Source organism: Salvelinus alpinus, chromosome 34 (genome assembly GCF_045679555.1).
Source record: "Salvelinus alpinus chromosome 34, SLU_Salpinus.1, whole genome shotgun sequence".
Classification (NCBI taxonomy): domain Eukaryota; kingdom Metazoa; phylum Chordata; class Actinopteri; order Salmoniformes; family Salmonidae; genus Salvelinus; species Salvelinus alpinus.
In genome coordinates, this window is record NC_092119.1 from 23131939 (window position 1) to 23201682 (window position 69744).

Below are 69744 nucleotides of genomic sequence, written 5' to 3' on the forward strand. Positions count from 1 at the left end.
GAAGAGGGCACCACAAAGCCTATTCCCCCTCAGGAAACTAAAATGATTTGGCATGGGTCCTGAGATCCTCAAAAAGTTCTACAGCTGCAACATCGAGAGCATCCTGACTGGTTGCATCACTGCCTGGTACAGCAATTGCTCGGCCTCTGACTGCAAGGCACTACAGAGGGTAGTGCATACGGCCCAGTACATCACTGGGGCTCAGCTGCCTGCCATCCAGGACTTCTACACCAGGTGGTGTCAGAGGAAGGCCCTAAAAATTGTCAAAGACCCCAGCCACCCCAGTCATAGACTGTTCTCTCTACTACCACATGACAAGCGGTATTGAAGTGCCAAGTCGAGGACAAAAAGGCTTCTCAACAGTTCTCCCCAAGCCATAAGACTCCTGAACAGATAATCAAATAGCTATCCGGACTATTTGCATTGTGTGCCCCCCCCAACCCCTCTTTTTTACGCTGCTGCTCTCTGTTCGTCATATATGCATAGTCACTTTAACTATACATTCATGTACATACTACCTCAATTGGGCCGACCAACCAGTGCTCCCACACATTGGCTAACCGGGCTATCTGCATTGTGTCCCACCACCCGCCAACCCCTCTTTTACGCTACTGCTACTCTCTGTTCATCATATATGCATAGTCACTTTAACCATATCTACATGTACATACTACCTCAAATCAGCCTGACTAACCAGTGTCTGTATGTAGCCTCGCTACTGTATATAGCCTGTCTTTTTACTGTTGTTTTATTTCTTTACTTATCTATTGTTTACCTATTTTTTTTTTTTGCACTATTGGTTAGAGCTTGTAAGTAAGCATTTCCCTGTAAGGTCTACACCTGTTGTATTCAGCTCACGTGACAAATAAACTTTGATTTGAATATCAGGGGGCTGAATTCAAACACTTGACACTGACTCCCATTCAGGGCTTCCCAGACTCATTAAGTGCAATCAGGCAGTAGTACAACATTGACCCGACCTAGTTGTGTTGATGGAGAGCTCTGACCGGAGCTCCTGATTGAATGGCCTGAGTTTGTCTGTGCCCCAAATGGCACCCTCTTCCCTATATAGTGCACTACTTTTGAACAGCCTAAAGACCCTGGTCAAAAGTAGTGCATTAAATAGTGAAAAGAGTACGATTTGGGGGTCTCTCTCTCTCTCTCTCTCTCTCTCTGAGTTGGGGCAACAACTGAATCCCATTACTGGATCCTGATCCCACAGGACCTGTCTCCATCATCATCCACAGAGGGGTTTCACCTGTCAACCCTCCCTTTCGCCAGGACAGAATTAGAACTAGCATTGTGCTGCATCGACTGGAAATGTGAATCTTAATGCCATCGTGTTGAATAGTTAGAATGATTAAAAGCAACAGGAAATGTGAATTTTAATGCCATCGTGTTGAATAGTTAGAATGATTAAAAGCGACAGGAAATGTTTCACAGTGTGCCAGAGGCGTTGTAATTGTGTTGGCAGTTGCATAATCTATAATCCGCCTTGACGTGCGTATGATAAATGTTATTGTAGTTAACTGCTTGAATAGGCAGAAGTGATAAAGTCTTATTGTTCGGTCCGATGGCTTGGTGATAGACTGACAGTTTTTGAATCGAGAGTTGGACCGGAATGGAGCCATACTTGATGATGAAGTGGGGTAGGGGATTGAGAGGAGGGGTTTGGGTGAGCGGGTGGATGGATGGATGGATGGATGGCAAAACTGGATTACTTTCAGGTGTGGTGCAATAGCAACAGTGAGAGGTACAGTACTAGAGTTAGACCTTTGGCCCTTGGCTGTCATTTCCAAGGCTCCATATTGTCACCTACAAAAATGGCCCTCATCATTACCAGATTGCTGGCTCATGTCAAATCTTATGAATGTGTTATAGATAAAGAGCTGAAGCCTCCACTGCGGCGTTGAAAATGTTGAATTATAATGGTGCTAAGCATAATTATTCATGATTAATTACATGCTTTGCAAAGTTGGACATGGAGAAGTCAACTGAAAATGTGTGTTTTCAAATAGATCCAATTAGGTCATTTATCCCTCTGAGACAGATTTGGTCTACAATAATTGAAAGATTCTCTCATGATGATTTTTTTTGTGGACAGATTTTGTACTGTCATTAAAAACACTACAGACCCGGATTCATTCCCTGGCCGTGCCATAAACGGCCGTGGCCAGGAGTCGCATAGGACGGCACACAATTGGCCCAGCGTCCGGGTTAGGGGAGGGTTTGACCGGGGGGACTACACTTGGCTCATCGCTCCCTAGCGACTCCTTGTGGTTGTCCAGGTGCCTGCAGGCTTACTCTGGTCGCCAGTTGAACGGTGTTTCCTCCGACACATTGGCTTCTGGGTTAAGCTGGCTGGTGTTAAGAAGTGTGGTTAGGCGGGTCATGTTTCGGAGGATGCATGACTCCACCTTCGCCTCTCCTGAGCCCATTGGGGAGTTGAGACAAGATCGAAATTGGGGATAAAAAGGGTGGATAAAAAAAACACAAGAGGGAGTTCTAATCCATTTCTACATTAAGCTCTGCTTCTTTTCTCCCAAACTCAAGTAATGGTAAATGATGTGCCAGCTATAACAGAGCGAGGGAGAAGGAGGGAATGGAATGGGATTATTTTTTGTGTATCCCACGGCCACTGTAGCCATTTCCTTCCCCCATGCCCATTGAGACTGCATCATTTCAATTAGTCATTGATACACTACAAAAGTATGTGGATACCTGCTCATCAAACATATCATTCCAAAATCATGGCCATTAATATGGAGTTGGTCCCTCCTTTGCTGCTATAACAGCCTCCACTATTGTGGGAAGGCTTTCCACTAGATGTTGGAAAATTGCTGCGGGGACTTGCTTCCATTCAGCCACAAGAGCATTAGTGAGGTCGGGCACTGATGTTGGGCGATTAGGCCTGGCTCACGGTCGGCGTTCCCTTTTCATCCCAAAGTTGTTTGATGGGGTTGAGGTCAGGGCTCTGTGCAGGCCAGTCAAGTTCTTCCACATCGATCTCAACAAAACATTTCTGTATGGACTTCACTTTGTGCACAGGGGAATTGTCATGCTGAAACAGGAAAGGGCCGTCCCCAAACTGTTGCCACAAAGTTTGAAGCACAGAATCGTCCAAAATGTCATTGTATGTTGTAGAGTTAAGATTTCGCCTGGAACTAAGGGGCCCAAACCATGAAAAACAGCCCAGACCATTATTCCTCCTCCACCAAACTTTACATTTAGCACTACGCATTGGGGCAGGTAGCTTTCTCCTGGCATCTGCCAAGCCCAGATTAGTCCGTTGGACTGCCAGATGGTGAAGAGTGATTCATCACTCCAGAGAACGCATTTACACTGCTCCAGAGTCCGGCGAGCTTTACGCCACTCCAGCCGACGCTTCGCATTGCATATGGTGATCTTAGGCTTGTGTGCAGCTGCTCGGCCATGAAAACCCATTTCATGAAGCTCCCGACGAACAGTTCTTGTGCTTACGTTACTTCCAGAAGCAGTTGGCCTACCACTTCGTGGCTGAGCCGTTGTTGCTCCTAGATTTTTCCACTTCACAATAACAGCACTTACAGCTGACCAGGGCAGCTCTAGCAAGGCAGAAATTTGACAAACTGAGCTGTTGGAAAGGTGATATCCTATGAAGGTGTCACGTTGAAAGTCACTGAGCTCTTCAGTAAGGCACCTTACTTATACACCTGTCAGAAATGGGATGTGGCTGAAATAGCCGAATCCACTCACTTGAAGGGGTGTCCACATACTTTTGTATATATAGGGTATGAGCTCAGCAATGTCTGTAAGTCACTCAAAAAGCCTGGGCCATATTCTTAGAATGTGAATGTGAATATGCACCTGGTAAAAGTCGCTGGCTGCAGCTCTCTGCTCTCAGGGTTGAGAAGGTACAGTATCTATCTCTGTCTGTCAACCCAAACAGCAAATGTCCTTCAAAAGAGAGGTGGATTTATGACGAGGCAGCCCTTTCAGAAAATATTCATCTGACCTCTCCAGCACCTCAGCCCGCAGCTGCATCTCTACAGAGAGCACAGACGGAAAACAAAATAACTATTACAGATTTGTATCTTTGAATAAAGGCTTGTCAATCCTGTGTCATTTCTAGGAAGATTTCAACACACTTAATCCAAAATGTCTCTAAGTTTCATCAGCATTGTGGGCCATCATTGGAAATAAGAATTTGTTCTTAACTGACTTGCCTAGTTAAATATATTTATCAAAAGAGGCATTGAACATCTAATAGTCAAATCATAGAGTAAAAGCAGATGAGCTGGTTCTACTCATTTTGGACATTTTCTGGTGTTTTGTGGTGGAACACTGAGCAGTTCGAACATAACATGTCAACTTATGTTGCCCATAGATAGACAATCTGGACATGTTTTAGCAATTAAATGTTTTTGTGAAGGTTGAATATAATTGCCACTCCCTGTTGCACACAACAAGCTTCTATTCCCCCAGTCACAAGGGAATTAATGACTGATTTAAGATTAAATCGTCAACCCTATTACGGTCACCCCTGTTACTTTGTTTGGCACTTACTATAGTCTTTTTTTTTTAATTTAACCTCTTGAGATGGGAAAACATATTTTTTATTAAGTTGAACATGTGCTCTTTATGACAGAATGTTTCAATTAGATGAAATCAACAACAAAAAAATTGCCCAAATTACACTTCTCAAAAGGCAACAAATTGGCGGAATGAACCTAATGCTCTGTCCATTTCTGACCTCTGTGATTAATGTCTAGCTGATACTCACACAGCGAGCAGGTGAGATTGATTGTTTGTGATACCAGTCATTTCTGCTGTTTTGTGTTTTCTGGTGTTTTCCGTTCCTATCTCACACTTTTGATGTATTAGAGTGTAAATTAATTTGTTTTGCAATTTAAGCAGACTGAACCAGGTTTGGTCTCCCGAGTGGTGCAGCAGTCTAAGGCACTGCATCTCAGTGCTAGAGGCATCACTATAGACCCTGGTTCAATTCCAGGCTGTATCACAACCAGCTGTGATTGGGAGTCCCACAGGGCGGTGCACAATTGGCCCAGCGTCGCTCGCATTAGGGTTTTGCCGGTGTAGGCCATCATTATAAATAAGAATTTGTTCTTAACTGACGTGCCTAGTTAAATAAAGGTTCAATACATTTTTATAAATAAGCACAGCTCAGGTGTCATGGATGTAATGCATCAAATTTCTAAATGGAGCGTTACGGTTGGTAGGTTTGTCACAGTTGGTTGACACAAACCGCAGATCAAATCTAATCTGTTCACTTAGTTGACCACCTTAGGCTTGAAATAACTCAAATTACTGCCGACAGTTGACCAGGTAACTTGTGTGTGTGCGTGTGTGTATGCATGCGTTGTGTGTGTCTGCTTTGTACGTGCATGTGGATGTGTGTTTAAACAGCGTAGTCTCAGCATTTCAAATTCGTTTTTACGTAATAATATGTTACGTCTCGTATGGTATGTATTAATTTGTGCATGACCATCATCCATTTTGTATGATATGTTACGTATTGCAATTTGTACAATATGGTATGAATTTGCAAAACATACAATATGTTTTTCAAGTAGATTTAAGTCCAAACTGTAACTTGGCCACTTAGGAACATTCACTGTCTTCATGGTAAGCAACTAGATTTGGTCTTGTGTTTTAGGTTATTGTACTGCTGAAAGGTGAATTCATCTCCCAGTATCTGGTGGAAAGCAGACTGAAATAAGTTTTCCTCAAGGGTTTTGCCTGTGGTTAGCTCCATTCCGTTTCTTTTTTATCCTGAAAAACTTCCCAGTCCTTAAGGATTACAAGCATACTGTCACGACTTCCGCCGAAGTCAGTTCCTCTCCTTGTTCGGGGAAGGGGAAGTGTTAGCTAAAAGGTTTAAAGTTAGAGTTAGGGGAAGTGTTAGCTAAAAGGGTTAAAGTTAGAGTTAGGGGAAGTGTTAGCTAAAAGGGTTAAAGTTAGGGTTAGGGGAAGTGTTAGCTAAAAGGGTTAAAGTTAGGGTTAGGGGAAGTGTTAGCTAAAAGGGTTAAAGTTAGGGTTAGGGGAAGTGTTAGCTAAAAGGTTTAAAGTTAGGGTTAGGGGAAGTGTTAGCTAAAAGGGTTAAAGTCAGGGTTAGGGGAAGTGTTAGCTAAAAGGGTTAAAGTCAGAGTTAGGGGAAGTGTTAGCTAAAAGGGTTAAAGTCAGGGTTAGGGGAAGTGTTAGCTAAAAGGGTTAAAGTCAGGGTTAGGGGAAGTGTTAGCTAAAAGGGTTAAAGTCAGGGTTAGGGGAAGTGTTAGCTAAAAGGGTTAAAGTCAGAGTTAGGGGAAGTGTTAGCTAAAAGGGTTAAAGTCAGGGTTAGGGGAAGTGTTAGCTAAAAGGGTTAAAGTCAGGGTTAGGGGAAGTGTTAGCTAAAAGGGTTAAAGTTAGGGTTAGGGGAAGTGTTAGCTAAAAGGGTTAAAGTCAGGGTTAGGGGAAGTGTTAGCTAAAAAGGGTTAAAGTCAGGGTTAGGGGAAGTGTTAGCTAAAAGGGTTAAAGTCAGGGTTAGGGGAAGTGTTAGCTAAAAGGGTTAAAGTCAGGGTTAGGGGAAGTGTTAGCTAAAAGGGTTAAAGTCAGGGTTAGGGGAAGTGTTAGCTAAAAGGGTTAAAGTCAGGGTTAGGGGAAGTGTTAGCTAAAAGGGTTAAAGTCAGGGTTAGGGGAAGCATTTAAGTAGTTGAAAAGTTGCTCATGTTGTCCATGATGAGATTCGAACACGCAACCTTTAGGTTGCTAGACATTCATGTTATGCATCTACCCACCCACCCTGCCATAAGTAACCTTCTGTCTTATGTAACCTTACCAAACTTAAAATATCATACTAATTTGAGTGTCCAGGATTTAAGTTCACTATGTTACATCTAGTCTATGAGACCAGTCTGGTTTAAACATATGTATAGACTGACTTAAATGAGGATGTGTACGCAAGTGACTATTTTGACCAGTAGAGGGCACTGAATTATATCGAATGTAGGCTAATTTACAGTGAGAAAAACATTTAGAGGACTATTTACATGATATATTGTAAGAAATGTCTTTAGCCATTCTGGCAGAATAGACCAACACAGACCTAAAAAAAACATTCTGGCAGGGAAGACCTGCAAAACAAACTGTTTACTGGATGTCCCTGTTTTGCTTACATAGGTCTGTCAGTCTATCATAACTCAGAGGTGATGCAGATCTGTAGGACATTCATAAAAACTATTTATCTTTCTCTCACTGTCTCTGTCTCTGTTTCTGTCTCTCGTTCTCTTTTGGCTGTTTGGGTTGTATTTCCTCATTTCAACTCTGGAGGCTTTAACAAAAATGTTCAGTCAGTGCTCTTTGATGTGTTTGAGGGTGTGGTGTTTATAGGCTGATAATCTCTACAAAAAGTCCAAATTCCACATTACTTATTTTCCTGTCATTCTCTGTGTCCATGGTGAAAACAAAAGGCTGTGACTTTGAAACCAATACTGTTAGTCTGTCTGAGTAATGTACAGAAAGACCATGATGATGATGGTGATGATGATGATTGTTACGTTCCCCAGTTTCTGTGTTGTAGTTTGTGTATTTGAGTGTGTGTGTTTCAGGAGATGGCTTCCTGAATTCTCCATTGATGATTGGAGCTGACCCCGCCCCCTCGTCAAGTTACAGCTGTATCCGATTAGACTCCTTCTGAAGTTATATAAAAGCCATTGTTCTGCTCAGGAGAAAAGAATGCAGAGAGAGAGAGATCATAACTGAGAGATGATTGCTGAGAGAGGAGGCTGAGGGTGATATACTGTGTTGGTTGTTCTCAGAGAGAGATGAATAGTGTGTCCTGTATTGGATGAGTGAGAGAGCTGATTGGTTATGTATTTTGTGTGTCAATAGGACGCAGTGTTTTGTTTGTGAAATTGTTTAATATTTTGTTTCATTTGTTCCCAGGGGGGGAAGGGGAAGGCACCTAGGGAGTGCTTAGGCAAGAGGCCCGCGAACATACATATACCTGTAGTATATTCACTGGCTAGGCACACTAGGTAAGACCTGGGCGGACCACCCCCTGTATTTTGGTTAGCGCACCAGGTGGTGCTAAGTTAGGTAAGTAGTGGGTAGGCAGGTAAGGTAGGAGAGGGGGCTTTGATATTTACTTTCTTTGCTTTGGTTCCGTCCAGCCCCTTTTCCCCATATTACCGTGTGAAGGAATACATTCCTAGTAAACGGTCAATTCTCTGCCTTTTGTCATCCTTACTCGCATCTACGGTCCATACCTCTTTCACTTCACGGGGAGTTGAGTTGTAGCAGGGTGTTGATTTCCCTCTTCCTAGAGGTGTGCGTAACAATGATGATAACAGGCCAGCTATGCTGTAGCTCAGCGTGTAAACAACCATTAGAGTATGAACTCTTCCACAACCCATCTAAACCTCTGTCAGACAGGCCCATGCTTTATCCTTTAACAGGCAGGTGGCTGGAGATGGAGATATATCTTGTAAAAATATCTTGTATGTGAAGGAAAAACGTCCAGATAAAGCCAACCATTTCTCTCTAATTCCTCCCATAATACAACGTTGCAAAAAACATACTGACATGGAAATCCATGTCATTAGGTGATGCTGTTCAGTGCCAAGTGTCTGTCCAGGAGAGGACATTAACACATGATTTAGGTTCAAAAGAAAATGTAATCAATGTGCATTTGCATTTATTGGAATGGACCCACAATAGCCTATACTTGACATTGCATATCCAGTCAGACATGCAGTAAAAAGGTTACAGAAATGTGTCAAATTAGCCTGGTTTCCACCTCACAGGAGACTGCCGCCATACTCAATGAGCTGATCCACTGTCTGTTTATTAGGTGGAAGGACAATCACGCTTAACTCAAGCTTAGATTTCTCTAAGATTTATTTAACAATGGCAATATTTTTTATTTTTTTTGAATAATATGTTCTATTCTGGAAGATCCAGTGATAAGATGAACCTGCAACTGGAAATGCCTGAGTGGTGAAATAGACCTTCCCAAGTGTTCTGTGTGTCTTCTCTTCAATAGTTCAACTTGCTCCCACCGTGATAATGTAAACACTATGTATGGCTGGCTGCCAGAGAGATAGAAGCCTTGCTCAATACTGCAGCCGTTACCATAAACATAAACTCCTCCACCCAGTGGAAAAAGAGTTCCTCAGCTACTGGTATGCAGCTTTAAGAAAACAGTTTTGATAGCGGAGGTGGAGGAGACGGGCAATGATATCTGAGTAGAGAGCATGAGTCAATAAGATGTGGGAGAGACCACTTACAAGTATGTTACACACGTACATTGATTCAGTGATGTTTTTTGAGTTTTGAGGTCACTTATTTGGCCAATTGAGTGGAAAGGAAAGTGCACTATGATTCTCTCATTCCAATGCCAGGAGATTCAACGCCTCTAACTTTGACTCAATACTTCCCTAAAACACTTCTCATTTTTAATCATAAACAGACTGATCATTGCAACCACCCGACTTTGGTGCTGTTACAAAGTTTTTTATTATTATGGGTGGGCAAAGTATGTGGTTTTTAGACTTGGGGTTCAGCCAATCTACTCAGCATAAGTCTGGAGTACACAATCTTCTCTGCCTATGGGAGAAGTGGCATAATATCCCAGCTACATTAGTGGTCACAGAGGTTATAAGGCCCACAGTTCCTCCTGGTGTTAAATACTGCATGGAGCCCAGGACTGGTGGTGACGGCAGTACGTCATGCGGGGGCAGAGCAAGAGACAGAAATTAGCATGTTTGAGAAACAGACAGAGAAATTTGCCGTCTCGTCAAGATGATGTTACCCATGTTTCCCCAGCTACACAGTTTTCCCAAACAGTCTACCCACAATGCTAGTAAAAAGCTGCTAGACATTGCTGACAACAGAAAGTTTAAATTTCACACTGTCTTTGAAGTTCCGGGAAGATACCTCCCAATATGTGTAACTAACCTAACTTCTAGTCTTAAAGTTTACCTTGCCATGTTGGTATGATAAAGCTGTCAGAAATAGTCTATATCAAGTGATAATGAATAAAACCAAGAGTCAGGTTTAGATTACAATAAATCCACCATCATCCATTATTTGGGGTGGCAGGTAGCCTAGTGGTTAGAGCACTGGGCCAGTAACCGAAAGGTTGCTAAATTGAATCCCTGAGCTGACAAGGTAAACATCTGTTGTTCTGCCCCTGAACAAGGCAGTTAACCAACTGTCCCTATAGCCGTCATTGTAAATAAGAATTTGTTCTTAACTGACTTCCCTAGTTAAATTGAAAAAATCTAGACAAATTGTTTGTTTGGATCTAGTCAAGTATGTCTGTGTAACTATGGTCACACTTCCATAATCCTGTGCATCAACATCTTGTGATTCACTGTTTAGAGGGAAATGACTCACAGAAAACAGACGGAAAAAAGAAGTCTGGACATATAAACTCTGAAAACACTTCTCTCAACTCAAAATCTCAACCACACCACGTCTAAAGATCTCCAATTCTCTGCTACCCCCATTATCCGCTAAAGCAGTGAGTTCATGGTGGACCATCTGATATTTTACAGACACAACAACAAACCGAGTTCCACTTATAGAAGCCATCATCATCGAGAGGGACATAATTAGATAATGTTTCTATTTGTGTAACAGCTTGCAAATTCTGGATGAAAGTACAGCATCTCTATAGCAGTGTCAATGGGGCCTATGGGCAGTGCATAGAGGTACAGTACACTGACAATGGAAGTGCACCATTTATCTTGTTGTTTCTTGCATCTGTATCAAATACTATCTTGATAGAGGGCTAGCACTTCAAAAGAACAGTGTGTGTGACACTTTAGTGCAACAGTGCAGTGATGTTTGAGGCATGCACTTTCTAGGAGATTGTTATTCAGACACTATTTTTTACCCAGTTGAAATATGCAGTGTTGAAGTGTTTTATTCACCACATACCATATGTGTGTTGTTGTATTACTTTGTTATGGTCACCTGCGGAGTGCAAATATCCACTTATCATATTGCGCGTGGAGCAGTTGTCAGACAATTTAAGATGTGCCATAACATAAGGTGGCTGAAAAAAAGTAGCCGGTTGCTCTCAACAAAGACTGATAATCTGTTTTTAAGTGGGACTAATTAAGGGAAGTGCAATTCGTTTGCTACATTCGAGTAGTAAAAATCTCAGAAGACATAGACAGGCCAATGTTGTAAGGAAATTGGAGTGTCCATTCTCTTGCAAGGCTGAGATGGCCCATAAAGAACGGTACGCCATAGGATGTATTTGATGCACTGAGAGCATACACTAACCAGAGTTGACTGACAATGATGAAGAGTGTTAGGTATTGGGGTCATTCTGAAAGTCAATGAATGAACTGATGGAAATTCACAATTTGAGAAACCCATTATATAATGATTGGCAATTTACATTCATGAATAGAATTTCCAGATCTGAAACTATGATCAGTGTCTTAAGTGGATTTCCAATCTATTCAGTTCAGTTGCTGGATAAGAATGTTAGTGTTCATTTGTAAACAATTCCCAAGCCATATTCTATTTATAAACCATTGATTTGTAATATATAGCATGATCATATCTTGCTATAGCAAGCCATATACGTTTTTCATTTAGAGTATCCCCCCTCAACTCCATAAATGTTGACATGGCTTAGAGGAGAGACAAAGATCAGTCATAGACACCAGATGGGGCAATACGTGAATGGCACTGTTAAACCATTAAATCTGATGAGCCAATCCATCTCAGCGGATATCTGATTTACAGGTTTTCGTCAACTTTTGTGATGATCTCATTTTAAGAGGAAAGGGCAGAGAAACGTGGAGGCCATTTTTGCTAGAACAGGAAGTCTGGTATGACACCAGTGGAATATTAGATTGTATGGTGGTGTGTTGAAGCCTACTCTGGGCCCCCACCACATGTATGACCTGTCATATGAGACAGACAGTGGGGGGAATAAGGTGGCGCCAAGACCTTTGGTAATGCCTGTTATTGTGTTAGCGCCATTGGCCACATGGTCTCTAAGAAAAAATATTGTTTTTTTACGGCAGACTCCATTTACGTGGCCCAATACAAGTCACATACTATACAGTCCATTAAATCACCAGCTGAAAAACACGGGTTGAAAAATACCCCTTACACACTACAAATTTGGCATTAAACAACAAACATGACCGTGAACAAGAATGCCCTTGTCTGAGCTGGTGGTCCGTGTGAGTAATGGTCACTGCCAAAAGAGAGTGGTCATTGACCTCTGAGTCGACCCCTACATGAGGACAGCCACTACCAGACAATGTGTGGTAATGCTAATTGCTGGATATATTTGCAGTAAGTGCAGCAGCATCATTCAGATGGAGAAACACCAAGATCACTTTGCTTTGGGTCAATATAAAACCTATTTAGTGATGCTAATGCATGGTCTTTTTACATCAGCAGATGTCAGAAAATGCTTATACAGAAGGGCTTAGAGAGAGAGAGGGAGTCGAAACAGCAAGTCTGGGACAAGGTAGAGAAAGAGAGAGAGGGAGACAGAGATAGAGAGAGATGGGAGAATTAGAGGGAGCATACCTAAGATCACACAGAACACCAGATAAGACAGGAGAATTACACCAGATAGGACAGGCCGACCCTAGCCCCCCGGCACATATATAGTACCAGTCAAAAGTTTGGACACACCTATTAATTCAAGGGTTTTTCTTTATTTTTACTATTTTCTATATTGTAGAATAATAGTGAAGACATCAAAACTATCAAATCAAATTGTATTGGTCACATACACATGGTTAGCAGATGTTAATGCGAGTGTAGCGAAATGCTTGTCAAGTAGTAACCAAAAAAGTGTTAAACAAATCAAAATATGTTACATTTTTAAAAGTATCCACCCTTTGCCTTGATGACAGCTTTGCGCACTATTGGTATTCTTTTGACCAGCTTCATGAGGTCGTCACCTGGAATGCATTTCAATTAACTGGTGTGCCTTGTTAAAAATGTATTTGTGGAATTTCCTTCCTTTCCTTTTTAATGCGTTTGAGCCAATCAGGGGGGTGTACAGAAGATAGCCCTATTTGTTAAAAGACCAAGTCCATATTATGCAAAGAACAGCTCAAATAAGCAAAGAGAAACAACAGTCCAGCATTACTTTAAGACATGAAGGTCAGTCAATCCGGACAATTTTAAGAACTTTGAAAGTTTCTTTAAGTGCAGTCACAAAAACCATTAAGAGCTATGATGAAACTGGCTCTCATGAGGACCGCCACAGGAAAGGAAGATCGAGAATTACCTCTACTGCAGTTGATAAGTTCAATAGAATTACCAGCCTCAGAAATTGCAGCCTAAATAAATGCTTCACAGAGTTCAAGTAACAGAAACATCTCAACATAAACTGTTCAGAGGAGACTGAGTGAATCAGGCCTTCATGGTCGAATTGCTGCAAAGAAACCACTACTAAAGGACACCAATAACAATAAGAGACTTGCTTGGGCCAAGAAACATGAGCAATGGACATTAGACCAGTGGAAATCTGTCCTTTGGTCTGATGAGTACAAATTTGAGATTTTTGGTTCCAACCGCTGTGTCTTTGTGAGATGCAGAGTAGGTGAACGGATGATCTAGGCACGTTTGGTTCCCACCGTGAAGCATGGAGTAGGAGGTTTGCTGGTGACACTGTCAGTGATTTGTTTAGAATTGAAGGCACACTTAACCAGCATGGCTACCACAGCATTCTGCAGCAATACGCCATATGCCATATGCGCAAACCCGTCTGGTTTGCGCATAGTGGGAATATCATTTGTTTTTCAACAGGACAATGTGTTACGCTGTGTAAGGCTGTGTAAGGGCTATTTGACAAAGAGGGAGAATTATGGACTGCTGCGTCAGATGACCTGGCCTCCACCATAACCTGACCTCAACCAAATTGAGATGGTTTGGGATGAGTTGGACCGCAGAGTGAAGGAAAAGCAGCCAACAAGTGCTCAGCATATGTGGGAACTCCTTCAAGACTGTAGGAAAAGCATTCATCATGAAGCTGGTTGAGAGAATGCCAAGAGTGTGCAAAGCTGTCATCAAGGCAAAGGGTGGCTACTTTAAAGAATCAAAATATAAAATATATTTTTATTTGTTTAACATTTTTTGGGTTACTACATGATTCCATATATGTTATTTCATAGTTTTGATGTCTTCACTATTATTCTACAATGTAGAAAATAGTAAAAATTAAGAAAAACCCTTGAATGAGTAGGTGTGTCCAAACTTTTGACTGTTACTGTACTACTGCAGCACAGACAGTGGAGACTGAGAAGGGGGGGGGACACTGTGGCCCCGTCCAAAGTTATCCGCGTAAAGGGCCAACCAGGCAGGATATTACCCCACCCACTTCGCCAAAGCACAGCTCCCACACCAACAAAGGGATATTAACAGACCACTAACTTACTACCCTGAGACAAGGCCGATTATAAACTGGATAGTTCGAGCCCTGAATACTGATTGGCTGACAGCCGTGGTATATCTGACCGTATATCACGGGTATGACAAAACATTTATTTTTGCTGCTCTAATTACGTTGGTAATCAGTTTATAATAGCAATAAGGCACCTCGGGGGTTTGTGGTATATGACCAACATACCACAGCTAAGGGCTGTATCCAGGTGCTCTGCGATGCGTCGTGCCTAAGAACAGCCCTTAGTTGTGGTATATTGGCCATATACCAGACCCCCTCGTGCCTTATTGCTTAAGTATAGCCCGAGGCCGAGGACAGGAAGGATGGGAGAGTGCGAGCAAGCCAGTGGCTCAGCCCCCATAATAGGGTCAGAGGCAGAGAATCCCTGTGGAGAGAGGGGAGCCGGCCAGGCAGAGAAAGCAAGGTTGGTTCGTCACTCCGTTCACCTTCGCACCCCTGGGCCAGACTGCGCTCAATCATAGGACCTACTGAAGAGTTGAGTCTTCAGTAAAGAGTTAAAGGTTGAGACAGAGTCTGCGTCTCTCACATGGATCGGCAGACCACTCCATAAAAATGTGGCTCTATAGGAGAAAGCCCTGCCTCCAGCTGTTTGCTTAGAAATTCTAGGACAATAAGGAGGCCTGCGTCTTGTGACAGTAGCATACGTGTAGGTATGTACAGCAGCACCAAATCGGAGAGATAGATAGGAGCAAGTCCATGTAATGCTTTGTAGGTTAGCAGTAAAACCTTGAAATCAGCCTCATCCTTAACAGTAAGACAGTGTAGAGAGGCTAGCACTGGAGTAATATGATAGTTTTTTTGGTTCTAGTCAAGATTCTAGCAGCCATATTTAGCTGAGTTGTATTTAGTGCCTTATCCGGGTAGCCAGAGAGTAGAGCATTGCAGTAGTCTAATCTTGAAGTGACAAAAGCATGGATTAGCTTTTTGCATAATTTTGGGACAAAAAGTTTCAGATTTTTTCAATGTTACGAAGATGCAAAAAGGCTGCTCTTTAAATATGTGTTATATGTTTGTCCATTACAGAACAGTGCAAGTTGGATCCTAACTGTGGAAAAGCTCTTAGTATTAGATAAATGCCAAGATAAATGCAAATACTTGACAATGCAGGACAAGACGCCAGGCATGTGAATGACATAAACATAATTATTTACAGCAGTGACTTACTTGATTTACAGCAGTGCATCTCCAATTGACTCTTTTCTGTGCAGGAATGCCTGTGTAGCCTAGTCCTTGGGATTTTGGACTATCACCTCATCATCTGAATAAACCTACACTTCACTTTGCACCTTGAACCTTGCCTCGTGCTGTGACATGACTATAAAACAGATTACCAACATTACCTCTTCCACAGAAGTACTTTTTCATCTGTTTAATTGAAGGAGCCTAATGTATTTAAAATAGTGATGGCATCATTACTGTGGTGGGATCACAAATCATGTTGAATGTAAACACTGTATTATGCACTTCTTCTCATATCTCATATGCATATCTTTCAACAATAACATTAAAGTTCAAACACCCAATAAATTAGAAAAGTACTATTCCAGTTACCTCTGGTTATCTTGGAGTATGTGAACTGACCACACACACACACACACACTTGTAATGAATCATTGTTTTCTGCTCTGACCTTGACCCTTGATTGTGATCTTCCTGATACTAATTAGAAACACTTGATGGCTTATTGTTTCACGGCCTTGCTGTTCCCTTCTGACGATACCCCACCCTGTTTGGATTCAAGGTTGTTCACAGAGGGATATTAGATTTACAACATGCCTAAAACGCAATCCAGCCGTGAATGTACAGAAAGTAATCAAGTGGTTTAGGTCTACATTGACACTAAATAAGAGTGTGGTATGTAGGCTTAACTCTAGTGTAAGTCATTGTGTGTGGCAAATGTTTCATTTGTCCTTCCCTGCATTAGTAATGAATTAGTAAAGATTTATTGATTTAAGCAACTCAAGTTCAGAGTTTGTTTTCTTTCTCAGTAATGCTAGGTTGTGGTAGGATGAGCAAAACAACAGCTGCGATGTCAGTAGATATCCAAACACACTTATATCGAGGGGAATTCCATCAAAGTCCTATAAAAATTGGAGTATGAGATAGGGCAGAAATGATAAACAAGATAAAGCCGACACAATTTAAGTAAATTGGGGGAAAAGGGAACAAAAAAGTACACCGATTTTGAGTGACATCACTTCCATGATGGACTCCCTCCTTTAAGAGAATAAGTCAGAGCCGACCCCAGGGTAGAGGAGCCTGGAACACTGTGGGGAAACGTCTAGACTGGACTGACCAGACGCACGGCACATCTGGATTTACACTTAGACCAGAGGACTCCTGCTCCAGCCAACAAGGTTTGTAAGATGAAGTACTGTATCGTTAACATTTATAACATAGGTTTGTCACTAATGCAAGAAAATGATGAATGAGTGGAGAGTTAAATCACAGTAAATATGCTGTTCAGATCATATTTAGGGTAAACTTGATTGAATTGCTGCCTCCTCTCATTTTCGAATCCAACTTACAAACAAGAAGATTGTTTGTGTTGTCAGACTTTTTAACAGACAAAAAGGAGAGCACTTTCTGTGGCTAAACTCTAAACCTCTTCAAACCAATTGAGGGATGTGAACAATAATATGTGGTTGACAGCATAGGGAGAGAGACAGGTTTTCAATAGTCTCTTAATACCTCATATTGAAGGGATTTCTTCTCTATAAAAAAAAGTAAATTAGCATTCGGTGCACAGATACAGATTTATGTTTATTTTTGAGCAAATAATGTGTGTACCACTCCTCCAGCAGCACAAATGTATAAGATTTTATTGCCGCCTTTTCAAAGAATGTTGGGGCTGTTTTTGTCATAAGTCGCAGCCGATGATGATACTGATGTAAAACAGTGGTAAAAAGATAAGTATTGCAATCATAATGCTGAGAATAAGTATGGGGCAATGTGGCTCCCAGATGTTTTCATGACAAGAGATATTGATCCTCACTTTAACTTTCATTAATATTTTATCTTTCGCTACCTGAGCGTTTTTTATTTCCGGTCTACGTATATGATATTTACAAGAAATGCATATAAAGATATGCATAATGAATAGCACACTGAAACAACCACTTAGCCACTTGTACAGTACTTGAATAAGACAACTTCCTTATGATGACTTGCAGACACAGTGTCTCTGAATAAATAATACAAAAAAGTCACATTGTGGAGCAGGGAAGTTCCATATTCTGTTGAGTTATAAACCACATGAGTCGCAGCTCCCATCACCACAAGTGCATGAGGACTGGATGTTATGACACAACCAGCATGAGCATGTGACTAACGTACTAGATTATACAGTAAACTTTATAAATTAATGCCTACTGAGAGTCACCTGTCCAGGAACGGTATATGCCATGTACCCCCCTCCCCCTCCTTGAACAACCCCAGTTACATTTACACACATATTTCTCTACAGCTCCAAAATGGACATAATCACCAACTCTACAGACATGACAGGAAGGAACAGTACCAATACCAGCCACTGCCCATTCGCTGAGGAGTGGGACTGGCTCCACACCATGCAACCGGGCTACATCCTGGCCATCAGTGTCCTGGGGATTCTAGGTAACGTCTTTGTCCTGTTGGTCTTTTGCCTGCATAAGAAGGCCTGCACTGTAGCAGAGATCTACCTGAGTAACCTGGCCGCCGCTGACCTGCTCCTGGTCTCCTGCCTCCCCTTCTGGGCCGTCAACGTGGCCAACGGCTTCAACTGGCCCTTCGGCCCCCTGCTGTGTCGCCTGGTCAACGTGGGCATCAAGATGAATGCCTACTGCAGTATCTACTTCCTGGTTCTGGTCAGTGTGGACCGCTATGTGGCGCTAGTGCATACGATGAGCCACGGGAGGATGAGGAGGCCCTCCTACGCCAAGCTGGGCTGTTTGTTAGTGTGGGGCTTCGGGCTGCTCCTGGGCACCCCGACCATGCTCTTCAGAGCGGTGAAGTGGGTTCCAGACTTCGAGGTTACAGCCTGCTTTCTGGACTACCCCAGTCCCAAGATGGAGCTGGTGTTCAACGTGACGCTCATCGTGTTTGGGTTTGCCATCCCTGTGTCGGTGATCTCCTACTGCACCTGTCAGATCATCCAAGCCCTGAAGACCCAGGCCATGGAGAGATTCAACAAGGAGCACACGGAGAGGAAGGCCACTTTGCTGGTGCTGTCTGTTCTCCTGGCCTTCCTACTCTGCTGGGTGCCATTCCACCTGGTCACCGCTCTGGATGTCCTCCTGAGGGCAGCGGACATCTCAGGCTGCAACCTCAGCAACAGTCTGGATATCTGCAACCAGGTGTTTACCTACCTGGCCTTCTTCAACAGCGTGCTCAACCCAGTCCTCTACGTGATTGTGGGGAAGAACTTCAGGAAGAAAGTAATGGAGGTGTTCGAACAGTTGTCTATGAGGAAGAAAATGGCCACTGGGTCACAACGGTCACAGCTGTCTTCCACGCTCAAAACGCTGGCTTGAGCTTAAGGCACTAAAAGGGTACTAGTTATATTACTTTTATCTCTATGATAGAATTTGACACTTCAGCACCCCGCCCTCAGTTGACTGCATTTTATACTAATAACCGTAATAGTATCAATGTGCTTTAACTTAAAAGCCATGCATAAGTTTAGAATGTATTTATCAGTAATGTGTTATTTAGGAGGGCTGTTTCTTCTAATTCAGTGCAATATATATGAATATTGTTTTCTGTGAAATAAGCTGTGTAAATAGAATCTACCGATTGTGTTCTAGAAAGGAGTCAGAATTGACTAGTAATGTATATAGAACAGTTGTCAACTTTGTGTTACTTTTGAGAACATTATTGAAGTAAAAAACTGACCATGGCTGTCTTGTGGAATCATTTGAAATGCATGTCAATGTCAGACAACCTAAAACAAGACCCAGAGACTCCCGGTGAACCCTGGGTAAGTGATTTATGATGTTTTCTCTGACTAAATGTCTGGATGGCTACATTAGTGAATGTGTCACAGACTTTCCAGTGGTGATACAAGTTGTGTTCCTTTGTGTGGGAGGAGAACGTTACTCTCTCTTATTATGTGTTTTCCAAACCCCAACTTCATTGGCTAGACATGTTGTCAGGAGTGACTGTGGTCAGGGGCACACCCCCAGTTTGTCCCCAAAGTATAGTTGGTCGTGCCAAACAGGAAATCAATGTTTTGAGTGCACTGTAAAAATTATATATATATACCAGTACACATTCAATGTGTTTTCTTTATTTTTACTATTTTCTACACTGTAGAATAATAGTGAAGACATCCAAACTATGAAACAACACATATGGAATCATGAAGTAACTAAAAAGTGTTAAACAAATCAAAATATATTTTATATTTGAGATTCTTCAAAGTAGCCACCCTTTGCCTTGATGACAGCCTTGCACACTCTTGGCATTCTCTCAACCAGCTTCATGAGGTAGTCACCTGGAATGCATTTCAATTAACAGGTGTGCCTTGTGAAAAGATCATTTGTGGAATTTCTTTCCTTCTTAATGCATTTGAGCAGTTGGGTTGTGACAAGGTAGGGGTGGTATACAGAAGATAACCCTGTTTGGTAAAAGACCAAGTCCATATTATGGCAAAAACAGCTCAAATAAGCAAAGAGAAACGACAGTCCAACTTTAAGACACAACATTTTCCGGATTGACTGACCTTCAAGAACTTTGAAAGTTTCTTCAAGTGCAGTCGCAAAAAACATCAAGCGCTATGATGAAACTGGCTCTCATGAGGACTGCCACAGGAAAGGAAGACCCAGAGTTACCTCTACTGCAGAGGATAAGTTCATTAGAGTTATCAGCCTCAGAAATTGCAGCCTAAATAAATACTTCAGAGTTCAAGTAACAGACACATCTCAACATCAACTGTTCAGAGGAGACTACGTGAATCAGGCCTTCATTATTGAATTGCTGCAAAGAAAACACTACTAAACGGACACCAATAAGAAGAAGAGACTTGCTTGGGCCCAGAAATCTGTCCTTTGGTCTGATGAGTTCAAATTTGGTAGGTGAACGGATGATCTCGGCATGCGTGGTTCCCACCGTGAAGCATGGAGGAGGAGGTGTGATGGTGCTTTGCTGGTGACACTGTCTGTGATTTATTTAGAATTCAAGGCACACTTAACCAGCATGGCTACCACAGCATTTTGCAGCGATATGCCATCCCATCTGTTTTGCGCATAGTGGGACTATCATTTGTTTTCAACAGGACAATGACCCAACAAATCTCCAGGCTGTGTAAGGGCTATTTGACCAAAAAGGAGAGTGATGGACTGCTGCATCAGATGACCTGGCCTCCACAATCACCCGACCTCAACCCTATTGAGATGGTTTGGGATGAGTTGGACCGCAGAGTGAAGGAAAAGCAGCCAACAAGTGCTCAGCATATGTGGGAACTCCTTCAAGACTGTTTTAAAAGCATTCCAGGTGAAGCTGGTTGAGAGAATGTCAAGAGTGTGCAAAGCTGTCATCAGTGCAAAGGGTGGAAAAATGGCACACAGAGGGGATGGCTGCCGTTTTACGGGCTCCGAACCAATTGTGCTATTTTGTTAGTTTTTTTCGCATTGTTTGTATCTAATTTTGTACATAATGTTGCTGCTACCGTCTCTTATGACCGAAACAGCTTCTGGACATCAGAACAGTGATTGCTCACCTCGAACTGGAGGAAGATATTTTCTTTAATGAGTATGAAGCGAAGGATATACTGCTTCACGGAGACCAGACACAAATCCCCATCATCCGCGTACCTTCTGAGAATTAGTCGGCGAGTGAACAAACCACCACTACCCTCTGTATTATTGGCCAACCCGGAGTCATTGGAAAACATATTGGACGATCTACGATTAAGACTATCCTACCAATGGGAAATTAAAAAACGTAATATTTTGTGTTTCGCCGAGACTTTGCTGAACGACGACACGGATAATATAGTGCTGGCTGGCTTTGTGTTTCGGCAGGACAGAGCAGCTATGTCTGGTAAGACGAGGGGCAGGGGTGTGTGTCTATTTGTCATTAACTGCTGGTGCACGATGTCTAACATTAAAGAAGTCTGAAGGTATTGCTCGTCTGAGGTAGAATACCTCATGATCAGCTGTACCCTACACTATCTACCAAAAGAGTTCACATCTATATTATTCGTAGTCATCCATTTACCACCACAAACCGATGCTGGCACTAAGACCTTACTCAACAAGCTGTATAAGGCCATAAGCAAACAAGAAAATGCTCATCCAGAAGTGGAGCTCCTAGTGGCCGGGGACTTTAATGCAAGCAAACTTAAATCTGTTTGACTTCATTTCTAGCAGCATGTCACATGTGCAATCAGAGGGGGAAAAAATTCTAGACCACCTTTACTCCACACACAGAGACGCATACAACGCTCTCCCTCACCCTCCATTTGGCAAATCTGCCCATAATTATATCCTCCTCATTCCTGCTCATTCCTGCTTACAAGCAAAAACTAAAGCAGGAAGTACCAGTGACTTGCTCAATACAGAAGTGGTCAGATGACGCGGATGCTACGTTACAGGACTGTTTTGCTAGCACAGACTGGAATATGTTCCGGGATGCATCCAATGGCATTGAGGAGAATATCACCTCAGTCACTGACTTCATCAATAAGTGCATCGACAACGTCGTCCCCACAGTGACCGTACGTACATATCCCAACCAGAAGCCATGGATTAAAAGCAACATCCACACCGAGCTAATGGCTAGAGCTTCAGCTTTCAAGGAGCGGGACACTAATCCAGAAGCTTATAAGAAATCCTGCTATGCCCTCAGACGAACCATCAAACAGGCTAAGCGTCAATATAGGACTAAGATTGAATCCTACTACACCGGCTCTGACGCTTGTCGGATGTGGCAGGGCTTGAAAACTGTTACGGACTACAAAGGGAAACCCAGCCACAAGCTGCCCAGTGACACGAGCCTACCAGACAAGCTAAAAGGCCTTTCTTGCTCGCTTTGAGGCAAGCAACACTGAAGCATGCATGAGAACACCAGCTGTTCCGGATGACTGTGTGATGATGCTCTCCGTAGCAAATGTTTAAAGGTCTTGCTCACAGGTCAACATTCACAAAGCCGCGGGGCCAGATGGATTACCAGGACATGTACTCAAATCATGCGTGGACCAACTGGCAAGTGTATTCACTGACATTTTCAACCTTTCCCTGGCCGAGTCTGTAATACCTACATGTTTCAAACAGACCACCATAGTCCCTGTGCCCAATAAAGCGACGGTAACCTGATTATCGCCCCGTAGCACTCACATCGGTAGCCATGAAGTGCTTTGAAAGGCTGGCCATGGCTCACATCAACACCATCATGCCAGAAACTCCAATTCACATACCGCCCCAACAGATAACGCAATCTCAATCGCACTTCAAACTGCCCTTTCACACCTGCACAAAATGAACACCTATGTGAGAATGCTGTTCATTGACTATAGCTCAGCGCTCAACACCATAGTGCCCACAAAGCTCATCACTAAGCTAAGGAGTCTATGACTAAACACCTCCCTCTGCAACTGGATCCTTGACTTCCTGACGGGCCGCCCCCAGGTGGTAAGAGTAGCCAACAACACATCTGCCATGCTGATCCTCAACACTGGGGCCCCTCAAGGGTGCGTGCATAGCCCCTCCTGTACTCACGGTTCACCCACGACTGCTTGGCCAAGCACAACTCTGTTTGATCTGGGTCCCCAGATCCTCAAGAAGTTCTACAACTGCACCATCGAGAGCGTCCTGACCGGTTGCCTCACCTCCTGGTATGGCAACTGCTCAGCATCTGACCGTAAGGCGCTACAGAGGGTAGTGCGTACAGCCCAGTACATCACTGTGGCCAAGCTTCCTGACATCCAGGACCTATATACTAGGTGTTGTCAGAGTAAGGCCCAAGAAATTGTCAAAGATCCCAGTCACCCATGTTATACACTGTTCTCTCTGCTACCGCACGGCAAGCGGTACCAGAGCGCCACAAGTCTAGGACCAAAAGGCTCCTTAACAGCTTCTACCCCCAAGCCATAAGACTGCTGAACAACTAAACTAATCAAATGGCCACCCGGACTATTTACATTGAACCCCCCCTTTGTTTTTACACTGCTGCTACACGCTGTTTATTATCTATGCAGAGTCACTTTACAAATGACCTGGACTAACCTGTACCCCCGCACATTGACTCAATACCGGTACACCCTGTATATAGCCTCGTTATTGTTATGTACATTTCTTGTGTTACAATTTGATTGATTTGATTCTTGTTTTTTTTAACTTTATTTTATTTAGTAAATATTTGATTAACTCTATTCTTGAACTGCATTGTTGGTTAAGGGCTTGTAAGTAAGCATTTTACGGTAAGGTTACCTGTTGTACCTGTTGTATTCGGCGCATGTGACAAATTAAATGTGATTTTATTTGGGTGGCTACTTTGAAGGATCTAAAATATAAAATGTATTTAGATTTGTTTAACGCTTTGGTTAATACATGATTCCATATGCGTTATTTCACAGTTTTGATGTCTTCACTATTATTCTGCAATGTAGAAAATAGTCAAAATAAAGAAAAACCCTGAAATTAGTAGGTGTGTCCAAACATTTGACTGGTACTGTATATCATTACGCCTTTCTTTGAGGGCCTAGTCACACCCTAATGCAGTGGTCTGAAACTCCTGATTTACAGGCCACATCAAAGTCTACAAGTCACATTATGCTGGTTTGCAAATTGATGTGTAATTCATATTGGAATCCAGAGTGACAATATCTAACAATTGGAACATTTAAATGACCTGCAACTTATATTGATTACTGCCAAGGTAGGGTGAATGCATTTTAAGACTACCTAAATGATATAACTGGAACAGCCATTTCATTAACGGGTGCAAAAAGTCAAACTACTAATAGATTGTATTAGTTTAGAAAAATGTATGTTATCTATGTTTGTGTAGCATAAGATTAATCAACCCAATGAATGTACATGCAAAAACACAGGTATTGAAATAAACAATTCTGAAAATCATCCTGTAATAGAGCTTTCTGGGAAATATGTTAACGAGGGGAGTGGTTTTGAGCAAACATACATTTGTAATTTTACTCAAAAATCTTGCTCAAATTCAGCTAACTTCCAGCAGAGATTGTTGATTCCACGTACAATTCTATGGCAACAAGCTACAATAGAATTGTCAGCTTGCTCAACATTTGGAAATATAGCTAAACCACTCAACAAGATTTTTTACATTGTTTGTTGAGTGAACAAACATTCACACATTACTGCAGCTCAATTTCTTGTCCTTCTGAAGTACACCCAACTCACAGAATAATCCTAATTAAGCCATTGGTTAAATTTGCTTTTTTGCTGTGTGTTTTTACCATTGTGTGGGTGAAGTAATTGATGAGGAGCAGAGAGGAAAGCATTTTGCTGTCGGTTCAAAAACTGAGTGGTACTCCTAGTTTAAAAAAAAGAGTGGTACTAGTAAGCACCAATAATATTCTCCCCTGTTTTCCATGGGTACCCTACATTTACTCTCCTTTTGATAGACTGAAAACATACATTGTTGCATTCCACTGAGGCTGTGCTGACTTATAGTACTGTGAGGAGGGAGATGTCATCCAGATTAGAGAGAAGGACCATCTGTTACCTGCAGCTCTGTTTAGATGACTGTACATCACACTGATTTATGTAAAGAGCTGAGGTGTGCTTCACAAGGCAACAACACGCACAGCCTGTGCACTCTCACTGATAACAATATTAGCCATTCCATTCTCTTATCCCCAGTCCATTAGCTCGCCATCCACTTTAGTTTGAACCAGATAGTAGCGGTTTGAGAGAAATTAGAGAAGTAGTGGTACACATTTTTAGTACTTTTGACATCAAAAGCTTTTTTGATGTTTTATAATATAACATTTCACTTCAACATTGACACACACAATCGGTCTTAGGACAGCTCCCCAAATGGTCTCAAACTGGTCAAGGGACCCTCTCATAGAGAGTCTGCTCATTGTCAAGAAGGAGTGTAACCACACAGAAGCCTGGGAGTGGGTGTACTGTATGCAGCCAGCCTACATGTCCATCATCTGCCTGCTGGGCATGCTGGGTAACTCCTTCGTCCTCTGTGTGTTCTGCTTCCAGGGTAGACATGCCACCATGGCAGACATCTATCTGGGTAACCTGGCCGCTGCAGACCTCCTCATGGTGTCCTGCCTGCTGTTCTGGGTGGTGGCCGTCTTACAAGAGTTCCACTGGCTGTTCGGCGAGCCCATGTTTCAGCTGGTGAACATTGTCATTGGGAGGAACTACTACTGCAGCGTCCTGTTCCTCACGCTGGTCAGTGTGGACCAGTACCTGGTGCTGGCTCGGCCCCTGTCGTCCCAAGGCAAGGGGAGAAGACCAGCATGGGCCAGCGAAATCTACCTGGGTGTGTGGGTGGTGAGTGGCCTCCTCAGCCTCCCCGCTCAGTTCTTCCGCTCTGTCCACTTTTTCCCCTCACCTGGAGGTGGAGGCGTGCTACATGGTGTACCCCCACAACGGCTGGAGGCTGCGATACAACCTGACTGTCAACATAGTGGGCTTCCTGGTTCCTGTACCTATTGTGTCCTTCTGCAGCTACCACATCATCAGGGTGCTCCGGGACAACCAGACGAGCAGGATGAGGAGCACGGCGGCAGGCTGGAACGGAGAGGAAGGCTGCCCACCTAGTAAACATCACCTTGGCCGTAATCATCCTCTGCTGGCTGCCTTACCAGGTGGTTATCTTCCTGGAGACCCTTTATCACTACGAAGTCATCTCTGGTTGTGGCTTGGTGGATGTATTAGACATCAGCACTCAACTGGCTACCTACTTGGGCTACAGCAACAGCTCACTGAACCCTTTCCTGTATGTGATTGTAAGAAAGACACATATTATTACCTATAGCCCTCAAACTCATCTCTGGACCTTGAAGCAAGTGCCACCCCCTTTTTCTCCCCAATTTCATGATTACGATCTTGTCTCATCGCTGCAACTCCCCAACTGGCTCGGGCGAGGTGAAAGTCGAGTCATGCGTCCTCCCGCCTAACCGCGCTTCTTAACATCCAGATTGAACTACAGGCTTTAGTGATGCCGCAATACTGTGATGCAGTACCTTAGACCGCTGAGCCACTCGGGAGGCCCTATGTCGCTTCATTTTTTTATTGTTCCCCTCTAGTCAAGGACTGACCTGGGACACCAGGATGGTGCAATGAATTATCAGGTAGAACAGAAAGCCAGCAGGCTCTGGACCTCATAGGGTAGGAATTGAATGCCCCTGACCTATAGCATGGACCTACAGATGTAGCATCTTCATTTGACCTATGTCGTCACAGCAAAAATAATCCTTCAACAAGATAATTTGAACGTTTAGTCCATAATGTTGCTTGATCGGTGGTTAGGCTGTTAGCTGGCCAAAAGTAGGCTACATGAACAGTGCAAAACTGTTTTTAATGTAACCGTGTGTTAGTGTGGGTTTTCAGTGAATTTATGTAAATCACAAAGCTCATCTGCGGTGCGGGAACATTTTTCAGCAACAAAAGAGTGATCAAATAAAGATCACTCATAATGAAATATAAACAGAGGGTATTAAATTATTACCTTTAAATCTACTGGGGAGAAAAAAATGATGGATTAAGCTAGCTATTTGGCCCTGGGCCTGTGGTTATGTGTATGTGTTTTTACACAGTGCCAAAATTCTAAACTAAAGGTGAACAATTGGAGAACAAGCTGTTCGCTTCACAAAATACATGTTTTCTCTCTTTGAGTATTCATACATTCTGACCTGACCTTCAGGCGAACTGAAACTGGCTTATAAACAAGTTGAAATACACGGTAGGACAAGGGTGTGGAAGAATGTTGTATACAGAACCAAACTTTCCAGCACATCTCTCCCTAACTCAGTGAGAAGCTTAAAGACGAACAACACTACATGGTCTACTGGGTTGGTGTGTGGGATAAACTACAGTGTTTTCTTCTCCTTACTAAAATATATTTTCACACGATTGGCACAAGGTAAGCGATTTCTTACAAATGCATATTTTAACAAATGTTCCTTGGGATGACATTCAAAAAGTTGGCTTCATGAGTCAGGCTTCTGAATAAAGTAATGGTATAGAGACAAAGTAATTTAGTACAAATGAATACTGATAGATAGACCAAAAACACTGAGACAGACACTTTTGAGGTTATTCAACTTGACAAAAAGAAAGCCTTATTTATTTGATCAGTCATATATCTGTATGTTAAGGACGTTCTGCTCAGAGTTGCAACTGATAAATGGAAAAGCAAAAAAACGAATTGGCTGTTATATGAGTTACTAAATCACATTTGAAAAAAAGTGATCAATTAGTTCAAGTCAAGTCTTTATCGAAACGTCATACTTAAATCCCACATTTGTCACACAACACCAGAAATAATAAAGTTGTTGTTGGATTCAGCATATTTATGCAACCACAGCTAATTGGTTGATGACCTATCAAGAGAGTTTGGACTCTTTAGCGTTAAGTTTTGATAGATATCTGGCTATAATGAAGACGGTCTGCAGATTGATTACAGACTTTTTTTTCTTTGGCTTTAATTTCCATGCACACATAAAATATTAAACTTCAGTGTCACAATATTAAGATGAATATTGTTGATTAGTGGATAATATGCTCAGATATTACATTTTGACATTTTCTTATGACAACAGAGCTGGTGGTCTCCATGGCTATGCTCCTGTCAGAAAACAACAGGTCTTTCCTTCCCACCACCAAGACTCCTCTCCACAATGCCACAGAATGGATCCTGGTCCACAGCATCATCCCTCCCTACATCTTCACCCTGTGTGTGACGGGGCTGCTGGGTAATGGCTTTGTCCTGCTGGTCTTCCTTCTCCAGAGGGAGCAGTGCTCCGTCCCAGAGATCTACCTGGGAAACCTGGCCCTGGCTGACCTGCTCCTCCTGGCCTGCCTGCCCTTCTGGGCCATGAACATCCTTAATGACTACAACTGGCCTTATGGAGACTTCCTGTGCCACGTAGTCAATCTGTCTATCACTGTCAACTTCTACACCAGCATCTACCTATTGGTGATGGTGAGCGTGGACCGCTATTTAGCGCTGGTGAGGACCATGAGGGCCAGGTGGCTGAGGAGGAAGCGCTACGCACGGGCGATATGCCTCATACTGTGGCTGTTTGGACTGCTGATAGGGGGTCTAGCTTCGCTTCACAGAAAGGTGACGTTCATTGAGGAATATCGGACAATGGCGTGTATTCTGGAGTATCCTGACCACTCTGGGGAGTCTTGGAAGCTGGCCCACAACCTCCTGTTGAACATAGTTGGCTTTGTTGTACCTGTTGTGGGGATTTTTTCCTGCAGTTGTAACATTATCAGAGCCCTGAGGAAGAGGAGGAAGAGTGTTTACATAGAGGGTGGAAACGACAGGAAGGCCACAGTCCTCGTTTACGCCGTGACGCTGCTGTTTTTTGTATGTTGGAGTCCCTTCCAACTCTTCACCTTACTCGATATGCTGTGTGATGCAGAGGTCTTGGATGAAACGTGGCATTATACACTGGACATTGGTACCCAGTTTTCAACCTACCTAGCAATTCTGAACAGTAGCCTAAATCCTCTGTTGTATGTATTTTCTGGTCAGTATTTTAGGAGGAAAGTTAGCACCATCTACAAGAGAACGAAGAATCGCAGGAGATCTGATACAATGGCATTTCAGCTTTCAATTGTATCAACCTACCTCCACAGGACTGATCAAATCAAACCTGTTGTAATACAGACATGAGTTCCTGCATTTTCCTGCACATTTGTTTGATATCATGTAGTTATTGCACACTAAATTGCATTTTCAACATTGAATTACACAATGTAGCCACATAAAATGTGTGCAATCTTGAACTACATTATGTAGGTCTATAAGGTTTAGATTGTGTAGGAGATATGTTTACGGCCACGGAAATTATGTGATATAAATACTATGCATGCCAGTCTCTCTTGGCTAAGAGTTGAGGAGAGACTGACTGAATCACTTATTTTTATAAGAAACAATGTGTTGAAAATCACAAATTGTTTGCATAGTCAACTTACACTCAGCTCTGACAAACACACTTATCCCACCAGACATGCCACCAGGGGTCTTTTCACAGTCCCCAAATCCAGAACAAATTCAAGAAAGTGTACAGTATATATATAGAGCCCTTATTGCATGGAACTTCCTTATATCTCATATTACTCAAATAAACAGCAAATCTGGTTTAAAAAAACAGATAAAAAGCAACACCTCGTGGCACAACACCTCTCCCCTATTACACCTAGATAGTTTGTGTGTATGCATTGATATGTAGGCTACGTGTGCCTTTAAAAAATATATTTTTAGTTCTGTCCTTGAGCTGTTCTTGTCTATTGATGTTCTGTATTATGTCATTCTGTATTATGTTTCATGTTTTGTGTGGACCCCAGGAAGTGTAGCTGGGGCTTTTGCAACAGCTAATGGAGATCCTAATAAAATACCCCAAAAAATCTCACAATGTCACCTGTCACAATGTCACTTTTAATGCAGAATTTTACTTTTACAGACCTTTTTCTGAGACAAGCAACAGAGATTGTATGTTCTAGCAGTGAAGATCACGGGGTGATTTTTAACGTTTCCTGTGTGTGTGTGTTTGTTACACCATTCTAGATTGCCCCAAAACCTTGTCTTGTCACAATAAATGATGGCCTTTAAAATGCCAAACACATCTATATTAACGTCTAAACATTGTATGACATTTCTCTCACAAGTACCCACATTTACTGTACCTCTACCATTCTTCTTTTCAATAAAGTTATTTAATACATATGAGGGAATGTCTCCTGTGTGACATTGGAGAGAATACGATTTGTATCTTGACACAAATATCAATGATTCCCAAGACACCTATAGGAATAAATGCATAGTCATTTAATGATAATTTTACAAGACCAAAGTCAGGAGAGGTGTCTGCCTAGCTGTGCTCTTTTGCTTTCTAGACTGGTTCTGGTTGCTCATGTTTGTATATACAGTGGGGAGAACAAGTATTTGATACACTGCCGATTTTGCAGGTTTTCCTACTTACAAAGCATGTAGAGGTCTGTCATTTTTATCATAGGTACACTTCAACTGTGAGAGACGGAATCTAAAACAAAAATCCAGAAAATCACATTGTATGATTTTTAAGTAATTAATTTGCATTTTATTGCATGACATAAGTATTTGATCACCTACCAACCAGTAAGAATTCCGGCTCTCACAGACCTGTTAGTTTTTCTTTAAGAAGCCCTCCTGTTCTCCACTCATTACCTGTATTACCTGCACCTGTTTGAACTCGTTACCTGTATAAAAGACACCTGTCCACACACTCAATCAAACAGACTCCAACCTCTCCACAATGGCCAAGACCAGAGAGCTGTGTAAGGACATCAGGGATAAATTGTAGACCTGTACAAGGCTGGGATGGGCTACAGGACAATAGCCAAGCAGCTTGGTGAGAAGGCAACAACTGTTGGCACAATTATTAGAAAATGGAAGAAGTTCAAGATGACGGTCAATCACCCTCGGTCTGGGGCTCCATGCAAGATCTCACCTCGTGGGGCATCAATGATCATGAGGAATGTGAGGGATCAGCCCAGAACTACACGGCAGGACCTGGTCAATGACCTGAAGAGAGCTGGGACCACAGTCTCAAAGAAAACCATTAGTAACACACTACGCCGTCATGGATTAAAATCCTGCAGCGCACGCAAGGTCCCCCTGCTCAAGCCAGCGCATGTCCAGGCCCGTCTGAAGTTTGCCAATGACCATCTGGATGATCCAGAGGAGGAATGGGAGAAGGTCATGTGGTCTGATGAGACAAAAATAGAGCTTTTTGCTCTAAACTCCACTCGCCGTGTTTGGAGGAATAGAAGGATGAGTACAACCCCAAGAACACCATCCCAACCGTGAAGCATGGAGGTGGAAACATCATTCTTTGGGGATGCTTTTCTGCAAAGGGGACAGGACGACTGCACCGTATTGAGGGGAGGATGGATGGGGCCATGTATCGCGAGATCTTGACCAACAACCTCCTTCCCTCAGTAAGAGCATTGAAGATGGGTCGTGGCTGGGTCTTCCAGCATGACAACGACCCGAAACACACAGCCAGGGCAACTAAGGAGTGGCTCCGTAAGAAGCATCTCAAGGTCCTGGTGTGGCCTAGCCAGTCTCCAGACCTGAACCCAATAGAAAATCTTTGGAGGGAGCCGAAAGTCCGTATTGCCCAGCGACAGCCCCGAAACCTGAAGGATCTGGAGAAGGTCTGTATGGAGGAGTGGGCCAAAATCCCTGCTGCAGTGTGTGCAAACCTGGTCAAGAACTACAGGAAACGTATGATCTCTGTAATTGCAAACTAAGGTTTCTGTACCAAATATTCAGTTCTGCTTTTCTGATGTATCAAATACTTATGTCATGCAATAAAATGCTAATTAAATAATTAAAAATCATACAATGTGATTTTCTGGATTTTTGTTTTAGATTCCTTCTCTCACAGTTGAAGTGTACCTATGATAAAAATGACAGACCTCTACATGCTTTGTAAGTAGGAAAACCTGCAAAATTGTCAGTGTATCAAATACTTGTTCTCCCCACTGTATATAGTTTGTTAACTTGAGTGTATGACCACCCACATTCTATAACTATCTGCATGTGCAGGTCTAGTAGTCAATTTTGAGATGTCAAGTCGTTGTTCACACCCAGGAGACCCAACGGAGAGAAGTTACAAGCTATTAACTGCAGATGAGCCAACGTCATGTTTGTTGCTATTCATAATAGTTGTGGTTCCTGCACCACAGTGAAGTTTACACCGTAGCCTATGAAAACATCTTTACAGTGACAAAAGTATTGTTTCAGGTCACACTTTATTTGGATAGTCTGGATAATCCTACTATCAACAATTTGTTGATAAGCAACTGCTTGCTAAGATTACGGTAAGGTTTAGAATAAGAGTTAGGATCAGGGTTAAGGTTAAGGTTAGGGCTAGGATTAGTGTTAGTAGATAGTTAGTCCATTTGTAGATGCTCTAGACTATCCAAATAAAATGTTACCCAAAAGTCACCTCTTGGAAAACTAACTCTCCTCTTTTGTGTGCTTAAACATATACATATGATTTATGACCCGCAAACCACCCATGTATAATTGTTGAGTTCACCATTCACTCGTCTGCCCAGCACACAGTTCTCTCATCCGCAGTGCTGCTCTCATGTGATAGCTCAGAGGGAATTTAACAGAGACAAAGAAATGCTAGAGACTAACATTGTTTGACATTCACTTCAGGATACTAAGCTCAACAGTCACATCTTTGACCATGAGAGAATGCAGGTTCTAGAGCAAAAACCATGAAATTCCTAGTGAAATCTTGGCTTATAAAATAATTTCTGGTACTGTCGTGTCTTTGGCATCATTAAAACTGAAGACCTATCAAATAACTCTCTGTAATTATTATTAAGCGATTAAAATGATTAATCCTGTAACTGTAATTAACTAGGAAGTCGGGGTACCAAGGAAAATATTCAGATTACAAAGTTATAATTTTCCTAATATAACTTTCCGATATTTTAATATCTGCTCAATTAGTCTTCGAATTAATGAATTATTATTTACCTCACGTTAGTCTCATTCCAAACATCGTAAATTGTTGGTTATCTGCACGAACCCAGTCTTGACTATGAGTCATCCATACATCAATTGTCTTAAAATCATTTATTTACTAACTAAGTAATTCATAGAAATGCATAACACAAACAAACAAAGTAGATGGTTACAAAGAAATTATAGCGGATGTGCCCTAGTGGGCTAAACCGGCATGGCGACTTGTTAGACAAATGGGGAGTGGGGGTCAGCTGAGAAGTCACTACAGAGTTGATAATTATAACAATTGAAATGCTAATTCTTTGCACATGAACGCTCACTCATTCGGGAACAATTGCAATCAATCAATATATTTATGCTCAGTGTGTCGTCGGGATCTCTGTTGAAAAGTTTGTTTCTGTTGGAGAGTTTGTCCGCTCTCTCTCTCTGTTGTGGTTAGAATGGATAGTTCAGAGTGACATTCATTCATGTCGTTATGGATAGATGTTTCGGCGGTTGTTGGTCTTCGCATTCAATGATACCGAATTCCTAGCTGCAGACTAGTAATTAATATCAAAGACTTGTTCTTATTCTGTCGGTATCGATAGTCTAAGAGTTTAACTTCTTATGGCTGCAGGGGCAGTATTGAGTAACTTGGATAAAGGTGCCCATTTCAAACGGCCTCGTACTCAATTCTTGCTCGTACAATATGCATATTAGTATTACTATTGGCTAGAAAACACTCTCTAGTTTCTAAAACCGTTTGAATTATTTCTCTGAGTGAAACAGAACTCATTCTGCAGCACACTTCCTGTCAGGAAGTGAGATTTCTGAAATCGAGGTCTCTGTTCTAGGGCCTGCCTATAAATGGGCATGATACGTATTAGTATACATGCACGTCATACACCTTCCACTAGATGTCAAGAGGCAGTGAGAGAAGAAATGGGGTGATTATCTTGGTCTGAGGTGGAATAAATCCTCTTGGAATGACGTGAGACCCATTTCCTGTTTTCTGGAAAGCGCGAGGAGGGACCTGGAATTACCTTCTGGAAAGCTGTCGTTATAGGCGACTACTATCTCCGGCTTTGATTTTATTTGATACATGTTACAATATCATCGTAAAGTATGTTTTTTCAATATAGTTTTATTAGATTATTGAAATTTATTTGGGACGTTAGGCGTGTTGCGTTGTGTGACTTTGTTCAGGAAGGAGAGCTTCGCGCCACTTGGCCAGTGTGCTTGCTAATTCAAGAGGGAAAAACGACGTTCTAAATCCAAACAACGACTGTTCTGGACAAAGGACCCCTTGTACAACATTCTGATGGAAGATCACCAAAAGTAGGACCCATTTTATGATGCTATTTCATATATCTGTCGAACTGTGCTATCGCTACCGTTTGCCTTGAATCAATGCTGTTGTGTGTTAGCTATTGTAGTAAGCTAATATAACGCTATATTGTGTTTTCGCTGTAAAACACTTAAAAGATCGGAAATATTGGCTGTATTCACAAGATCTTTGTCTTTCATTTGCTATACACCATGTATTTTTCAGAAATGTTTTATGATGAGTATTTAGGTATTTGACGTTGGTGTCTGTAATTACTCTGGCTGCTTCGGTGCTATTTCTGACGGTAGCTGTGATGGTAGCTGCAATGTAAAACTGATTTATACCTCAAATATGCACATTTTTCAAACAAAACATAGATTTATTGTGTAACATGTTATAGGACTGTCATCTGATGAAGTTGTTTCTTGGTTAGTTTGGTTGGATCTTGGTTAGTTAGGTTGGCTTTGTGCATGCTACCTGTGCTGTGAAAAATGTCTGTCCTTTTTTGTATTTGGTGGTGAGCTAACATAAATATACGTGGTGTTTTCGCTGTAAAACATTTTAAAAATCGGAAATGTTGGCTGGATTCACAAGATGTTTATCTTTCAAATGCTGTATTGAACTTGTTAATGTGTGAAAGTTAAATATTTCAAAGAAATATATTTTGTATTTCGCGCCCTGCACTTGAGCTGGCTGTTGTCATAAGTGTACCGGCGTCGGGCTTGCAGCCTGAAGAAGTTTTAACCACGTGGTATGGTTAAAAGATTCAGTCATCTACTCAAACCTTGGCCCTCTCGTGGTAAGCTGGTCTGCAACCTTTAGCCATCTCGTAATTGAGGTAAGCTCGGTCTCCTCTCAAACCTTGGCCCTCTCGTTATAGAGGTAAGCTGGTCTGGTGATAGAAAACCCGGGTGGGGATTTTATACGGAAGAGCAGAAAAGGGCCTGTCCCAGGATGCCCGACCATAACTGTGCTCATGGGCGGTCCTCTGATTTAGTTAAACTCCATTGGGAATTGGAGTTTCCTTCATTAAACAGTCCAAAATCACATTACACAATTTCACAAACAGTATCATCCTCACTCATTCATCTTATACAACAATTAGATGTAAGCCTCATAACTGAGGCTATTATATAAACAGCGTTATGGTAATGTGGCCGTATTGTCTCCCATGCGTTTCACAAAATTGTACCAAACGGACCAGTTCGTAGCTAGATTCTTCACCGATCTTTTATACCTTCTCCAGAACATGAATGTTGTTCGGATCTCAAGTTCTATGAGGTGGAAGAAATTCCTTTGTTCTCTCTATGAAAACTCACTCTCTCTATATACTGTGGCCATGAGGAGATAATCTCCTCCAGGAATTTACAACCTCTCTGACCACAGCAGCCTGGTTGTAGGAGACAGAGAGAGGGGGATGGTGCTCGCTGTACCCAAAGAGGGCAACGTCATGACAGTACTGAGTGTTTCTTGCATTTTTTGAGAGGAGCTGTGTCATTTGTCATTGTGCACAGGCAGTGGTGACCCGTCATTCAAGGCTCTGCCCCAACTGTTTTGAGCCTGTTTTGCATGTTATTTTGGCATGAAAACATGTCACATATCAGTTTGCAAACAATGGTATTAACATTGAGTTAATAAAGCCACATACAAACATGGTCTCTTTTTTGTTTTCTTGAGTAAGGCAGCTCCAAAATGCAGGTGTTTCAGCCTAGCTCAGTGCTTTCTGTGGTGGCGGGGAAAGCCAGCAGAAAATACGGAGCGTTGAGCTATGATTGGCTCAGTGTTCTGTCACTCATGGAGACACTCCGCCACCGCCAAGTCTAAGGGTAGAGCTAGAAAATTCTAGCCCCTTGGGTGCTGCCATAGAGTTACAGTACATTAGAAGTGCCCACCCAAGATGGCTCAAGGTCATTGGCCACAGATAAAATGACTTCAAGTCACGTTATATGTACAGTAGCTTTGATTGGACTGATCATGTCAACATCATACTTTCAAATCTTAGCTAGCAGTCATCATCATGAATCAAGTCAACAATCTACTGACAAATCCTTTTTAATCCTTGTCAAATGAAGAGAAATAATGAAGAGAAATAATAGATCAAACGCATTGGTGTTCATCGGCCATTGGACATAAACATTACACAACAAGTTGGAAATCGCAAATTCAACAATGAGTGGTTTGGAAGGAATCAGTGACAGTGGCTAACTGCAAGCTTTGCAAAGCAATCACTAGCCTGCTATTCAGTGGAGTGGCTGTGTGGTCCCAAATTTGGGATTAGGGGGCTCTTTCCCAGTTTAAAATGATAAACATTCAACATTGGCCATGCTGTCAATGAAGCATGATTTGTGACGCACTCAAAAACAACTGTTAACTCGGAACTGTGAAAACTAGACTTCAGTGAGTTCAAGACAACAGGGAAGTCGGGAATAAACGAGCGCCGACTGGCAAAATACATTTTGAACTCGGAATTGTAAATCTGGCCTCATTCTAGTGCTACGACCTGAAGATCAATGATGTCATCATGATTCAACCTTGTTTTTTTTCCTGAGTTTCCAGTTTTTTTGAAAGCACCATACATTCAGAGAATGCCAGACTTTGATGACAAAATTTGCCCACGAAAGACCGCCGCACCAACTTCCTGTTCAAGTGAGCACAAAAATGTATTGTATGCTGCTGCATAAATTATGTAATATGCCAGGGAGATATGTATACTGTAGCTAAGAAGGTAATACTAAGTGTATGTTGTGTAGTAAACTGTTAGTAGCACATGTGCCTCACCCTAATAATGTGGTCCCTTTTCCTGTCATAATTTAGCCTACTGTTCTTACTTGGTGGTGCACATGTAGCCTATAATCTATTTTAGAGAAATGTCAATATCGAATATTGTAAGCGCTTTCATTGTCTGCTTATATGCCCCCTTTATTTATCCTACGGTTCTGACTTGGTGTACAGGGAGAACACTATATGAACGGCCCATGTTCTGAATTATGTCGCAATCCATTTCAAAAGTGCTAAACAAATAGGTATATTGACTACGTCCATCCTAGCTCGCTCATTGTCTTAATCAAAATTACAGATTGCCTATTATCCGCTTGTCGTCCCCTTATGCCAGTTTGTACATCTCAATTGTCATTAGAAACCACATTTGTTTAAGCAAGTCAGCCATATCAGCTATGTTTTTTTAAAAGGCAGTAAATGAGGCTGAATGAACTGTTTCGCTGCCAGACAAGGCTCTGCTGATAGCCAGTTGTAGCAATGGTAAGATGTTGGGACAGCCTTATGTAGGCCCTAACAGTTTGTGGGCACCGTTTGTCACCGTTATAGTGCAATGAATGTATTGTTCAGTGTTGTGTTGTGCAGTGGCTTTGCTGGCATGCATCCCACCGTATTTTATTTTTTGCCCCACCAATTGGCACTGTCCACAGGTAATATGCATGTTTGTAACTAATATGTAAATAGAGTAAATACTAATCAAAACATTATTCACAGTAATATCCCCGTTGGACTTTCATCACAAGAACGAGGGAATTTTGAGGAAAACCATTAAGCAAATATTTTCGTTGACGGAGCCAGAAAGTTGGCAGCTAAACAAATAGTGTGAGAGCAAAAGTAAAAAAACATCCAGGAGAACAATGTTACCAAATACACCAAATCATTATCATTTCAATCTCTGTCGACCACTGTTGATAACGTCTGACACGAACTTGCATAATTAGGCATGTGTCCTCTCCACATCTGCCACATACTTTACATCGCCTACAAGAAAACTCGCACGTCTCTTCCCTTTCAGTTTACAAGACATTGATGTGGGATTTTAAATCAAGTTAGGGGTTGACATAATTGTTAAATGAGTTCCACAATCATCAATGTTGTCTCAGTCCCCATTTCCAACAGGGTGCTAAGAAAGATGCCACACCACCCACGGAGATCCTATTAAATTATTCTATAATGATTCCGTATGTAATTCCATCTCCCACCATTCACCAAACATTGGTTATTTGCATTTTTATGGCTCTCTAGTAGGTCAGCTTCCTAGCAAATGCATCCCCAACCAACCCAAAATTAACCATCATCTCCAAACTGTATATTGCAGGCTTTCAGTTTTACTTATTTTGTGGAAAATAAGCCACAACATATATCAATTAATCTAAAAAGAAACAGATCTGTCAGACATTTAGCTCAGTGTATGTCCTGAGTTTTCAGTTCTTCAATTTCAATTATCCGCAATCTGGACCATCATGGGTAATTAGCCATCTGGGGCCCCAACAGCTACAATATCCCTGTTTAGGATAGTTTAACCTTGTTAACAGTCCTCAAACCCATCACTTTGTGACATCTTGTAATGCCCGAGGTGTAGTGGATGAACAGGAGTCAAACGCAGGAGACAGAGAGTTCAGAGTAGCGTTCCAAATTTAATTCCCCACACGGGTGCAAACACGACGCTACTCAAAAAACAAATGCTTCACCACAAACAAAGTGAGAAACACGAAAATCACCAACCAACGTACACGTACCCTGACACACAAGAATGTACAGAGTGTACACACAACAATCCCGCACACCCAGCAGGCCGGGCTGCTGGGTAATAAAGCCCCACAAATCACCCTAACCACAAACAGGTGTACCTACTCAACAAAAAGGGAGGGGGAGGAAAAGTCAGTAGCAGCTAGTAGGCCGGTGACGACGACCGCCGAGCACCACCCGAACAGGAAGGGGAGCCACCTTCGGTGGGAGTCGTTACACATCTGCCATTATGTATAATGAAAGCTGCTTCTATTTTAATCCAATGCTATAGGAAGGAAATTCGGTAGTAGTATCCTCCTTCATGGTTTAACTATGCCAATAGAGAAAAATGTCTGTTGCTCCAACATAAAATAATTAATTATGTTTGATGCAAATGTCATCAAAAACTTCCAGATTATGATTATATACATTCAAATAGGGTCACATGTGGTTATACCATTTTGTATCTAAAATGACTGAACAAAACATGTGAGAAATGTCTGCTGTTGGACAGGGGTCCGTGTGATTATACAAGGCCCACAAGTTACGGACCCAACCTTTTCTCTCTTGCTGTGAGTCTGTGTTAATAAAGGTCTCAGCGTAACAATTTACGTGATCAAATGTTGACAGAGGAGACATAACAGTGCAGTGGCGTATGGCAGGCTGTTTGTCAGCTCTACCTTCATGACTTGTGCCCTGTTTTGGACAATGACCTAGACTTTAACCTTTATTTTAAGCCTTTTCAAGAAATGAGAATTACACCAAAAATGAAAGCAATTCAAATCAAATCTTATTATGAGTTATTATGACTTATGAGCCCCTAACCGACAGTGCAGTTCCAAAAAATACGGAAAAGAATAAGAGATAAAAGTAACAAGTAATTAAAGAGGAGCAGTAAAAAAAATAACAATGTATACAGGGGGGTGCCAGTACAGAGTCAATGTGCGGGGGCACCGGTTAGTTGAGGTAGTATGTACATGTAGGTAGAGTTAATTAAAGTAACTATGCATAGATGACAACAGAGAGTGGCAGTGGTGTGGAGAGGGGAGGGGGTGGGGGCAATGTGAATAGTCTGGGTAGCAATTTGAGTAGATGTTCAGGAGTCTTATGGCTTGGGGGTAGAAGCTGTTTAGAAGCCTCTTGGACCTAGAATTGTCTGATGATTGGTGCTGGACCAATTGGCATATAAAGAAAAGGTGACAGGTTGATGAAAAAGCTTAGCAACGGATTCGAAATTGTCATTTAGTAGTATCAATATCCTAAATTTACAATTTAATGGCAATTATTTTGTTATTGATAACCAAATATCTATGCTGGTCATCACTAGTTACCATAGCCACAAAGTCATAAACCCTGTCTATTTCTACAATTTCTCCTCTTAAAATCTGATTTGAAACCTAACCCTAACCCTAACCTTAAACCACACTGAATATAACCAATTTTGACAATATGTCTGTGTTAACTAGTGACAATCCTGAAAACACCAGTAGAGCCATTCTCACAAAAGCTCCATCAGTTCCAGAAAATGTATTTGCATGAGTATAATTTGCATGGAATACAAGAAAGGGAAAAGGGTACGCCTAGTCAGCTGCACAACTAAATGCATTCAACCGAAATGTGCTTTACACATTCAACCCAATCCCTCTGAATCGACATCCATTTAAACCGGCGCCCGGAGAGCAGTTGTTGTAGGAGGTTAACTGGGAAGAACAGCACATTTTTCCACCTTGCTAGCTCGAGGATTTGAACCAGCAACCTTTCGGATACTGGCCCAATGCTTTTAACCAGGGCATCCCAACATCCATTTTCTCATTGAACCATAGGAGTACAATAGGTGACAACAACGCAGAGCACCCAGAGACATCCAACTCAGCGAGGGCAAAGATGGACCCAACTGCAGTACCACTCAATCAGACCAATTCTAACCTGTCTGACTCTGCCTGCATTAAAAATGACTGGGTGGACGGGCACATGTACCCAGCAGCCTACTCCCTCTTCTTCATCGTGGGCTTCCCGGCTAACTGCCTTTCTCTGTATGTGGCCTGGATGTTAATGAGGAAAGGAAACAACTTGGCCGTGTACCTGGTGAATCTGTCCATCTCAGACCTCCTCTATACGGTCTCCCTGCCTGTATGGATCGAGCTGGCCCTGGGTCGGCCCGTAGGGGACACCCTCTGTAGCCTGGTGTCTGTGGTGATGTACAACAGCTTCTACATCGGGTCTGGTCTCCTCTGCTGCATCTCAGTGGATCGCTACCTGGCCGTGGTCTATCCTCTCTACTTCAACTGGGTGCGGCAGGTGCGTACTGCAGTGGCAGTTTGCGCTGCATTGTGGTGTGTAGAACTGTCTATCCACATCTATCTTCTTCACCAAACGGGGGCGCTGCAGGACTTCTCCTCCAGGCGGCTGTGTAAGGAGGGTATGCCCATGGCACAGGCGGACGCCCACGTTGCTCTGACCCGGGTGGCTCTGGGGTTCCTGCTCCCCCTTCTCATCATGACCTTCTGCTTCCATCAGATTGTTTTGGCACTCCGCGACAGTGCCTCCTTGCTGGCCCGGGAGCGGAGGAAAGTCAGCCTCCTGTTGCTGCTCCTCCTGGTGACATATGTGGTGGCCTTCGCCCCCTTCCAGGCTGTTATGTTCCTCAGAGGGGTGCTGGAGCCAGGGGAATGTAGCATGGCAGTGAAGCTCAGGGACCCATACATGGTGCTGGTTGCCTGGACGACACTCAACAGCATGCTGGACCCTATTTTCTACTGTCTCATCAGTCAGAGTGCCAAGAACGAGATGACTAAAGTGCTGCAAAGATGCAATAGATGTAGCAGTCGGTTAAAGAAGTGCAAAAACATTTACACAATTACATAAGCTAAGAAAAGATTCATGATAAATCCATTAAAAGTATTTTACTGTGAAAATGTCATGAAAAAAATCTGAATTGGGACCTGTAACTAGCCTCTTTTGTATGAGTGACCTTACATTGTTAGTAGACAGTAGGCTCCAGTATAGAGTACTGTAACTAACCTTATTTGCAATATATTCAAATGGTGCCTTTGTGAGGCTATTATAGTACTGTTGTTTAACAATCCACTACTGTATAATCTTGTTAAAATATTTTCTATGCAAATGTATATTCAGACCCTAACACATATTTCTGTGAAGGTACAATGCCTGAATAGTATCTGATAAAGTTATGGTATCCTATATCCTTCAACTATTTTATATGGACAACCTACAGGTAATTGCCAAAATAAAATAAAAACAACATAACCTGTGTTAGTAGGGCATTGGGCCACCACGAGCCGCCAGAACAGCTTCAATGCGCCTTGGCGTAGATTCTGCAAGTATTTTTCCAAGACAAATTCCATAATTTTGTGTTTTGTTAATGATGGAGGAAAACACTGTCTCAGGCGCCGCTGCAGAATCTCCTATAAGTGTCCAATTGGGTTGAGATCTGGTTACACACACACACACACACACACACACACACACACACACACACACACACACACACACACACACACACACACACACACACACACACACACACACACACACACACACACACACACACACACACACACACACACACACACACACACACACACAAAACCCCTATGATCCTTTGAGACCACTCTTTCAAAGTGACAGATCTCTTCTAGCCAAAATATGGAGCAACTGGGCATTTTTATACATGACCCTAAGCATGATGGGATGTTAATTGCTTAATTAACTCAGGAACCACACCTGTGTGGAAGCACCTGCTTTCAATTTCCTTTGTATCCCTCATTTACTCAAGCGTTTCCTTTATTTTGGCAGTTACCTGTAAGTACAGTGCCTTCAGAAAGTATTCACACCCCTTGACTTCTTCCACATGTTGTTGTGTTACAACCTGAATTGAAAATGGATTAAATTGAGAGTTTGTGTCACTGGCCGACACACAATACCCTATAAAAGGGTTTCCCAAATAATGACTGATTCACTTTTTTTATTGTTAGATATTATAGACTGTAAAAACACCAGGAATTCAGCTCCAAGTGATATTAATTTAAGATATCTGTTCAAGTATTCCCACGCATAATAGCGAAATGTGACCGTATACAAATGTAAGCAAGGTTTTAAATGATTATGTTTTAGTCAAACATTATACAGTGTCTGTTTGGGCTTCTTGCTGTCAATTTGCAATATACATATGTTTTGTAATTATGTTTACATTATACATTTCAGTCATTTAGTAGACGGTCTTATCCAGAGCAACATTCATGAGCAATTAGAGTTAAGTGCCATGTTCAAGGGCACATCTACAGATTTTTCTCGTAGTTGGCTCGGGGATTTGAATCCTTGACTTTTCGATTACTGGCCCAATGCTTTTCACTGCTAGTCTACCTACCTGTTACGGCCCCCCAACCACCCACTGAAGAAAAAAAATTGTCCAGTAGCTGAATCCAGTTGATGATCCCTGCCCTATAATGTCAACGTGGAATAAAGAAAATGAAAAAAATGAAATTCAAATTTTATTTGTCACATGCGCCAAATACAACAGGTATTTTGTAAGTAGACCTTACAGTGAAATGCTTAATTATAAGCCCTTAACCAACAATTCAGTTAAGAAAAATTATTGTTAAGTAAAAAATTATTATAAAAATAACAAATAATTAAAGAGCAGCAGTAAAATAACCGTAGCGAGGCTATATACAGGGGGTACCAGTACGGAGTCAATGTGCGGGGGCACAGGTTAGTCGAGGTAATTGAGGTAATATGTACATGTAGGTACAGTTAAAGAAAAGTGTGATAAATAAAAACATATACCAATTTCATTTGAGGCCAAAAATAACTGACAGCTGTGCCATATAAATTGCAAAATAGTTGGGAAGAGATTTTGGATGTACCCATTCCATGGCACATGGTTTATGAATTGATATGCAAAACAACGCCGGATTCAAAACTTCGAGTTTTTCTATTTAAATTACTATACAAAATTCTTGCAACTAATAGAATGTTATATATATGGGGGATACAATCTTCCCAGCTCTGCAGATTCTGCTGTGAGGAGGCAGAGTCATTAGATCATTTATTTTGGTATTGTCCATATGTAGCTCGTTTTTGGTCACAGGTCCAGGAATGGCTGAAGAATTGCAACATTTGCCTAGAACTAACGCTACAGATAGCAATACTGGGTGATTTGAAAAGCCATAGTCAATCAATCAATAATATAATTATTATTTTAGCAAAAATGTTTATTTTTAATTTACAATCTGTAGAAGCTATGAGAATAGAAAGGTTCAATTATTTTGTGAAGCATCACAGCACAGTTGAAAAATATATGGCAAATAGAAATCCGAAATGGATGATGTTGAGAGATAGATGGGAGGGGTTGAATGGAGCTGAATGGTGGGACTAATAACAAGATGTTTAGTTTACTCCAATTGGGGGATCGGTGGTAGGGTTTGCGGGGAATAATAATAAAGGTATATTCTTTTAAAAAGTATGTATGTCTATATAGGTATGTGTATGTATATATGTGTATATGTATGCATGCGTGTATGGATATATTTACCCAAAAAATATATGGGGGATTGGAAATGATGCAGACAATTACATTGATGGAAGCAACATTCTTTCCGCAATATTAAGCTGATCCACCCCTTAGAAAAAGAAGAAAAAAAAGCATGGCCAGCCGTAGAGAAATGCTTATTGATATTCTCGATTATTGTAGATTTATCGATAGTGACAGTGTTTCCTAGCCTCAGTGCAGTGGGCAGCTATGAGGAAGTGCTCTTATTCTCCATGGACTTTACAGTGTCCCAAAACTTTTTGGAATTAGTGCTGCAGGATGCAAATTTCTGTTAGAAAAAGCTAGCCTTTGCTTTCCTAACTGACTGAGTATATTGGTTCCTGGCACTGAAAAGTTGCATATCGTGGGGACTATTCGATGCTAGTGCAGTACGCCACAGGATGTTTTTGTGCTGGTCAAGGGCAGTCAAATCTGGAGTGAAACAAGGGCTATATCTGTTCTTAGTTCTACATTTTTTGAAAGGGGCATGCTTATTTAAGATGTTGAGGAAAGAACTTAAAAGAACAACCAGGCATCCTCTACTGACAGGATGAGGTCAAAATCCTTCCTGGATTTCCTTGATAATTTGTGTGAGATTGAGGGCATCTAGCTTAGATTGTAGGACGGCCGGGGTGTTAAGCATAGGCCACATCAATTCACATATGGTGTCCAGGTCACAGCTGGGAGCTGAGGGGGGTCTATAACAAGCGGCAACCGCAAGGGACTTATTTCTGGAGAGATGGATTTTTAAAAGTAGAAGCTCAAACTGTTTAGACATAGACCTGGATAGTATGACAGAACTCTGCAAGCTCTCTCTACAGTAGATTGCAAGCCCTTAATTCTTCTTGAACTGCACTGTTGGTTAAGAAAATATTTACCAAGTAGACTAAAATAAAAAGTAACAATAAAAAAGTAACACAATAAGAATAACGAGGCTATTACAGGTGGCACCGGTACCGAGTCAGTGTGTGAGGGTACAGGTTAGTTGAGGTAATTTGTACATGTAGGTGGGGGTGAAGTGTCTCTGCATAGATAATAAACACTGAGTAGCAGCAGTGTACAAAAGAGGGGGGGTTCATTGTAAATTGTACGGAGGCGATTTTATTAGTTGTTCAACAGTCTTATGGCTTGGGGTAAGATGCTGTTGAGGAGCCTTTTGGTCCTAGATTTGGCTACCTGGAACCGCTGCCGTGCGATAGCAGAGAAAACAGTCTGTAACTTGGGTGACTGTAGTCTCTGACAATTTTATGGGTTTTCCTCTGACACCGCCAATTATATAGGTCCTGGATGGCAGAAAGCTTGGCCCCAGTGATGTACTGGGCTGTTCACACTACCCTCTGTACCACCTTACGGTCAGATGACAAGCAGTTGCCATACCAGGCTGTGATGCAACCGGTCATGCTCTCGATGATGCAGCTGTAGAACCTTTTGAGGATCTGGGGACCCATGCCAAATCTTTTCAGTCTCCTGAGGGGGGAAAGGTTTTGTCGTGGACTTCACGACTGTCTTGGTATGTTTGGACCATGACAGTTTGTTGTTGATGAGGACACCAAGGAACTTGAAACACTCGACCCGCTCCACTACAGCCCCGTCGATGTTAATGGGGGCCTGTTCGGACCTCCTTTTCCTGTAGTCCACGATTAGCTCCTTAGTCTTGCTCACATTGAGAGAGAGGTTGTTGTCCTGGCACCACACTGCCAGTTCTCTGACCTCCTCCCTATAGGCTCTCTCATCGTTGTCGGTGATCACTGTTGTGTCGTCAGCAAACTTAATGATGGTGTTGGAATCGTGTTTGGCCACGCAGTCGTGGGTGAACGGGGGAATACAGGAGGGGACTAAGTACACACCCCTGAGGGGCCCCAGTGTTAAGGAACAGCGTGGCAGACGTGTTGTTGGCTACCCTTACCATGTGGGGGCGGCCCGTCAGGAAGTCCAGGATCCAGTTGCAGAGGGAGGTGTTTAATCCCAGAGTCCTTAGCTTAGTAATGAGCTTTGTGGGCACTATGGTGTTGAACGCTGAGCTGTAGTCAATGAACAGCATTCTCACATAGGTGTGTGTTCCTTTTGTACAGGTGAGAAAGGGCAGTGTGGAGTGCGATTGAGATTGCGTCATCTGTGAATCTGTTGGGGTGGTATGCAAATTGGAGTGTGTCAAGGATGTCCAGGAGGATGCTGTGTATGTGAGCCATGACCAGCCTTTCAAAGCACTTCATGGCTACCGACGTGAGTGCCACGGGGCGGTAATTATTTCGGCAGGTTACCTTCGCGTCCTTGGGCACAGGGACTATGGTGATCTGCTTGAAACATGTTGGTATTACAGACTCGGTCAGGGAAAATTTGAAAATGTCAGTGAAAACACTTGACAGTTGGTCCGCTCATGCTTTGATTACACGTCCTGGTAATCCGTCTGGCCTAGCGGCTTTGTGAATGTTGACCTGTTTAAAAGGTTTTGTTCACATCGGCTGTGGAGAGCTTTATCACACAGTTATCCAGAACAGCTGGTGCTCTCGTGCATGTTTCAGTGTTGCCTGCCTTGAAGCAAGCATAAAAGGCATTTAGCTCGTCTGGTAGGCTCGCATCACTGGGCAGCTCGCGTCTGGGTTTCCCTTTGTAGTCCATAATAGTTTTCAAGCCCTGCCACATCTGAGCCGGTGTAGTAGGATTCAATCTTAATCTTGTATTGATGCTTTGCTTGTTTAATGGTTCGTCTGAGGGCATAGCGGGATTTCTTATAAGCGTCCGGATTAGTCTCCCGCTCCTTGAAAGCGGCAGCTCTAGCCTTTAGCTCGATGCAGATGTTGCCTGTAATCCATGGCTTCTGGTTGGGATATGTACATATGGTCACTGTGGGGACGACGTCGTCAATGCACTTATTGATGAAGCCGATGACTGAGGTGGTGTATTCCTCAATGCCATTGGATGAATCCTGGAACATATTACAGTCTGTGCTGGCAAAACAGTCCTGTAGTCTAGCATCCACGTCATCTGACCACTTCCGTATTGAGCAAGTCTCTGGTACCTTTCTGCTTTAGTTTTTGCTTGTTTTTGCTTGCTGATAGAAATGAGGTAAAACGGATGAGTTTCCCAGCATTAAAGTCCCCAGCCACTAGGAGCGCTGCCTCTGGATGAGCATTTTCCTGTTTGCTCATGGCCGTATACAGCTCATTGAGTGCAGTCTTAGTTCCTGCATCGGTTTGTGGTGGTAAATAGACAGCTACGAATTGTATCGATGAAAACTCTCTTTGTAAACAGTGTGGTGTCGTGTCTTTGCTATGGATTTAATGATATGACATGCTGTTTTATATTATCAATTCTCTGTAATTAATATTACCTGATTAAACTAATCATGTAAATGTAATTAACTAGGAAGTCGGGGCACCAAGGAAGAATGCTTATAGAGCTGTTGTCTTCTGAATAAACTCTTAAAGACCTGGTAATCTTTTATATCAAAAGCAGTCAATTATTAATCGTCAACTTATTCAGTCTCATCTGAACGTTGTAAAATTCTTGGTTATCTTCACGAACCCTGGCTAACAAGTTGAATCAGCAATACAAAATTTGGTTTAATTATTTATTTACTAAATAATCACATAGAATTACATATACACAGGATGGATCATACAGTGGGGAGAACAAGTATTTGATACACTGCCGATTTTGCAGGTTTTCCTACTTACAAAGCATGTAGAGGTCTGTCATTTTTATCATAGGTACACTTCAACTGTTAGAGACGGAATCTAAAACAAAAATCCAGAAAATCACATTGTATGATATTTAAGTAATTAATTTGCATTTTATTGCATGACATAAGTATTTGATACATCAGAAAAGCAGAACTTAATATTTGGTACAGAAACCTTTGTTTGCAATTACAGAGATCATATGTTTCCTGTAGTTCTTGACCAGGTTTGCACACACTGCAGCAGGGATTTTGGCCCACTAATCCATACAGAACTTCTCTAGATCCTTCAGGTTTCGGGGCTGTCACTGGGCAATACGGACTTTCAGCTCCCTCCAAAGATTTTCTATTGGGTTCAGGTCTGGAGACTGGCTAGGCCACTCCAGGACCTTGAGATGCTTCTTACGGAGCCACTCCTTAGTTGCCCTGGCTGTGTGTTTCGGGTTGTTGTCATGCTGGAAGACCCAGCCACGACCCATCTTCAATGCTCTTACTGAGGGAAGGAGGTTGTTGGCCAAGATCTCGCGATACATGGCCCCATCCATCCTCCCCTCAATACGGTGCAGTCGTCCTGTCCCCTTTGCAGAAAAGCATCCCCAAAGAATGATGTTTCCACCTCCATGCTTCACGGTTGGGATGGTGTTCTTGGGGTTGTACTCATCCTTCTTCTTCCTCCAAACATGGCGAGTGGAGTTTAGACCAAAAAGCTCTATTTTTGTCTCATCAGACCACATGACCTTCTCCCATTCCTCCTCTGGATCATCCAGATGGTCATTGGAAAACTTCAGACGGGCCTGGACATGCGCTGGCTTGAGCAGGGGGACCTTGCGTGCGCTGCAGGATTTTAATCCATGACGGCGTAGTGTGTTACTAATGGTTTTCTTTGAGACTGTGGTCCCAGCTCTCTTCAGGTCATTGACCAGGTCCTGCCGTGTAGTTCTGGGCTGATCCCTCAACTTCCTCATGATCATCGATGCCCCACGAGGTAAGATCTTGCATGGAGCCCCAGACCGAGGGTGATTGACCGTCATCTTGAACTTCTTCCATTTTCTAATAATTGCGCCAACAGTTGTTGCCTTCTCACCAAGCTGCTTGCCTATTGTCCTGTAGCCCATCCCAGCCTTGTGCAGGTCTACAATTTTATCCCTGATGTCCTTACACAGCTCTCTGGTCTTGGCCATTGTGGAGAGGTTGGAGTCTGTTTGATTGAGTGTGTGGACAGGTGTCTTTTATACAGGTAACGAGTTCAAACAGGTGCAGTTAATACAGGTAATGAGTGGAGAACAGGAGGGCTTCTTAAAGAAAAACTAACAGGTCTGTGAGAGCTGGAATTCTTACTGGTTGGTAGATGATCAAATACTTATGTCATGCAATAAAATGCAAATGAATTACTTAAAAATCATACAATGTGATTTTCTGGATTTTTGTTTTAGATTCCGTCTCTCACAGTTGAAGTGTACCTATGATAAAAATGACAGACCTCTACATGCTTTGTAAGTAGGAAAACCTGCAAAATCTGCAGTGTATCAAATACTTGTTCTCCCCACTGTACATTGATTACTAATTATGTCATAAAAGAAAACGTCCCTAGCGGACGAAACTGATATGATGGCTGGTTACACAAAGAAAGGGGGTTGGGTTTGAATGAAAGCGCGGGAAGACTGAGGAACAAAAGGATTGGGTTTCTATCAGACCTTATGAAGCTATGCCATCGTAAATACAGAATCTTATGCATTCTAAATAACCGCCCATTCGGAAAAGGAAATTCAAAAAATATATTTACTCTGAGTTGCGCTTCAATAGGTTGGTCGAGGATGGAAGGCTGGGTTGACCAGCAGAGATCTCTCTTGTCCTTGGAAGAATATCTCTGGGCGGATACGTTCTAGTCGGTCGTGTGGTAGAACGGATACGTTGTAGAACCCTGTCGTTCTGAAGAGATTGTCCATCCTTTACTATGCCACGCACATGTACAGCTGCTGCTGATAACTCGACGTCTAAGATGTATCACTTCTTTAGTGAATAACTTCTCACGAGTCACCAACCCTGATCCGGTAGCACCCCCCCCCCCCCCCCCACTGAGTAGCATAGCTAGCATAGCGTCACAAGTAACTTGTAGCATCTAAATATCATTAAATCACAAGTCCAAGACACCAGATGAAAGATACAGGTCTTGTGAATAAAGCCACCATTTCAGATTTTTAAAATGTTTTACAGGGAAGACACAATATGTAAATCTATTAGCTAACCACGTTAGCAAAGGACACGATTTTTTTACTCCCAACAGTTTTTTCCTGCGTCAGTAGCTATCACTAATTCGACTAAATAAAAATATATATAGCCACTAACCAAGAAACAACTTCATAAGATGACAGTCTGATAACATATTTATGGTATAGCATAGTTTTTTTTTGGAAAAATGTGCATTTTTCAGGTATAAATCACAGTTCTACATTGCAGCTGCAATCTGAAATAGTGCTGACCCAGCCAGAACAATTACAGAGACCAACGTCATATAACGAATTACTCATCTTAAAACATTTCAGAAAAATACACAGCGTACAGATATTGAAAGCCCAACATCTGGTGAATCCAAACAATATTTCAGATTTATTAAATGTTTTATAACGAAAACAAAATGTAGCGCTAAATTAGTATAGCTATACCAGGCAGATTCGGCTAGGCGCCCACGGCCAGTTCACATGCACAACAGATATGATATAACATCGTAAATTGGGTCTTACTATGGCTGATCTTTCATCAGAATGTTGATCAAAGTGTCCTTTGTCAAGATGAGTCGTTGGTTCCGTTCAGAATTGTTCCTTTCCCACTCCATTTAGCACAGGTACTGGTCGAGTGGCACGGATCTCTCAAACGTAAATAAAATCAGACAACGGAACACCACAAAACTCCCGAAAAAATTCAAATAATCTGATTAAACTATATTGAAAAAACATACATTACGATGATATGGTCACATGTATCAAACAAAATTCGACACGGAGATAGTTTTCATCCATAACGCCAGCAAAACAGTACACAATCGCAGCTCCAACTCGTGCGAATCAGAAAACCGGAAGTTGTCGGTCACGCCAAAGAAATAGGTCTTATTTCACGTCAGTACCAGATAAACAAAGAATTTCTCCTCTGACGTCCTCTTGACACCCAGAGGAAGGCGAATGAAGTGTGTTTCTGGTCATAGGGGTCATGACCATATATAGGCAGAGCGTTGAAGCGAGCATAGACTTCTTGCATTCTACTTCTTGGTCAGGGAAAGTGCTGTCAAATGACTTGTGTATCACTCAGAGACAAAATTGAAACGGTTTTAGAAACTAGAGATTGTTTTCTTTCCAATGGTATTATTTATATGCATATAGTAAGAGCAATAATTGAATAAGAGGCAGTTTAATCTGTAGAGCAAATTATGCTAATGGGAAAATAGCACCCCCTGTATTCTCAAGAAGATAAGAGTTCAAAGTTCATACCAAGTTGCCATACTATAAGCTCATGCTATATTCTGGCTGGTGTAGTCAAATTCATCCTTCCAGCACGGCGATCGTCACCTCCACTTTGAAATTTGCCCTTCTAAACGTATGGACATCAGTCCTCACATCATCGGGAACACAATATTAATTCATTAAGTTGTAGTCATTCAACCATTCACAACCAGAGCTCATTCTGAGTTTGGCTTAGTTTGCCGTGTATTGGGTAATGGGGGCTCTTATAGAAATGTAGAAAAGGGGTTGGTTCATCATTTCCAACCAATTCACGTGGCGTGGCCACTGATTGAGCATATTTTACTTATGAAAACAATCTCTCATTTTAAAAACTAAAATTACATTTAATCTTTTCACAAATAGTTTCATATTTAAACATTTAAATTGCACAACAATTCCATGTGAATCTGATAACTAGAATGTGTAGACTTGCCAAGATACAGTTTGTCATCCTATCATCAGTAAAAATGTCTCAGACGACAACTGATCTGACATCATATTCTTTAAGTACCAACGGATACTTTCAACTGGTTGGATTACTGAAATATTGTTCGGCTCACAACCTTTTGATGTTACCATACTCTATGTTAACAAAGGGCTTTCCAAGAGTCCATTCTGTAGAGTAGAGAGAGAAAAGGGGGAAAGGTATTTATGGGGGTCATAAACCTCCCCAACAGGATAACGTCATGACAGTGTGGTCTACAGCTTATCATGAGATACTCTACCTTAGGCGAGCAAAACCTTGAGACTTCCTTAGATTTCGTGCACCAGATGTTGTTTACAAATATACACATGACCGCCACCCCATGTCTTACCAGAGACTGCTGTTCTATCCAGCCGAAACAGCGCAAAACCTGCAAGCTGTATGTAATTCATGTCGTCCTTCAGCCACGACTTGGTGAAACATAAGATATTACAGTTCTTAATGACCCGTTGGTAGGATATATGTGATCATTTTCCATTGATTGTACGTTGGCTAATAGGACCGATGGTAAAGGGAGATTACCCGCTTGCCGCAGAATCCTTACAAGGCACCAGGACCTTTGTACTCGATAACTCTGTCTCTTTCTCCTACGAATGATGGGGATGAGGGCCTTGTCGGGCGTCTGAAGTAAATCCTTCCCATCCGTCTCGTTAAAGAAAAAGTATTAGAAAGAAGCTCTTTCGATCATAAGACACAGTGGCAGAAAAATTTGGTACAAAATAATTTACAAATAATGCGAAAAAACACACACAATAGCACAATTGATTAGGGGATTGTAAAACGGCAGCCATCTCCTCCGGGTGTGCAAAGCTCTTAGAGACTCTTAGGTGTAATAGCTGCCAAAGGTGATTCTAACATGCATTGACTCAGGGGTGTGAATACTTACGTAAATTATCTTATTATCTTTTCTGCCACTGTGTCGAAAGAGCTTCTAGATATCAGGACAGCGATTACTCACCCCGTACTGGAGGAATACGTTAGATTTTTCTGAATAAAATTTTCAATAAATTAGCTAACATTTCTAAAAACAAGTTTTCATTATGGGGTATTGCGTGTAGATGGGTGAGAAGAAGAAAAATCTTTCTAATCCATTTTGAATTCAGCCTGTGTGGAATAAGTCAAGGGGTATAAATACATTTTGAAGGCCCTATATCTATATGTACACACTATGGATCATTATCTGTTGTTTGACTTTCATATAAAAGTCCAATTAGATCAATATAATGAAGATGTTCTCAATATGGTTTATTCATACTCCTTTATCACACCCAAACAGTAATGTCAACACAAGCTAAAATAATAACCAGTTTAAATTGTAAAACCAATACTGTAGGCACACAGACAGTTGAAGTTAATGGCTCAAATGGTGATTGTAACTAAAGCTACAGTGTAGTCCACCACACGACTAGCCCTCTCTCTCTCTTTGTTTGTCATGTTATTGGTTGTCACATCTTCGTTGTAGTAAAGTAAAGGTCTCACAAAGCAGTGGTTTCTTTCTTCCTGTTTTTTGGAGCTTGTTGACCAAGCCTATGAATGACATTACATGTGTGTGCCGAGTCTGTCCAGAGGGTTATCGTTTGGGAGAAACAAACTAATAATTTGATTTCTATAATCAATAACTAAAAGGTCTATTGAGCGCTCTCCTGTATACGGTCAACTGTGAGTACTTCTTTTTACATGTTACTGTATGGTCATAGAGTCAGGTCGAAAATTAGTGTCACCCTTGAAAGATATTAGCAAAAAAGACTATAAAATAAAAGCTATATTGTATGCTCAAAAAATATTGACAATTATACTAATAGATTTTCTCAGAGAAATACATTTTGTTTAACAAGGAAGATATATTTTTCAAAAAACTACAGTGGTCAAAATTATTACCACCCCCGTTTTCAATCCCTTTCATTACCTCACCTTGCGAGGATAACAGCATTGAGCCTTTTTCTAAAATATTTTAGGAGATTGGAGAAAACATTGGGAGCGATGTTAGACCATTCCTCCATACAGAATATTTCCAGATCCTTGATATCCTTCATCTGTGCTTATGGACTGCACTTTGTAAGTCGAGCCAAAGGTTTTCAATGGGGTTCAAGTCCTGACATGGCCATTGCAAAATGTTGATTTTGTGGTCAATTAACCCTTTCTTTGTAGGTTTTGATATGTGCTTGGGGTTATTGTCTTGATTGAAGATCCACATGCGGCCAAGTTTCAACTTCCTGGCAGAGGCAACCAGATTTTTGACTAAAATGCCCTGGTACTGGGTAAAGTTCATGACGCCGTTGACCTTACCAAGAGCCCCAGGACCAGTGGAAGCAAAATAGCCCATAACATCAAAGATCCACCACTATATTTTACAGTTGGTATGGAGTTCTTTTCTGCTTAATCCTTATTATGACACCAAACCCTTGTTAAACCCCAAACCCTTAAAAAAAAAATAGATAATTGAGCATACAATACAGCTCAGTATTCGTATTATTTATTTTAAAATGCTCAGCGCAGTCAAGATTGTTTAATTTATCTTTTATTTAACTAGGCAAGTCAGTTAAGAACAAATTCTTACTTACAACGACAGCCTACCGTTACCAAACCCTAACCCGGACAACGCCACTTCCGGTGTTTTATAGACATATTTCCACATTATGAGGTTGGAAAAGACTGCCTGAAATTAGTTAACAGACCAATAAGAAAGAGTTCCAAAAATTTCTGCCAATAACAGCTAGTTTTCAGTTTTCCCCATCCCGCTCAGACCACTCCCGGACAGTCCTAGCAAAATTCTTGCTTAATAAATTAATCTTTATATATAGATGCTATTTTTGTTTCTTGTTAATCATTTTAATTTAAAATAATTACAGTATGGTACTTCCTTTTAACCCAGACATTATTTGGTATTGAGATAAAAATGGCTCCATTCCACCTTTAGACAGTCTTTTTTGCTCATCTTTATCAAGGGTACCAATAGTTTTGAACCTGACTGTACTTGATATGGTACTTACTGTGGGTTACTTTAGCAAGATATCCAATAAGTGGATGTTTACTAATAAGTGGATGTTTCATGTTTAAATGATGCCGTCTTGAAATTATCTTTGCTACACTTCAGAAATCGAGTCATGTTGTGTTGTATTGCTTTGTTTCCCGAAAGGTGAGGGGCCATGAACTCCACAGTTGGGATGGAGAATTTCAGCCTGAGCACCACATATGACCCAGACAAACTGTGTAATCCAGCTGACTACCCTGAAGAGAGGTGGCCCTTTCTCTTTATGTACCTGGTCATCATTATCATCGGGATTCCCTCCAACTCCTTTTTCCTCTATGTTTCCTGGCAGCACATCAGAAAGAGGAACACCCTGGGCATCTATCTGTTTAACCTGGCCCTGTCTGACCTCCTATTCACTGTGGGACTGTCTCTTTGGGTGGACTTTATGTGGCATGGTGTCTGGTTTCACGGGGATGCAGTGTGCATTCTCTCCGTCATAATCCTCTTTACTAACTTCTACACCAGCGATGGGCTGCTTTGCTGTATTGCTCTGAACCGTTACCTGGCTGTGGTCCACCCGCTAAAGTACCCCATCCTGAGGAGGCTCGACACGGCCGTGATGATCAGCGTGGCTATCTGGGTGCTGGTGGTCTCCTTCAACGCCTTCACCATCATCTGGATCAACTCGTACAACTCAGATGAGCAGAGAGCCATGTGTTTAGACGTGTTCCCCTTGAGGGACAGTCTGCTACAGGTCAGCGTGGCTCGTTTCGTCCTGGGTTTCCTGTTTCCTGTCCTGCTGGTGTCGTTCTGCTGCCGGGGGATCTGTGTGGCAGTACGTGCCAACCAGGCCACGAAGGAGCAGGAGAGGAGACATGTGTCCCAACTCCTGGCGATGGTGCTGCTCACCCTGGGGCTCTGCTTCGGACCCATCCACGTTATGATGCTCTTGCGGGGGCTGCTGGAGCACTGTGGGAGCCCCTCCTGGCTCTTCCTGCCCTATAAGGTCAGCATGGCGATATCAGCACTCAACAGCGTGGCTGACCCCTTCCTCTACTGTTTCATCACCAGGCTGGGCAAGGCAAATGTCACACAGGTGGTACACTACCTCCAGTGGAAGAGAAAGGGGAATGGTCAGGAGGTGGTGTAATGTAGTAATGTAACCTCAAACCAGAACACTGGAGAGAGACAATCCCATTACTGCCCAGTTGATGGTCTCAGATAACTCAGTTTACATGCTGCTGTTCAGTCATTGTTACCTTTCTAACATGATATAGCACAAATACTGGGACTGCATGAAGGTGGACAGTTAAACTTTGATTTGATTAGATATTATCAAATAACAATGCTGATGTAGTAAAGTGGTCAAGGTCTATTTTTGTGTGCTATTGGTATATTTCAGGTGTATTCAACCGGGGATCCGCGGACCCCTGAGGTACTGCAGCAGGTACGCGAAAATATCAATATATACATGAATATCGCTAGCAACAACAGAATAAACACACATTTTTAATTACAGTAGAAAAGAGGAGAACATCTTTCTAATGTTGTCAGCTATATTTTTCAACTCCTAATACTGAACAAATTACACTAATTTAAGCTAATTACACTTACTGGAGGATTTGACATAGGCTTTGATAAAGCACCCGCTAGTACCAGTCTCAGCAAGTGCACATGGCTAACAGCTGCTATTAGTGAAAATGTGTTTTGGAGTTACTTTTCTATCTAATAGGCTATGTTAGAGTTTACACTTCCTCTTCCAATTTATAATGTGGGGAGATCAAAATAATAAAAAACGATCTACCAAATCTATTCATTTTAAAATGTTGATTACTTTACATTGACGTTCACCTGATAATAAAACGTGAATTTTAATTGTTTTGCTAACATATGATGGGGGTCCCTGCATCGCCGGTTTGCCTGAGAGGGTGTCCCTGGGCAAGAAAAGTTTGAAGACCCCTGGTATAGTTGGTTACCTCTGAAACACTAGTCTGTAAATAAACAGCAAGACAAACCTGAAAGTAAAGAACTAAATTCATCCTTCTGTAGTGTCACAAGGAGGGATGAAATGACTAGTTCAAGGGTAATGTGATTGCTATCAGAAAATCATGTCTTAGTAATGATTTCCTGGCACAATGATCGAAACCGCAACACAGTATGTGTTTTCTTGACAAAGCATGAGTCCATATTTGTCACTCACAATCAGAAAGCAGTGGGATCTCATTTTTGTTTCAATGTATTTGGCACCCTCTTCTGTTCTATATGTGCAGCCACTACACACTGGAGCCAGACTGAAACAGTCACTTCCCCTCTCTCTCTCAGCTTGCTGTAATACACTGCTCAAAAAAATAAAGGGAACACTTAAACAACACAATGTAACTCCAAGTCAATCACACTTCTGTGAAATTAAACTGTCCACTTAGGAAGCAACACTGATTGACAATAAATTTCACATGCTGGTGTGCAAATGGAATAGACAAAAGGTGGAAATTATAGGCAATTAGCAAGACACCCCCAATAAAGGAGTGGTTCTGCAGGTGGTGACCACAGACCACTTCTCAGTTCCTATGCTTCCTGGCTGATGTTTTGGTCACTTTTGAATGCTGGCGGTGCTTTCACTCTAGTGGTAGCATGAGACGGAGTCTACAACCCACACAAGTGGCTCAGGTAGTGCAGCTCATCCAGGATGGCACATCAATGCGAGCTGTGGCAAGAAGGTTTGCTGTGTCTGTCAGCGTAGTGTCCAGAGCATGGAGGCGCTACCAGGAGACAGGCCAGTACATCAGGAGACGTGGAGGAGGCCGTAGGAGGGCAACAACCCAGCAGCAGGACCGCTACCTCCGCCTTTGTGCAAGGAGGAGCACTGCCAGAGCCCTGCAAAATGACCTCCAGCAGGCCACAAATGTGCATGTGTCTGCTCAAACGGTCAGAAACAGACTCCATGAGGGTGGTATGAGGGCCCAACGTCCACAGGTGGGGGTTGTGCTTACAGCCCAACACCGTGCAGGACGTTTGGCATTTGCCAGAGAACACCAAGATTGGCAAATTCGCCACTGGCGCCCTGTGCTCTTCACAGATGAAAGCAGGTTCACACTGAGCACATGAGCACATGTGACAGACGTGACAGAGTCTGGAGACGCCGTGGAGAACGTTCTGCTGCCTGCAACATCCTCCAGCATGACCGGTTTGGCGGTGGGTCAGTCATGGTGTGGGGTGGCATTTCTTTGTGGGGCCGCACAGCCCTCCATGTGCTCGCCAGAGGTAGCCTGACTGCCATTAGGTACCGAGATGAGATCCTCAGACCCCTTGTGAGACCATATGCTGACACATACACATTTGTGGCCTGCTGGAGGTCATTTTGCAGGGCTCTGGCAGTGCTCCTCCTTGCACAAAGGCGGAGGTAGCGGTCCTGCTGCTGGGTTGTTGCCCTCCTACGGCCTCCTCCACGTCTCCTGATGTACTGGCCTGTCTCCTGGTAGCGCCTCCATGCTCTGGACACTACGCTGACAGACACAGCAAACCTTCTTGCCACAGCTCGCATTGATGTGCCATCCTGGATGAGCTGCACTACCTGAGCCACTTGTGTGGGTTGTAGACTCCGTCTCATGCTACCACTAGAGTGAAAGCACCGCCAGCATTCAAAAGTGACCAAAACATCAGCCAGGAAGCATAGGAACTGAGAAGTGGTCTGTGGTCACCACCTGCAGAACCACTCCTTTATTGGGGGTGTCTTGCTAATTGCCTATAATTTCCACCTTTTGTCTATTCCATTTGCACACCAGCATGTGAAATTTATTGTCAATCAGTGTTTCTTCCTAAGTGGACAGTTTGATTTCACAGAAGTGTGATTGACTTGGAGTTACATTGTGTTGTTTAAGTGTTCCCTTTATTTTTTGGAGCAGTGTACAAACGCATAAAAATACCCATAGTGTAGTTGTATTGCCAGGCTTCTGTACAGTGTGCATTGGTTTCTATTTGAGAAGTGACTAGATGCCCAAACAAAAATAATTATTTCCTACTAATAAACATTTAAATAAGAGTGATAACTCAGTTTTGCTCTAAATAAGAACTTGGTATGGAACATTAAACATGGAACATTAACAGAATATTTACAAGGATTTGTTTGGTCATTTCCATTACTTAGTTAATTAGCTGCAATAATTAGCTATCTTCACTTTCCTGGAGTTGTATTAAATCATATTAAGAGCTCTATTTGTGTTGTTGCCCTTGGAGTTGTCTTTGCCCTCTTAAATTGGGTTGGGAAATGAAAGTGCACCAAGAAGAGGTCTACCACCTGCCAGAACTGCTTTTAGCATTGGCTGGCTGACTTAGCCTATTAACAGTGTCCTTTGTCATTGCAGAAGAAGTTCCTGTTCTTTTTTGTTTGTGTAAGTTATCTCATAGGTTTGTATATAAAAGTGTCTGGTAGCCTACAGTTGTATGTACTTTACCAATACACACACACACCCATAATTCATTGGTCGTGCACACCGATTCCTTTTTTTCTCTCATTTTGGTGCCAAACATTTTGTCTGCAGCTCAAGCCGTACTTATCCATCTGTTACACATGCTATTTTACCTTCCCTTCATGCATTTCTTATTTAAAAGTATAATAGCAAGGTGATCGTGATTAAGAGTTAAGCTAAAGAAATGTAAATACATACTTTTTTTATCTTCATAATTGTATTGGGGTTGCTCCTGGATGGAGATTTTGTCAGTCAAAGTGAGATAGACCACAAGAGAGCGCCATGTTTTGACTGTGTTGTGGTTCAACCTATTGATTGTCCCGGGGAGGATAATTGAGTAACATTAAAACGTGTAACTTAAGGCATGGTTTATGAGCTTGACTGAAGTGTTTGCTATTGGTAATATGTAGCCTATATTTACTGCCTACATATATTGATATTGTCAGAATGCCAGAATTGGTCATTTGTGTAGGAATGGAATGTTCCATGGTGAAATGCAATGTATTTAAACCTCCTCATTCCCTGTTGTGATTGACCAGTCATGGGGTCATGGCTATACTATGCTTGTGCATGCAAATTGTTATCAGGAATTATAGGCATGTGTTAGCCTGTCAGAGCATTGACCTATGTTGCTCTTTGTCCTGTTAATTATTTTGTAAATATTGTAAGTGCTTTCAGTACCTATTTATTCTTTATTATGCAAATAAAAGCATTTACCTTGTGCAGAAAAACTGCACTATCCCTATCTGCCTCTTTTCTGCACATCCACCATTTGTTGTTCATTTGATAAAAATCAGGTTTATGTGGGTTCAACTTGTATCTTTCCTCTCCATGCCTGCCAGACAGCGTGACAGGCAGGTTCCTCAGCAATCCTCCTGGTGAGCTGACCCCAACTCTACTCGGCTCTACCCAGAACTAGGCTATTCAGGGCTCCAGGCTCAGTCTCAGAGGAACACTCCCTCTCACCTCTCTTAATCATTCATCCTTCCTGTGCTCCCAGCACTTTTACTGCACCTCTTCCTCCCATTCTTTAGCTATCCCGCAGACTACTTCAAAGTATTTTGGTGGGGGAAAACATTTGAATAAAATTGTCAGTCTGTTTCTGTCTGTGTTTCCTACCTTCGGAGTAGCCTACTGTAATGTTTGGCAGAGGATGATGTTTCTGTTCTTGATCTTCGTTCACAATGTGTACCTGGCTGTCTATACCAATTACTACTTGTCTATTACATTGAGAACTTCTTATACGATCATTATAAGCTCAGATTTATATGTTTCAAATAAGTTTAAAACCCAACCAGTCCTTCATTGTCTCTTATTTTCATCCTCACTACGTATTATTGACATAGTACATTTGAAACGACAGTTCAGAAAGGAAACACCACATAGAAATATGTTTAACCACTTATTAAATAATGAATAATGCAAGTCTTGGCGATATAGACACGGCTCCTTCAGGGTAGCACACTGCCCAAGCAAAGCGTCAATATATAAAATTATCTACAAGCAGTGAGCACAGTAAGCTATACCAATCTTCCAAAACAGCAGAAACATACGCCAGATGACTTTGTGTAGCTACGACAGAAAGCATTGTTTATGTATGATCAAATAGACCAGTTAAAGTCATCCTGCCGTGACGAGACTGTACACTGTGTGTGAATATTAACCATGTGTAGATTTGTTTTGCGCCCCAAGTGGGATTCGAATTTACACCCAAGTGACAGTAGATGTCCACCTTACCACTGTGAGCTAACTGTCCAGAGCCATATTTTCCTGTGATACTCATCATTTTAATATCAGAGTGCCAGTGGACCTCTGGTAAGTATGCTTTAGTGATAAAGTGTTGGGATCAGGTACAACTGTGTTTACCCACCCCCAAAATTAATATTTATGAGCAATTCCCCCCACCCACAACTTGAATGCACCTGAATGCATTTTTGGAAAATGTGGGTTTGGGCAAAGCCTGAAATTGTGGTTGAGACCTCAGGAGGAATACTGTCCCATCAATCTACTACTTCACCTTCAAGACCACGATCCTCTGCTGCTACAACATTACATTTGATTGATTCTGAGATTGTGGTGCCTACCTCAGTTCCTGCAGTATTGCTATATGATCATGATTGTGTCAACCCTATGATCCAGTAGCTATCTACGCATTGGTAGAATATCATATACCAAGATGACAGCTCATCCTGCCTCAGCGAAGCTACCCAGCAGTGCATTAATATTGCAGGCGGTTGGCTATGTTCATGGCAGGCGGGTTCATGCTACTTATGGTTGCTTAGTTAGATAGGTAGAATATTTTCCATTTGCCAAGATGACAGATCATCTTGCCTCATAGAGGGTACCTGGCATTGCGTCATAGGAGAAATAGACATACGACTGCATTAGCTCATGCTACACATTGTTAGTATTCACATATAGGCCTAGTCGACAGTGATGCAATGGTAGAATAACCTTCACTGGACTATTGAGAGCTCCTCAGTGGCGATGAGTTTACCTGCCAGTACCATGCCTCGTTAAGTTTGCTATGATGGTGTCAGCCGTGGTCAATAGTCAAAATATTGTTGTCTTGCTGGCTACTTGATATAAAGTACATTGCATATACAGTGCATTCGGAAAGTATTCAGACCCCTTGACTTTTTCCACATTTTCTTACGTTAGAGCCCCATTCTAAAATTGATTAAACAAACACTTTACTTCCTCAATGCACACACAATACCCCATAACGACAAAGCAAAAACAGAAATACCTTATTTACATAAGTATTCAGACCCTTTGCTATGAGACTCCAAATTGAGATCAGGTGCCTCCTGTTTCCGTTGATCATCCTTGGGATGTTTCTACAACTTGATTGGAGTCCACCTGCGGTAAATTCAATTGATTGGACATGATTTGGAAAGGCACACACCTGTAAATATATAAGGTCCCACAGTTAACAGTGCAAGTCAGAGCAAAAACGAATCCATGATATCGAAGGAATTTTCTGTAGAGATCCGAGACAGGATTGTGTCGAGGCACAGATCTGGGGAAGGGTACCAACACATTTCTGCAGCAGTGAAGGTCCCCAAGAACACAGTGGCCTCCATCATTCTTAAATGGAAGAAGTTTGGAACCACCATGACTCTTCCTAGAGTCCCCTCCTGGCCAAACTGAGCAAAAAGGGAAGAAGGGTCTTGGTCAGGGAGAAGAACCTGTGGTCACTCTAACAGTGCTCTTAAGTTTCTGTGGAGATGGGGGAACCTTTCCGGAGGGCAACCATCTCTGCAGCACTCCACCAATCAGGCCTTTATGGTAATGCGGCCAGATGGAAACCACTCCTCAATTAAAGGCACATGACAGCCCGCTTGGAGTTTGCCGAAAGGCACCTAAAGACTCTCAGACCATGAGAAACAACATTCAACAACACCATCCCTATGGTGAAGCATGGTGGTGGCAGCATTATGCTGTGGGCATGTTTTTCAGCAGCAGGGACTGGGAGACTAGTCGGGATCGAGGCAAAGATGAGCGGAGCAAAGTACAGAGTGATCTTTGATTATAACCTACTCCAGAGCAATAAAGGACCTCAGACTGTGGGCGAAGGTTCACCTTCCAACAGGACAACGACCCTAAGCACACTGCCAAGACAACACAGCCAGAGCCCGGACTTGAACCCGATCGAACATCTCTGGAGAAACCAGAAAATAGCTGTGAAGCAACTCTCCCCATCCAACCTGAGAGAAGAATGGGACAAACTCTACAAATACAGGTGTGCCAAGCTTGCAGCGTCATACCGAAAAAGACTCAAGGCTGTAATCACTGCCATAGGTGCTACAACAAAGTACTGAGTAAAGGGTTTGAATACTTATGTAAATGTGATATTTGAGGTTTTTATTTTTAATAAATCAACCTAAATTTAAAAAAATCTGTTTTTGCTTTGTCATTATGGGGAATGGTGTGCAGATTGATTAAATAGTTTTTCCTCATCAATTTTAGAATAAGGCTGTAACATAACAAAATGTGGAAAAAGTCAAAAGGTCTGAATACTTTCCGAAGGCACTGTACAGGTGGCCACCTCTGTCTTCCATCTGTCGTCCATAAACATGCACTGTAACATGGAGATATGGCCGTGTGGGAACACTAACCCTAACCCTACAAAAGGTGTGTAGCAATTTATGTTTTTGTTCTTTCGCTGATATGAAAGATATGTTTCCAAAATCGTACTGCAAATGATGCATTTTAACATTCAACAAAACTTCCCAGGTCAGAAGATACTATCATCAATATGTATGTGTGACGGCCCCTCCCTGCTCTGTCTACTGGGTTTTGCTGTGCTTACTTCCTGCAGGAGATTGGTGGGCGGAGCTGGGAGAGTCGTCAGTGCTGATGGGTCACACCTGCGAAAGCTCAGCTGTGGCAAAAAGCCACTGTTTCCCCATTCAGCAAGAGATTCCTCTCTCCATGCATACCTTTGGTGGTTGATGCTTAATTTACGGACCGTCATGCCTCATCTGATTGTTTACTTTAGTTATGGAATAAATTCAGTTTGTTATTCCTTTACGCCTTTCTGTGTTTTCCCATTGTTTGTTACAATCTTGAGCCAGGTTGTAATAAGTGGGGCCTCATCTGGGATCTCTGGAGTTATTCCCTGGAATTGCGTTTGTTTGGTAGCATTTGCTAACTGGTTGGTGGTATTTCAAAGTAAAGTGTTTTATGATTATTGCTTGGCTAACCCTTTTGTCTATGGGGTTATGTTGTGAGTATCATTGATTTGGAGTTACATACTGAGGTGCATGTACAAAGTATTTATGACATTTGGATACTGCCTGTTGCTACTTAAGTTACACTCCTGTGGTTGGTGTTGAAGTAGTGCTGGTTTGTGCTGCAGTGGAGAAAGGAATGCAGTTAATCTCCATTCCCTGTTCCGGTTGGAGATCCTGCTTTGCTCATTGTTGGGACATCAGGTTAGTGTTTGTGCAGTGTTAGCAGTGAGATTTGGGGTAGTGTGGATTGGCTACCTGGACTCTTCTCCCCTGGTAGGGTTAGCGACGTGTGTCCCTTACAACACGTTGGGCAGTGTACGCTCTATTTATGTGTGGTGACTGTGGCTGGAGCAGTTGTCTCGGGAACACATCCATGGCTCATAGTAATCCACTTGCTGGGAGCTTTTTCAGTGACAGCGGGCTGAAGTGCATAAATACCCACCGCCAGAAACCGCATGAAGATTACAGCTGAGCTGGTAATAGGTCTTGGACGCTCCATTTGTATTTTTTCCCCTCCTGTGGTTGACACTTTTTGTTTGGACTTCATTATGTCAGTCCTTTGAGGATGTTAACTCTTTTCAGTACTGCTCCTGTGTTGGCCGCTCCGCAGCAACCTTTTACACTGCAGCTGGGGGCCGGGGCGGTTCTGCTGCAGTCAGAGCCAGGAAATTGAGCATCCTGTGGCATACTTCTCTAAGAAGTTCAACAGTTATCAGCTACACTACTCTGTGGTGGAAATGGAGGCTCTTGCCCTGATCTGGGCTCTCCAACACTTCAATGTGGGTACGGGTGTAGTGCCACTAGTTGTATATACTGATCACAACCCACTCACCTTTTTACACTCGATGCAGTGTCTGAACTAAAGGTTGATGCGGTGGTGTCGGTACATTCAAGCTTTTCCCCCTCGATTTGTCATCTTAAGGGGGCGGATGCGTTGTTCCGTGTACCCTCTCCTTAGCCGTCCTGTTTAATACTGTTGTCTGTTCTCCAACAATTTGGTCTCGTCTCTCTTCCTCTCCTTTTCTTAATTTGCATCCAGGTGACATGGTTGGTGTGGGTTGAGTAAGTGTTGGACCTGGGTGGTTGGCTGTTCAAGGAGTGCAAGTATATTTGGATTGTTCAAAACATTTTGTTTTTGTTTTCGGGGACATGGGAGGTCTTTGTTTTTATGGGTGGGGGTGTGATGGCCCCTCTGCTCTGTCTACTGGGTTTTGCTGTTTCGCTATTTCTGACTTTCATGACGCCTCTGCTTGGTTGGAAAATGTTGGTAATGCTTTTGTACGCGGGGTGCTGTCCTCAGATAATTGCATGGTGTGCTTTCACCGTAAAGCCTTTTTGAAATCAGACAAAGCGGCTGGATTAACAAGAAGTTAGGCTTTTAAACGATGTAAGACACTTGTATTTTCATGAATGTTTAATATTACGAATTTTGTATTTTGAATTTCGCGCTCTGTAATTTCACCGGATGTTGGCCAGGTGGGACGCTAGCTCAAAAAGGTTTAATATGCTCCTAAAGTATGCCTAACCTACTGCTTCATGAGCACTACAGCGAGAATGAAGATGACAGAACTAATTAATAGACTACAGGATAAACAAGCATTCTATCAGTTAAGGGGCAATCTGGGAAAAACCAGACGATAACATTTGATTGTGCCATCCAATACATACATCACAATAATACACTATAAACACACAAGACATAAACTGTAAAAGCGGCACATAGTTAATGAAAATAAACTAGTGTTCATGTAAATGCCTCGTAGTGTGGGTTAAAAGATCTGCGGAAATGTTCTGTTAGCACCTGGATAAAATGAATCTGCCATTGTACTGCGCCGCTCCAACCCAATGCTGTGGAAGGGGTGGATAGTGTTGCCTGTATGTCACCGTGCTCTTGGCAATAGTAGCAACCATGCCCACGATTATGTGCAAATGATACGGGACATAACCCACAATGCATGAGTAGCACAACATTCACCTCGCAAGGTGATGGATGCGGAGCCTTAACATGCACATGCTCCCACGAACGCAATATCGGTAGCCATGCCATAATGCAACACTGTGTGCAGATAATGAAGCAAGAATATTAGTTAACACCTGAGTGTGTGAGCATCACCACAACATTAAGAGTTGCAGCATAACACATTATAGAACCAGTATGTAAGACATGATAACAAAATGCAACAGAAGATGCATTAATAGCAGGAGCTAATACATGATACTAGAATGAAGTATACAATATACTAATTAGTATACAATAGCATATGGTAAAATAATTGTCACTATGCTATCACTGAATACAACTAGACTACAAGATGGACCGACAGGGAGGGACTACCTATGTAAAATGCATGACACATGGCTAATGAATACAGGGCCTAAACCTACTGAAGCAGATAAGATGACTAACGTGACTATTTAAGATACTCTTTGAAGAGGTAGGGTTTCAGAGGTTTTCTAAATATGGGCAGGGTGTCTCTTTCTCTCTCTCTCTCTGCAGCCCCTGGTCTACCCTGGTCCCGTCCCTTCAATGTCATTGGGACAATGTCATTCAATGTCCCTTCAACATCCCCTAATAGAGGAGAAACCGTGAGCCACCGGCACTGCATCAACTCAGCATGACAACTATAGACTTAATTCTGGTTGACATTAATCATGGACCATTTAACAATGGAGTCACTACCTTTTCGAGAATATGTGGAACCCATACAGAGGTCTTTTTCCAGCTCCTTGATGTGAGTGCAACTGCATTGTCAGGACATGTTTTCAAATGTCTCTCATCAAACTGAACCCAATATTTGTGAGGAGTTGTCTGAATCATAATACATTTAGTGGGTGCTTATATTTGTCCTAATTGGCAATGTGTTTTTTTGCATATCCCACTCTCCCTGAGACAACCTCACAGCCATGGTCTGCTGTTCAACGGCAACCCCGGAGCAATTAGGGTTAAGTACCTTGCTCAAAGGCACATGAAAATATATTTTACCTTGTCAGTTTGGGGATTCGAACCAGCGAAGAGCAATTTCTCAAGCAAGAATTTTGCTAGGACTGTCTGGGAATGATCTGAGTGGGGAGGGGAAAACTGAAAAACATCTGTTATTGGCAGAGAGGTTTGGAACTCTCTTCTCTCTCCAAAACTCCATCCCACCAAAAAAACTCTGAAATGTCAAGTGGTCTTTTCAAACAGCTCTTACGCTAAAAGGGCATTATCATAATTTATCATAATGTGTGTATGTATGTATGTGTGTGTGTGTATATATACATATATATATTTACATATATACCTATGTATGTGTGTGTGTGTGTGTATATAATATATATATCCACACCATGAGGTTGCAAAAATACTGTGAATACTACTTAAATATCAAAAGCAAAAGTACAAATCATTTCAAATTCCTTATTTTAAGCAAACCAGATGGCGCCATTTTCTTGTTTTTTTTATTTACAGAAAGCCAGGGGCACACTCCAACATTTTACAAACAAAGTTTGTAAACACATGTGTGTTTAGTGAGTCCGCCAGATCAAAGGCAGTAGGGATGACCAGGAATGTTCTCTTAATATGTTCATGAATTGGACCCTTTTCCTGTCCTGCTAAGCATTCAAAGTGTAACGAGTGCTTTTGGGTGTCATGGAAAATGTATGGAGTAAAAAGTATATTTTAACTAGCTCCTACACAATGTCAGGAGATGTTCTGTCGGTCATTAGTTAAGTAACATTATGCATTATGTTGCCATTTGTTTAGCATTAAGCTGTTTCTTGTAACTGGTATCTGTAGATAACTTATTATTTGTTTTTTAAAGGTTGAACTCAAAATGGTGCTTGTTGTACATACAGTGGGGAGAACAAGTATTTGATACACTGACAATTTTGCAGGTTTTCCTACTTACAAAGCATGTAGAGGTCTGTAATTTTTATCATAGGTACACTTCAACTGTGAGAGAAGGAATCTAAAACAAAAATCCAGAAAATCACATTGTATGATTTTTAAGTAATTAATTTGCATTTTATTGCATGACATAAGTATTTGATACATCAGAAAAGCAGAACTGAATATTTGGTACAGAAACCTTAGTTTGCAATTACAGAGATCATACGTTTCCTGTAGTTCTTGACCAGGTTTGCACACACTGCAGCAGGGATTTTGGCCCACTCCTCCATACAGACCTTCTCCAGATCCTTCAGGTTTCGGGGCTGTCGCTGGGCAATACGGACTTTCGGCTCCCTCCAAAGATTTTCTATTGGGTTCAGGTCTGGAGACTGGCTAGGCCACTCCAGGACCTTGAGATGCTTCTTACGGAGCCACTCCTTAGTTGCCCTGGCTGTGTGTTTCGGGTCGTTGTCATGCTGGAAGACCCAGCCACGACCCATCTTCAATGCTCTTACTGAGGGAAGGAGGTTGTTGGTCAAGATCTCGCGATACATGGCCCCATCCATCCTCCCCTCAATACGGTGCAGTCGTCCTGTCCCCTTTGCAGAAAAGCATCCCCAAAGAATGATGTTTCCACCTCCATGCTTCACGGTTGGGATGGTGTTCTTGGGGTTGTACTCATCCTTCTATTCCTCCAAACACGGCGAGTGGAGTTTAGAGCAAAAAGCTCTATTTTTGTCTCATCAGACCACATGACCTTCTCCCATTCCTCCTCTGGATCATCCAGATGGTCATTGGCAAACTTCAGACAGGCCTGGACATGCACTGGCTTGAGCAGGGGGACCTTGCGTGCGCTGCAGGATTTTAATCCATGACGGCGTAGTGTGTTACTAATGGTTTTCTTTGAGACTGTGGTCCCAGCTCTCTTCAGGTCATTGACCAGGTCCTGCCGTGTAGTTCTGGGCTGATCCCTCACATTCCTCATGATCATTGATGCCCCACGAGGTGAGATCTTGCATGGAGCCCCAGACCGAGGGTGATTGACCGTCATCTTGAACTTCTTCCATTTTCTAATAATTGTGCCAACAGTTGTTGCCTTCTCACCAAGCTGCTTGGCTATTGTCCTGTAGCCCATCCCAGCCTTGTACAGGTCTACAATTTATCCCTGATGTCCTTACACAGCTCTCTGGTCTTGGCCATTGTGGAGAGGTTGGAGTCTGTTTGATTGAGTGTGTGGACAGGTGTCTTTTATACAGGTAATGAGTTCAAACAGGTGCAGTTAATACAGGTAATGAGTGGAGAACAGGAGGGCTTCTTAAAGTAAAACTAACAGGTCTGTGAGAGCCGGAATTCTTACTGGTTGGTAGGTGATCAAATACTTATGTCATGCAATAAAATGCAAATTAATTACTTAAAAATCATACAATGTGATTTTCTGGATTTTTGTTTTAGATTCCGCCTCTCACAGTTGAAGTGTACCTATGATAAAAATTACAGACCTCTACATGCTTTGTAAGTAGGAAAACCTGCAAAATCGGCAGTGTATCAAATACTTGTTCTCCCCACTGTACGTA

General features: G+C 42.2%; 4 protein-coding genes and 1 pseudogene across 4 annotated transcripts; all 5 read left to right on the forward strand.

Annotated features, from left to right (window-relative positions):
- The first annotated feature begins 16682 nt into the window (after positions 1 to 16682).
- Positions 16683 to 19307, forward strand: LOC139563667 (B2 bradykinin receptor-like). Its single transcript, XM_071382521.1, has 2 exons — positions 16683 to 16788; positions 17898 to 19307. The coding sequence occupies exon 2, from the start codon at positions 17905 to 17907 to the stop codon at positions 18940 to 18942; it is 1038 nt and encodes a 345-aa protein (XP_071238622.1). The 5' UTR covers positions 16683 to 16788; positions 17898 to 17904; the 3' UTR covers positions 18943 to 19307.
- Positions 19308 to 22031: 2724 nt separating this feature from the next.
- LOC139563763 (B2 bradykinin receptor-like) lies at positions 22032 to 26861 on the forward strand (annotated as a pseudogene).
- A 169-nt stretch (positions 26862 to 27030) lies between these two features.
- bdkrb1 (bradykinin receptor B1) lies at positions 27031 to 30293 on the forward strand. Its single transcript, XM_071382522.1, has 2 exons — positions 27031 to 27490; positions 28170 to 30293. Exon 2 carries the CDS (start codon positions 28184 to 28186, stop codon positions 29252 to 29254), a length of 1071 nt encoding a protein of 356 aa, XP_071238623.1. The 5' UTR covers positions 27031 to 27490; positions 28170 to 28183; the 3' UTR covers positions 29255 to 30293.
- A 10509-nt stretch (positions 30294 to 40802) lies between these two features.
- Positions 40803 to 41783, forward strand: LOC139563765 (G-protein coupled receptor 4-like). The gene has a single exon (XM_071382680.1). The coding sequence runs from the start codon at positions 40803 to 40805 to the stop codon at positions 41781 to 41783; it is 981 nt and encodes a 326-aa protein (XP_071238781.1).
- Positions 41784 to 55272: 13489 nt separating this feature from the next.
- Positions 55273 to 56247, forward strand: LOC139563766 (psychosine receptor-like). Its single transcript, XM_071382681.1, has one exon. It carries the CDS (start codon positions 55273 to 55275, stop codon positions 56245 to 56247), a length of 975 nt encoding a protein of 324 aa, XP_071238782.1.
- The last annotated feature ends 13497 nt before the right edge of the window (positions 56248 to 69744 follow it).

Coding starts and splice junctions, on each gene's coding strand:
- bdkrb1 (XM_071382522.1), top strand. CDS start 28,184: ATGGCTATGCTCCTGTCAGAAAACAACAGGTCTTTCCTTCCCACCACC.
- LOC139563766 (XM_071382681.1), top strand. CDS start 55,273: ATGAACTCCACAGTTGGGATGGAGAATTTCAGCCTGAGCACCACATAT.
- LOC139563667 (XM_071382521.1), top strand. CDS start 17,905: ATGGACATAATCACCAACTCTACAGACATGACAGGAAGGAACAGTACC.
- LOC139563765 (XM_071382680.1), top strand. CDS start 40,803: ATGGACCCAACTGCAGTACCACTCAATCAGACCAATTCTAACCTGTCT.